This window comes from Nuphar pumila, chromosome 12 (assembly GCF_984573655.1).
Source record: "Nuphar pumila chromosome 12, dmNupPumi1.hap1.1, whole genome shotgun sequence".
NCBI classification, from domain to species: Eukaryota; Viridiplantae; Streptophyta; class Magnoliopsida; order Nymphaeales; family Nymphaeaceae; genus Nuphar; species Nuphar pumila.
This window is the reverse complement of record NC_143260.1, coordinates 8,074,658-8,146,746: the sequence shown is the minus strand read 5'-3', so window position 1 is coordinate 8,146,746 and position 72,089 is coordinate 8,074,658. Positions and strand designations below refer to the sequence as shown.

Genomic DNA, 72,089 nt, shown 5'->3' with positions numbered 1-72,089 from the left:
ATCATTCTGACAATTCTGTTGAAAGACATAAAGCTCGCCTCGTGGCCAAAGACTATGCTCAAATTGAAGGACTATACTACAATGAGACTTTTGCCCCGATTGCTAAACTAGTTGTTGTCCATTGTTTAGTCACTATTTCAACAATAAAGCGTTGGTATATATATCAAATAGATGTTAACAACACCTTTTTATATGGGGATCTCAATGAAGAAGTGTACATGAACTTACCAGTGGGTTTTTTGGTTCAGGGAGAGTATAAAGTTTGTAAGATGTATAAATCATTATATGACCTTAAACAGTCGTCCCGCAACTGGTTTGCTAAGCTATCACATTACATACTGCAAGAAGGTTTTGCTCAGTCCAAGGCTGACTATTCTTTTTTTTCAAAGACCACTAATGGAGCATACATCTTTGTCCTGGTCTATGTGGACGATATCATTATTGCAGGAGATGATATCACCTACATTGAAAAACTCAAAGTTCACATAAATCAACAACTTCGGTTAAAAGACCTCAATCGGTTAAAATATTTCCTCAGAATTGAAGTCGCCAGATCAAAGAATAACATCTTTCTATCTCAGCGTAAGTATGCTCTTGATATTCTTCAGGACATGGGATTCCTTGGAGCAAAACCAAGCAAATCACCCATGGAATCTCATATCAAGCTTAATAATGAAGATGGGGTTTTACTTGATGACCCGAGGTTGTGCAAATGTCTGATGGGCCGCTTGCTATATCTCACCATAACCCGTCATGATAGTCTTTGCAGTAAATATTCTGAGCCAATTTAGCAGTCAGTTGCGACAACCGCATATGGATGTCGTCATTCGGGTCATTCGATATATTAAAAGTAGCCCCGAGAAATGGCTTCTAATATCCTCCACAATCAGCATCCATGTGATTGGTTATTGCGACTCCGATTGGGCCTCCTTCCCGATCACTCGTAGGTCCACATCAAGTTATTGTATTATGATTGGAGACAACCCCGTTTCATGGAAAACAAAAAAGCAATCCACCATGTCTCGCTCCTTTGCTGAAGCTGAGTAACGATCCATGGCCTTGGCATGCCATGAACTTACATGGATCAAATACTTGCTGATGGATCTTGGCATCAGTCACCACCAGCCCATGACATTGTATTGTGACAACCAAGCAACTCTTCATATTGCCGTAAATCCAGTCTATCACGAGCGCACCAAGCACATCGAAATCGATTGCCATCTTGTGCTCGAAAAAATTCAAAATAGAATGATCAAAACCAGTTTTATTCTCAGACATTCACAATATACAGATCTCTTCAACAAGGCTCTTTGCACTTATCACTTCTCTCGTCTCAAGACCAAGTTGGGCATCCTGAATCCATCCACTCCAACTTGAGGGAGAGTTAAAGAAGTTTATCATAACAAGGATACAGAGTATCCTTGTTATCTCGGTTATCATGGTATATAAGGATACCGAACAACATACAATGATAAGGATATCGAGTATCCTTATCATTATAGAGTTCGATGGCATGCATGCGTGTTATCTGATTGCTATCGGTTATCATTATAAAGTCCGATAACATGTATACGTGTTCTCAGATTGCTATAGGCTGTGTATTTTTTGTGCTATATATACATTCGTTGTTCTCCCCCAATATCAAGTTTTGATCAATACAAATTGATATTTTCCTCCCTGTCATCTGGTCTCATTTTCTTCATATACTGACTCATAAAAAAATGTTAACGTCGTCTGTGGCAATATTGTCAGTATCGGCTTGAATCGCCTGATACATATCGTGTCATCAAAAAATCGATTACTTAAAATAGTTTTTAAAATTTTTAGTATTTTAAATATTATTTTAATATTTTAACACATGTCAACTTCAGGTTAAAAGTTGGGTGATTCAGTTCGATTCAGAGGTGAATCAGAATCAGTGGAGTCGCCTGAATCGTTCGCTCAATAGGTTCCATCTTGCATACAATCCTAACCGTCCAATCAATGGCTAGCCATCCAATCAATGGCTAGGATTGGTTTACTTTTTGACGTGGATGTAGAATGCTACTATGTGGATAGGTAGGGGTGACAATGGGTTGGGTTTGCTTAGGACCTAGGTGGAATCAGACTTGGACAAGATTTTCAGGTATGGTATCCAGTCTCAACCTAGGTATAATCAGGTCTACTCTAAGAAAAACCATACCAGGACCCGATAAAAACTACATGAACCAAACCCAGTATAACCATACTTCTTATCATTTTTACATTGAAAAATTGCAGGTCTTAATCGAAACTTAGGTCGGATCCGGGTCTGGTTTAAAATTTCACAAACTATACTCGGGTCCAAGTATTAATCAGACTTTCGGGTCCGGATCTGGGTCTTAATTGGGTCTTCTTATTTATTACCATACGCGGACCCTATAGGATTTGGTTTGGGTCGGGTCTGGGTAAACCAGGCCCGTTGACACCCCTATGGATAAGGTAGGATTAAGATTGTTGTCAAAAACTTGCACAAAAGTGATTGATTAGCAGGGTAAATGCGAGGTGTGTCAGCTGAATCAAGCCAAAAAGCTGATATGAAATGATAGATCCCATGATGATGATGGACCAATCTGCATCCTATGAGGTGTTTACACATCTGAAATTAGGTTTGGGCATCGGTAGCTTGTTTTGGGTGGCATTTTGAGGATGGAATGGTTTTCCGGCGATGATTTTCCGGCGATGTAATGGTTTCTGGTAGGGAGGAGGCAAGGAACAGAAGTGGGTTTTCAGTGAAGGGTTTTCCGGTGGGTACGCCACAGAACTGCCTGTCATTATTCTGGTGACATTATTTTATTTAAAAAATAGAACATATATGTAAAAATATGTTTAACAACCAAACACGTCAAAATATCAAATGTGGTTTTCAAAAATTTATTTTCACTAAATTTACTAACAAAAACAAGTTTATCAAAGACATTTTTTTTCAAAAACTGCCACCCAAACACGCCCCTAACCTCTTTAATTTAATTCTCTACAGATCGATTTCTCGTCGGTACTCACAAGTGCTTGAGTCTTGTAGTATTGGTTTCTTTAATTAATGAAATGTTTTTTTTGAAAGGCAAGCTGGGGTTAGGCAGAGCCCTACAACGATACCATTGGGATTTGAACTTGCAACTTCCCAACACAAGGTGACTTGCACTAGATGCTCCTACCAGACAAGCTGATTCCCCGTTGGTATTAATGGAATTTTTTCTTCCTCTCAAAAAATAAGAAAAAAGACCAGCACAGCCATGTATCTAGTCCCAGGTAGAGTTTCTTTATTTTCAGTTGGCCACCCGCTGGAAAATGGCAAGATTTTTTTTTTTTTTTTTACATTGAAGGCACTGGCCATTTCCCAACTCCCATCGTTCGGGAAATGGGTGTTGATGCCATCCCCATTTTTTCATTTTTTAAAGACAAAATGGTGGCCTACCATTTTTCGACCAGCCGAGAAATGTTCGCGCTGGTGTCTGGCTGGAGAGTGGATGGGCCTCCCTTTTTTTGTTTGTTTTTTCATTTGGCTGGCCATTTTCAAGCCAGTGGTTGGTAGGAAAATGGCATGGCTCTTTTTTATTTAAATTTTCTTTCTTCTTTTTTTATTTTTTTAAACCAAAACCCTGTTTGGTCACCAAAACAGTCCAACATGGGCTTGTTTTTGGCAAGCCAGGTTTGCCAATAACCTAGTTTGAGGCTAAACCTGACTTACGCTTCCCCCGCCCTGCCCCATCCCTGTCCTGATCCCCGCCTTACCCGGCCCACCCCATCGCAATCCTTCTTTAGGGATGGCAATGGATCGAGGGGAAATGGGCCCCGCCCCACCTTGCCTCGCCCCATTTAGACCGGGGATGGAGGACATGGAGGTTAAAATGAAAACCCTGCCGGGATGGAGGGCAAGATTTTGAGAGGGAGCTGGGGTGGAGACCTTATCCCCAGCCCTGGTCTAATGCCATCCCTACTCTTGGGTAGAAAATGTAGCAATGCCATTTGACAGTTGACACAATGACAACTTAACACTGCAGTAATTGAAAAATACAGTTTTGCCTCATAAGGTCATAAACAAAGCCCCAATCCACTCCCATGCTCTTTGATCATTACCCGTAATCGTAATCAGATAAATCGGCCCTTCATTGTTTTTCTTGAGAATCTGACTGAATCAGTTTTCCTTTAGCTTTTTTTATAATTATAATATTTTGTTATGACGTTAATTATAATGATTATTGGTTATTATATTGTTTAGGCATTATATGCATATTTTAGAATTTGATTGGACCATACAATTATCATTTACTTCATTTATGTGTACGTTCCTTGTTTTAGATAATATTTCCTGAAACTTTTTATTTTAAATCAAAATTTTAGTATAGAACAAAATCAAAACGGTTTCGATTCAATTGAATCCAATTTTCTGAATCGTTTTAAAAAAACAATTCAAAAACGGTTTGATTTCAAAGTCTCTCTCTCTCTCTCTCTCTCTCTCTCTCTCTCTCTCTCTCTCTCTCTCTCTCTCTCTCTCTCATGTAATGGCACCACTAATAATGATAGATAGTGGTACCACTGAGATGGTATTCCATGTGGTAAGCAGTAAGCTGAAGGCCTAGGTTCGAATCCCTCTGCCACCTGGGGCTTAAGAGATATCTGGTAGGGGTCTGCCTAACCCCAGCTTGCCTTTCAAAAAAAAAATGCTAGACAGTGGTGTAACATGGACCCGGATTGGGTTCCCCCGTTGTAAAGTTGTATAATTTGTTCTTTATCTTTTTATGAAAAAAAAAACCATGTTGTCAGAGCCAATTTTTGAATTATTTTTTTAAAACGATTTAAAATTTTAAAAAGCAGCTGGAATTTGACTGAAAATTTGATGTGAAACTAAATTAGAAACTCAAATCTAGAATTGAATTCAATATGTAATTTAAAAATAATTTCAAAGTAAAATTGAAAGTGTAAATCAATGATGAATTTTGAATTATAATTTGAATTCAAAGTTGGTTTTCATTTTTGGATTTCAATTACAAACTTCATCAAATGTTAATTCAAGGTGAACTCAAATTTAGGGTTGAATTCAAGATTGGAAAAAAAAAATCAATTTACATACTTGAATTCAAATTTAACTTCAAAGATCAAATTTAAACGGAATGTAACTTGGATATTTGAAATCAAATCAGAATTTCAAATTCAAGTTTGAAGCTAAAATTGAAATAAAAATTTCAATTCGAAGTTGAATTCAAATTTAAGTACGAATTTGTAACAACTCAAGTTCAAATTGAGATGCAACTTTGAACTTTGAATTAGAACTTGTATTAAAATAAGATTCAAAAGTTTAATTTTTAATTCAACGTTGAAAATAAAATAAAAAACAAAAAGTCAAATTTATGTTTGAGTTGGAAATTGCAAATTCAAATAAAAATTAAAAATGAATTTTCCTTCAAAATTTGAAACTGACAATTAACTTCAATTTTGATTTCAAAATATAGATTCAATTTCAATTCCACATTCAAAAATCGAATCCAATTTTGAATTCTAACTTAAAATTGAAACCCAACTTTCAAAGCTAATTAAAATTGAAATTCAAACATAAATTTGAATTCAAGATGGCGTGTGAAGTGAAATGTTGAATCAAGTGTTGCTCTACTAAAAGTTGGTTAATCCTCCCAACACTTCATCGCAACTCAACATTGTTACTCTCCATTTGCAACTCAGTACGATGTCCTATTTTCTGGCTCTACGTGATACCCCAAAGCTTCACAATTAATATGGTAGGATCCCAACTACCCAACGTCATTAATTAATAATTATATAGTCGAATTCAAAAAACAATTTTCATTTTGCATACTTAAATTGTAATTTAACTTCAAAGATCAAATTTAAATTAAGATGTAACTTAGATATTTCAAATCAAATTAAAATTTAAAATTCAAGTTAGAAGCTGAGATTGAATAAGAAATTCGGATTCAAATGTAAGTTAAAAACTCAAGCCTGAAGTTGAATTAAATACACAAATTCAAATTTGATTTCAAAGTGAAATGCAAAGTCAAATTCAATGATAAATTTTTAATTAGAATTTGAATTTAAACTTGGATTTCATTATTTAATTTCAGTTAAAATTCAAATTCAAACTTCATCCAATTTTAATTCAAGTTCGTTGTTAATTCAAATTTTACATTTAAAATCAAAATGCATATTAAAAAACTATTTCAAATATGATAATTAAATTCAACTTTGAACTCAAACTTAAATTTTGAAATTCATGTTTGATTCAAAGCTAGAATTGAACTGAAATTTTGACTTGAAACTAAATTTAAAACTCAAATCTATAGTTGAATCCAATATAAAATTTCAAATTAAATTCACATTTGATTTCATAGTGAAATTTATAATGCAAATTAATGATGAATTTTGAATTATAATTTGAATTCAAAGTTGGATTTCATTGGACATTCAAATTCAAACTTCATCCAATTCATGAGGGTTTTTTAAAATACACGATCATCATTGTCATGAATTTACGTGGACAAATAATTAGCAAGGTGTTGTTAATATTCATAGTAAGTTGGACAAGTTCTTTGTAAATTATGAGTGGTTTGATGACATCAATATGGATCGTTCTCTTAAGATTTTGACCTGAATTATTACTGGTCATAGTTTTATAGTATTTGATGTGGATTTTGTTGTTCAATAGAGAAAGAGCTCTCATTTTAAATTCTATTTCACTGAAGAGGCTTGTTCCCATATTGCCTCTCAATGCTGGAATTTTTACCAGGCTGATTGTTCTATGATTCGTGTTTTAAATAAACTTGACAATGATGTTCGAGCAAAGCTGATTCATTAAAACATATTTTCTTTTGAAAAAGTGGTCTTTGAACATTCCCGCAGAGGCTTGGAACTTAAAATCTTGCTTAATGATAACAGTGATATGTGAGTGGAGTTTGCCATCATAGTGGAGGGGGGAGAATGTTGAATTGAATTGCCACCATCAATAAAAAGTTGGTTTTCTAATGACATGGAAGGGGGCATCTTGGAACTCTCCACCTATGCCACATCTAAGAGAGTGCCCTTGGGTAGACGATTGCCAAGCATTTTTTATGGCCCCGTACTAGTCAGTGATGTTGTCGGATGGTGGGTCTGCCAAAAATCATGTGGGTGTTTCTGCTGGTCACTAACCCTTTTGTTTGGCGACTCTGATTGGAAGGAATAAGACTTTCTAACGTTTAGGCTTCTAGCGATGATCTGCTCGGCTTGTGAAGGACTCAACTGCTTCAATAAATCTAGTTCCTTGATGTTGGAAATGGGTTTCAGTTTCACTAAGAGATCAATGACTGAGTTCTCCTTGTCTCATTGGAGAACCTCATTGCCTTAGGGTTTCGGCTCTTATGAGTCTTGTTGAGGTGATGCATCGTTACCTTTGTCCATCCATCTTTAGGAGACAATTTACATGAGAGAATTGTCATTTAAGACATGTGATCGTTGAATGATTCATCAATCCACATTGGCCACAAAATCGTATCTTCTGCTCATAGGTGATCTCTTGAATGAAGGAATGTCTATTCAAAATGGCTATTTCAATTTGAGCCTTTGGTATGAAATTGAGGGGAACCAAAATTCACAATGCTCTACTGGTTTTGTATGGTTGACCACATCCAACAGGGTGCTTTGAAGGAATATAGAATTCCTTCTAACATATCTCTTGTTGAACATTTTGCCAAGAGACTAGAAAGATGGATCCATAAAGCATATTGGTTTGTCACTTGAAGCTTGAGGTCTATGCTTAAGGGTTGTTGGTGTGCAACTAAGGTATGACCAACAACCTTTCGAAAAATATGTTTCACTTAATGGGTCAGAAACCTTAGCTTGAACCAGATGTGCTTAGAGGCACGTTTATACACATGCTATCTTTCAAGCGATAGTTGCCCTACTCAAGATTCAATCTTCAGTGCAATGGGTACCCATGTAACTATGCTCTCAGGATACAATCGAGTTTTCGCCTACTTGCAAAAATAGGTTAATGTCATGCACCAGGTGAGAGCGATAACCTTGACACAAACCACCTTGAGCAGCCTCTCGACTAACATAGGATGATTCATATTAGAAATGAATATGGATCCTAGGTTCATATATTAGTATGGATCCAGACTAAAAGCAAGTATAGATTCAAACTATAATCAGATCTGGATCACAGGTATGGGTTCGAGCTGCAATCAGATCTGGATCTTAGTTATGAATTTGAAACTGCAATCGAATATGTATCTTACAACAAAGAAAAGCAAAAGAGCCAACCACGTGGGAGAGAGAAAGAGAGAACTTGTGAGAGAGAGGAGAGGAAAGAAGAGCTTGAGAGAGGGATGATAGAAATTGGAGAGAACTTGGGTTTATATAGGCACCAACCCCCGGGACACCTATAAAGGTCACAAAAGAAACAACTAGCCTCAATGGGCCTAGACTGGCCAAATGACCAGTCATAAGTGCCCAAACGGTTAACCCAAGAAGGACACCAAAAAAGGACCATAAGGGTGTGATTAGGATCCAAAATAACCCTGACAAGGTCAGAAACATCCAAGATTGAGTTAATAGTCAAACGGTCAAGGTAAGGGGTAGTTGGTGGACGGTTAAAACTATTAAATCCCTATGCAAAAATGTTGGGATAGATTTGAATAAAATCCAGAAAGATCCAAAAAGGACTTGGGGGTTAAATTCGTCTCAAGTAATAAGAAGATAGGTCCAAGACCAAACTAGAACCCAAACCCAAAATCCAAACCTAAAGTCTAAAATCCAAAATCAAATAATAAAGAAATGCACAAGCCCATGATCTAATGCCCTCGAGGGCTTTTTCCTTTAAGGCACCACCCTTTTATGTAAAGACAATCAAAGTTTCTACAACTTTCAATATGGAACTAAACTTGTAGGAAAGACAAAAAACTTATAAACTTAGAGAAATAGAAAAAATACATAAGAAATTTGAGATTAGTTTTAAGCCAAATCCAACACAACCTTCCAAGGTCTTCCGTGCAAGATTTTGACATATTGATATTGTTTAATCAGATTAGAAAGAGGCCTTGGGTGAGAGACGAGAACTTGATTGAAAGAGCGAACTTCCAAGGAGCATGGAGTTTATGTAAAGCATATTGAAATTCAATATGCTTGCGTCGATAGCCTCTCACAAATCTAGCCAATAAAGACCATTTGAACAACTCTAGCATTTCATCACGTCGTTCTATAGGAATTTTCAATCTCATTGTTTCACTGTGCTGGAACATGACTGCTCTGGATGCCACACCAATTGCATGCAATCCTTCCACTATACTAGCCTAAGATCGGGGTTGTGGCAGGGAGCCTTATGCTCTAGAAGGTGCCATGCTTTTCATCTCCCTCCCAAAGGGGGCCAGAATGGGATCAAAGCAGGTTATATGTCCCCCCCCCCCCGAAGATGGTAGTTAGCTATATCGCGTGTTTGGGGGTCCCAATGGGTGCCACGTATGTAAGCATGTGCAACTTGTATCCCCATGTTTGTAAGCATCAATTAGCGTCAAAGTCTGGTGTGATTGCAAAGACTTAAGTACCCTTTCTTCCATTGGTGCCATAAAACGACGATTCTAGAAAAAGAGCGGTTGCAAAGACTTAAGTACTCTAAAGATGGTTATTTAAGACCCAGTCCTTGCACTGCAGGATTATCTGGGAAAGGAATCCTCCTTAAAGAACGCCATGAACATCAACCCTCTCTCTCCCTTCTCTTTCTGCCTTTGTGCACATCCAACAGACGATCCTACACTGCTCCATCAAGCACCGACTGATCTACACACTGACTGTAGCATGGTTCAACTTGATGAGTTGTGGAGCCTGATTCAGAGTTTTTGCCCTTACAGAAAGGGGGTCCAGGGGATCCTTCAGAAAAAAAAAAATTGGGTCTTGTATAAATTCTTTCTTTTCTTTTCCTCTTGTAACTGTCGAAAAAGAGCAATAAAGTGTTTTGTTTGATCGTGGCTCTTATATGTTTCCTTCGGTTGTTTCTTGCTCGAGGTTTTCGTAATACATTTTCCTGCGATTTGTTTTTGCAACGCGATTTTCGTAAACCGCTACTTGATTTAACGAATTTTCATATTTTTTTTCGCTAGTCGATTTTCATAAATCGCTACTCGATTTAGCGATTTGTCATTTTTTTCGCTACTCGATATAGCGATTTACGAAAATTGCATAGTGATTTGCCATTTTTTTTGCTACGCGATTTTCATAAATTGTTACTCGATTTTGCAAATTGTCATTTTTTTTGCTCTACGCAATTTTCGTAAATTACTACTGTGTGTAAATCGTAAATCGTGATGTCGAACACCGCCCCCTTGAGCACGATCTTCACTGTGATCAGATTGTAGTCGCTAGTCATCCCGATGGCAGACTTGAGGTCTGTGATAGGAAAGCAGGAGAGGAACGTGCCATTCCTGACATTGGTGGGGAGGTGGGTCCTGTCGGAGAGCACGACGTCGAAGGTCGAGATGAGAACCTTGCGGTATCAAAACCCGACGAATGTCTGCCAAGACTTGAGGGTGCGAACGCTCGTATTGAGTAGTATCAGAATGGCCTGGAAGGCATAGCTCTGATCAAAAGTATTGTCGTCGTAGAGGTAGACAGATTGTACTTTGAAAGACTTCATTGTAGGTGTACTGGAGGAAGATTTTGTTGTAGGTGTTTATCGAAAGCGGTGGAGGGGCCACCGCAGTCGGTTGCTTGCTGGACGAGGGCAGCATTCCGGCCACTGCTAGCAGAAAGAGGACAACGATCATCATTGGATCGTTGGCTCTTTGCCTCCCTTAATTTCTTCTCTAGAGAGAGAGAGAGATACAGTGTTTCACGGAGAAGGAAGAAGAAGAAGATGACGACAGAATGTTCAAACGGAAAAGAAAAAGAGTGTTTCATGTTTGTTTCGCTATTTGGACTTTGAAGAGTTAACATCATCCTTGACTTTCTGGATGAAGGATATTTTTGTTCTTTTTTCGAATCATTGTTTCCCTTTTTTTGAATGAAGAACATTTTTGTCATTTTTTCGAACTGTCATTTCATGAAAAGAATAGCAAGAAAGTGTACTTAAGTCTTTGCAACCACACCAGACTCTGATGCTAAGTGAGGCCAACACACACGGGAATACGTGCCCCATGTGCTTACATATGTGGCGTTCATTGAGACCCCCAAACATGCACTGTAGCAAAGAGTCCGTCTTTGGGGGAAAACACACACCACCCTCCTCAATGGGATGAAGAGTCACACTCCATCCAATCAACATTGACTAATGTGTAAACTCTTTATAAACATGCTTACTGCTAATCTTCTAGCAACTCTGACAACATTGCTTTATGAAATAGATAATCATTTGAGAATCTCACCTAAAACAGAAGAGAGGCCCCCAAGATCTTGGGGGGAGGGGAAGAGGGAAAGAAAAGGCATGGGAATCATATATATATATATATAGTCCTACTCGTAAGGTGGTTCAGAATTCCTACAATCTAGGAGGGCCACCAAATATAAAGTATTGCCAACAACCTACAAATGCCTATCAACAAGTAGCTATGATGTAACCATCTACCCTTATTAGCTTTGAACACCATCATTTGAAGGTCAGACCTACAACACCCAATACTGGCACAAGGACGAGCGGCCTTTCAAATGGTGCCAATCTCAACTGTTTCTGCCCGTCATGCTTGTTTTGAAACAATTAGACTCTGAGCAGTGCACTATGCATTAATGAGGATAAACAAAATTATGATAATATCTATGAGGGTCTTTAACTCTTGTCATTAGAGAGTCCATGGTCAACAGGGAGAGAGAGAGAGAAGGGATGGCAGTGCCCATCAGTCTTAAAATTCTGCCCTGCATCCCCCCCAACCAGTTTTGATTTTAACCTCCATTCATGTTTCATGTCCTTCATCTCTAGTTCAAACAGCATGAGGCAGGGCAGGGCCCATTTCTTCCCGGTCCACTGCCATCCCTAAAGGCATTTTAGTTATTTTAGTAACAGAGATCGTGGTCGGGGCAGAAAAAAATATAAGTTCATCCCCACCTCCATCCCTGTTTCATGTCCTCTATCCCCAATCCAAACGGGGTCTGGTGGGGCGGGGCGGAGCCCCATTTTCCACATGTCCATTGCCATCCTAATAGAGAGAGGGTCACTAGAATATTGAAAATATGAGAACTAAGGTGTGAACTGCAATTTTCATAGTTTTTTTGTTTTTTTCTCTTGAATCTAACCATACTAATGTGATTTACTTGGTTTTATAAGACTCCGCTCTTGAATCATCTGATTTTAGTGCATAAACAAGATTGTTTTAAGGCTTTAAAATCAATGACTCATAATCTTCATAAATTTCAAGCATTCAAAAATCAATTTTTCCATCGAAATTACACGATACAAAGGTTGATTCATAGCAAATGCATCATGCCAAGCACATCCACATAGTTGGATTTGCAAAACAAGTGTTGAAAATGCTAGTATTTTTAGTTCACATATTCTATATCGCATATTTCAGTTCTCATATTATAGTGACTCTCTCTCTCTCTCTCTCTCTCTCTCTCTCTCTCTCTCTCTCTCTCTCTATATATATATATATATATATATATATATATATATATATATATATAAAGAAAAAAAACTCAAATATGTATACCAACTAAATATGTTTGCTAGTATGAATTGAGATTTTCATAGGTTTTTTTACAAATCTAACCCTGCAGATGCATTCAACATGATCCATTTGCTAGGAATTGATTGTTGGATCATTGTAATCAGATCAAGAAATGTAATTTTTATGCTTGAATATTTGTGAAAATTCTAAGCCATTGATTTTCAACCCTTAAAAGATTCTTCTTGTACATCATAATTAGATGATCCAAGAGTCTGTTTCTATAAAACCAAGCGTCTAGATCACATCCGTGCGGTGAAATTTTCTCAAAAAATAAAAAAACTATAAAATTCTTGGTTCATATCATTAAACATATTTGATTGGTAAATATAGGGTTAATATTGGCTACTAATGAAGGTACAAAATTAATGAGTAGAAATCACCATTTTCTTCAAAAAATTTCAATTTGTTGTAGATCAAATGTTACAGATGGTTTGTTTAGTAGGAAACTTGTTTTGATCATGTGATACAAGTAATTTGTTTTTTAAAGGGGTCCAAAAATCAACGGCCCACAATGTGCCAAAATTTCATAATTCAAAAGATCACATTTTTACATTAGAAAAGCAAGATCCAAGGCTTGATCCTTAACAAACAAATCATGTTGAACATAGCTATGTGGTTAGATTGAGTCTATACAACTTGCACCTATGATTTCTAGCTCATTAGTTTCATACCTTTATTAGTAGCTAATATTTACCCATACATATAGTAGCCAATATCAAACAGGTATTTGATTCAACACAAATCAAATTGAATACGCGATCAGTGGCACAATTTTTTTTTTTGCGTTTAACGATCTTAGTGGCGGTCTTTACTGCACTAACAACCTGGGCAAAAACCAGGTCTTTAGTGGCTGCTAAAAACCTCTTTTTTAGATTTTTTTTTACATGCAGCGCGCAGCTGCATGTCTGAGCTCGTCCGATGCCAGAGGCGTTCGATAATATATATATATATATATATATATATATATATATATATATATATATATATATATATATATATATATATATATATATATATATATATATATATATATATATTAGAGAGAGAGAGAGAGTAGTTGCCTACTGTAGCCTACTCCCCAAAGGTTGTGATGCACAGTGCGCACATGTGCGTGTTAAAACATGATTTAGGGTGATAACTGCAGCTAAAAGTCATTTTCACCATTTTGACGTGCATGCATTGGCCACTGTACACAGCACCCTTCTCTCTCACTATATATATAAGAACTGAACGTATTAGGTCCCATTTCTCGTTCTGCCCCATAGTTTTGAAGTGTTTTATGATAGATCTGAACCATTAGATGCGTTTAGCATGCTTGATTTAGTGGGGATAAACTCTTGGATCATGTTTTTTTGACCAAAAAACATGTTTTTATGAGTCAAGAAAAATTAGTACCTTCATGGCCATTGATTTTGGATCACCGAAAAACCTGTATACAGGTTAGATTTCGGTGATCCAAAAGTCGGTTCACACTAAACAAAACCTATAGATCACATCTATGGTGTTAGATGTGAGAAAAAAATGTCAAAAATGATGATTTTTGAGCACTATATATATATAGGTGTATGTGAATATTTTGTATGGTCTTACATAACTTTTGACTAAATCTATAGCCCTGATTGAACTATTATTTTGGCATTGCATGCAATTGTGACTTATGTAAAATTTGATCTTGGTATTTACTAATTTTGATTGTAGGATGACCTCATCTAAAAACTGATAATAGTATTTATATATTTGGACATATAAAAAAAAAGACTCAAAACTTTAAATATACTCTAATTTATTGTCTAACAAATGAGTATGAGCATCAACAATTTGAGGTAATACCGTGTTTTTTTTTTCTGCAGTAGGGTCTCTTGAACATAATGTTTAAGAAAATAACCTAAAGAGTCACCAGAAACCGTAACGCATGTGGCATACATGCTTGCAGCTGACACGACATTGTTTTTTATTGGATCAATGGCCTATATTGAATCAAAACTTTATATAAAGAGTCAAGCTTTTTCATTGGAACAAGTCAATCCAAGACATCTTTTTAGTAAGCAAGCATGATAAATCACATCTACATGTTTGCAATAAGCAAAAAACCACTTTGCCACATTGAAATCTAAGTGGTTTACTTATTTGTTCATTTTTTTAATAAACAACAAATTGCTCTCTCTCTATATATATAAGAGAGAGAAAGAGAGAGAGAGAGACTTTGACAGCCTTGCTCAATTAATTAACCGTTTCTTTTTATATGCTAGTGGGATGTTGACTCTATCAATTAACTTTCACACAGATTGTTTGATTAAATGATGCTGGTGTTGATGCATCACTGGTTGTATCCAGTGACAGTCAAAGCCTGAAAGCCTCAAAGGATGACCCTTTTTAAAACTATATCACCACCATTCCATTACATTTATGAGGTTTGTGATTGGACATGAGAGATTATTGGCAGGAGGGTCCCCCTAAGTTGTCATTGGGCGCAAGAGAAACATGGTTGGTGAGTTGGCAGTGACTGTGGTGTTGCTGTTCCTGATTCTTTATGCTGCTGCTTTTGCAAAGACTGAAGAGTTTGGAATCAAATTGTTGTACAAACGTGGATTCTTGGTTGGATGGGTTTAATTGTTTGTTTGTGTTATATGCATGCCTAGTTTTTGTTTGGATGACCATAAAACCCACGCGGAAGCTAGGAAAACCCTGGGTGAGCTCCCATGACCGCTCTGCCTTACGTGGCCCACCTTTGAAAGCTACAGAAACACCCGTGCACCAGTGGGGTTTGATTCAGTGCCTTCATCTCAGCACATTCGCAACTGGCCACGTGGGCGACCCCGCGGGCGGTGGTGCATTTGGATGCCTAGTAAAATACCTAAAAGTATTGGGCAGATACTTTGTCAAAGTGGAGTGCATGTTACTTGGGAGAGAAGGGAATGGTTTTGTGGTTGTTGGCTTGCTCTTGCTTTTGCTTTTGTCTTTGCATTTGACAAAGAAAAGATGAAAAAGAAGCACCAAGGAAAAAGAAAAAAGCAAAGTTGAGGGATGAAAGTTGTAAAGCAAATTGGAAACTTTTTTGAAGATCTTGGCCAAGCACAACAGTGACCTTTTCTTCTTTTAAGGGATGTTTGAAAGACTTGGTTTTCATATCTGGTCCCATTTGAGAGATCTTGGCATGGGACCCGTTTTAAATCTAAAAATTGGGGATTGCAGTTTCTAAAAAATGAATATCCGAAATCCACCTTTTGGTTCTTGGTGCAGGCCCTGCATTATATCAGAGCCATCTCAACCCACCTCTGGTCAGACGGTAGGGATGTCAATGGATAGGATTTTATTCGATAACCGACTGAACCTGACTCCATTAATTTAGTCAGATTTAGTAAGCCAAAACAATGTCTGATTATAATTGGATGCCGATGTGGTTTTAATTTTTTGCTACCAAATCCAACAAATATCTACATTCGATCAATATATCCGAATATGATTACATGTAAAATACCAGATACGGTATGAACTTTTCACCATCCAAAACCGAATCTCAATGAAATTCCATCCAGCCAACATCTGATTAATGAAATCTGGGATTGGCTACATCGGATCCGAATCAGAACCATTTACATTTCTATCAAACGGCCTAAGAGATCCAAGCTCTCAAACGCCCCCCAGGAGTTATTTATGTTTGGATATTTTGATTCATTAATCTAATAGGGAGCAGGAGAATTGTCTCTAAAGATGTGCTTGCATGGGACCGACCTCGTTTGTGAGGCTCACACAATGTTGTGTGCATGAGCATAAAAAATGAAAATGTCTTTTTGTACACATAGGAACCAGAGTTCCATAACCATTTTTTTTTTTTGGATTTATGACAAAGAAACCACACCCGGGATGAAAACCTGGTCGTGCTGGCTCAGTCTGCCATACCTACAGTCATCGTGCTGGCCTGAGGCTAGGACCCCTGCGCAGAATGGCGATGCTTATGGGAATCAAACCTTCATTGTCCATCTAGCAGCCAAGGCCCCACCCCACTATGCCAACCCCCTTGGACTCCATAACCAATATTTGTTAAAGTATTTGTAAGATGGGCTAGGTCTCTGATCTTAAGGGTGGTTTCTCCTTGTAAATATTAAAAAAATATATATTTTTAATAAATAACTATCATGTGTATGAATTGCAATCTTTCTGCAAAATTACATTAAGCATGATCTATCCTTTATTGGTGCTAAATTAGTGGCACTAAAAGTCTCTTTAGCGCCAATAATGACCTTTACTGACACTAACATAGCACCAATAGTTTGGTTTTACTGGTACACTTTTTATGTGCGCTAAAAAAATATTATACTGAAAACTGCCATCAGTATAATTCACTTTTTCACTGGTGCTGCATAAAATAATACCAGTGAAAATACTTTTTTTACTGGCGCCCAAGAAGAACTGGGCCAATAAAAACATTTTTTCTTGTAGTGTTCATGGACTTTATGATTCTAGCAACACGTGAGCTCAACAACTTAAACAGTATTTTGGCCGCAACTCATTTCTAGGGAGTACCTTCATGCTGTCTAAGGATTCTATGGTCCATATTACTGTCAAAGTATTAAGGTCAGATTTGGTGCAATTACATTGCACAAAATGAATGTGCTGTTGCACCTGAACGCCACCCATCTTTTCAATACAGCTTGTGAGCTGTGGGGACAAACAGCTGACGGGGATGCAGCATCATTTTGTGGATTTTGATTGCACCTATGAACGGATCTATAAATTTTGATCCAGATCCAACATCGGACCCAAATGGTAGTAAGGATAAGAAGAAGGAAGTTGTGATCGTCAAGTTAGCTAGCTCGCCAAAATTATGAGAGCCATCATGAAATTCTGTTTGAGCATAGTCATGACCAGCAGAAAGGAAAGTTTGCTAAAGCTCCATTCAAGGAGCAGATTAAATCTGATTATGATTGTAATCCAAAAGGAGGATACATCAGACGATTAGGGATGCACAGCGAGTCGAACTAGCTCGGGCTCGACCTGTTTAAGCTCAATTCAAACTTGTTAGAAAAAATAAATAAGCCAAGCTTAAACAAGGATTCAGGTTCGGTACACATAAACGAGCCGAGCTTGAATAGGCAGTCCAGTCCAGCTCGATAAGCCCAATTAAGCTCGGCTCATATAGTTATAAAAAAAATAGATTTTATATATAAGTAATGTGATCCTTAGGCCCTCTTTTTGGTTAGGTCTCGTTAGGCCCCTTCAAAAATTGTAGTTTTATATATTTTTTTCTCAGTAGATGTGATCTATAGGTTTTGTTTAGTGGGAACCAGCTTTTGGATCATTGGAATCTGACCTGTATACATGTTTTTCCGGTGATTAAAATCAATGGCTATGAAGGTACCAGTTTTTCTCGGCTCATAAAAATATATTTTTTTGTTGAAAAAACATGATCCAAGAGTTGATTCTCACTAAATGGAGTATGCTAAACATATCTAGTGGTTCAGATCTACCGTATGGGAGCATAATGAGAAATGGGACCTAATATGTCCAGTTCTCTTTATATATATATATATATATATATATATATATATATATATATATATATATATATATATATATATATATATATATATATATATATATATATATATATATATATATACAGAGATCTTACTTCAATGGATAGTCATCTTTCAAATCCCATAGTTTCCTCTCTTTCAAAAAGCATTTTACATGAATGTTTAAAAATCTTATTAAACTAAAGGTATTTATGTCGAGCCGAGCTTGAACAACAAGATTTTCTAACCGAGCCGGCCCATGCTCGGCTTGAACCCGGCTCGTGTGCATCCCTACAGACGAGCTGGCTGGCCTAAATCTGTGCCAGCAAATGTGACTTAATGTGTACATATAAATATTCTCCTTCACTAAATGAGGGATGAGAGAGCCTATCTCGGGCAAAGGTTTGTCGCCTGTTCTTTATCTTCTTCTTTTGGTTTAGGACCTGATAACGCTTCCAAAGTATTGGCAAGTAGACAGGCGGATGTGCTCACATAGGGTTCGCTCATTTGGTAAAAGCAAATCATAAATGACACCAAGTAACGAAACATCACGAGTTCAAAACACATGGGTGTGGGTCCTTCACCGCGAGGTCAGAGCTGGGTGTACTCCTTTGAGGAAGATGGACTTGGGTTTTACACTCGTAGACTCTATGAGTGAGATTTGTTTTTTTATTATATGAAAAAAAAGATAGGTGGGGGCTTTTTGGTCTTCAACATAGATACCAAACATTTGAAAAAATAGAAAGTATGATGTGATGCCACACATCTACAAGATCCCTCAAGCCCTTAAATGGCACATGCTGCTTTTCCCCCAAAAGGAGGTAGAAATTGATTACTCAAGGTAGAATGGTCATGGCCCACTTGCCAAAAATGAAATAAGTTGTATAGTCAAAGACACAAGAGGGCTAGGGTAATTGGATGGGTCCGAAATATAAAGGGTCGGACTCCGGTTGGATCTAGATATTACTGAGTGGGATTAATGACCTAATCGGTTATGATATAATGGAAATTGAATTCCGATTCGGACTTGTATGAAATCAGATAAAACCCAATCCGGATCCAACTAGCTTAAAACTTGATATTTACACTCAATCGAATTCAAGTTTAGTCATATTCATATCTTAATTGTATTGGGGTTTGAATGCAAAACTCAGTACCAAACCCGAAACCGATTATTAATTGATCCGAATTCGGGTTACATTCGACCTGCTGACATCTCGAGGTCTGACCATGAGGGGCGTGTGCATGTCACAAAATGGGGTTCTGCGGCACCCTCTCCTACAAATTCATCATCTGCCATGAAAATGGAATCAGACTCCCATGAGAATCGTTTTCATGAGAAACCCACATCCAACATGTAAAGTGACACGTCCATTGAGAGTTTTCCACAAAAAATTAATCGTACTTTCCACCCACTTAATCGAATTCAAGTTTAGTTAGATTCATATCTTAATTGAATTCGGGTTTGAATGCAAAACTGAATACCTAACCCGAAACCGATTATTAATTGATCTGAATTCGGGTTACATTCGACCCATTGACATCCCGAGGTCTGACCATGAGGGGCGTTTGCATGTCACGAAGTGGGGTTCTGCGGCACCCCCTCCTGGGGATTAATCTGCCATGAAAATGGAATCAGACTCCCATGAGAACTGTTTCCATAAAAAAACCCACATCTAACATGTAAAATGACAGGTCCATCAAGAGTTTTCCACGAAAAATTAATTGTACTTTTCACCCACTTGAATTCAAGTTTAGTCAGATTCATATCTTAATCGAATTCGTGTTTGAATGCAAAACTCAATACCAAACCCGAAACGGATTATTAATTGGATCTGAATTCGTGTTGCATTTGACCCGTTGACATCCCAAGGCGTTTGCATGTTACGAAATAGGGTGCTGCGGCACCCCCTCCTGCGGATTCATCTGCCGTGAAAATGGAATCGGACTTCCATGAGAATCGCTTTCACCGGAAACCACATCCAACATATAAAATGACACGCCAAGCTCACTTTCCTTGACACACAAACACGACCTGAGTGAGGACCATGACGGGGATGTTGTCCGTGTTTGAAAGCAAAACTGTATTTTCACTACCTCTGAGAAAATTCCAATGGGCATTAATGCCTATGAGATTCAATGGGCCACTATAAGATTTTTGGACACACCTTTGGAAAGGTATATTTCATGAAATGACCATATTAACCTCGATAAAAGCGTATGGCCCATGGTTCAAACTTCAAAGAAGTGGGTTTTGACTTGGCCTAACTGTTCCATGATCCCGGTCCTTAGTGAACCAGAGACACAGTGGACTTGCTATATATTAAAGGGTGTTAAATGGGCTCATCTAAGTCCCAACCAAGTGAACAACACTCTTTTGCATCGCATATGGGCTTGAGCACTTAATCGAATGATTACTCAAGAACTGAGCCATTTATAGATTCGGGGAGCTCTGTGATAATAAGTGGGTTTCCCATTTGAACTGACTGAGACCAATTCTCTCTTGACTCAGTCCTCTTCTCCATCAGCACTAGACTCATTCAAGGCCACCAACCAACTGCTAAATCACCTAGAGATAGTTGCTTGTTGACTCAATCTACTGACCAAGCCTTGTAGCAATTTGGCAACTCGGCCAAGTCATGAGGGTTTGATAAGGTCGACAGCTCGGAGTCTTCTCTAATTTCAGGCCCTACGGTCAAAGTCACCAAATACCTCACCAAGCCTACAAACTTGAACCAAGTCAATGTTGACCGGGTGAAGGACCAAAGCTCACACTGGGTTCAACCATGGTTCGTTTCAATTACTCTTCAATTGTACCTAACAGTAGGAGCATTTATGTCATTTCAATATAGATAAGTTAACGTACCTATGGAATCTTCATGGGGAACTGCACCGATTCTCCGTTCACACTTCCCTTCGCCTGTCGCTTTCGCTTGACAGAGGATCTCGGCCGTCCATTGGGGCCCCTTTCCCTGGCTCGATCCTCACCGTCCGTCGGTTTACGTGCCTCCAGCTGTCCTTCGCTTACGTGTCGCTCTTTTGCCGTGGGCGGAAGGAAAAAAACCTGCCATCCGACGTGGCAGCAGCCTTGATTGCGTGTCATTAGTGACGTCCGAGTCAGCTTCCCCGTTCGATAGCTAACTGTGCGAAGCAAAGTGGCGGAAAAAAGAAAATGAAAAAAAAAACTAGTTTAGGCATCGTGGCTAATGGGTAACTGACACGTGTATGTTAAGATTTTTTTTTCTTCAAAAAGCGAAAAGGAAAAAAAAATGAGGGAAAAAGCGGAAGCCGACCATGAATCGGCTTTGACTCGAGCTTTGTAAGTACGTTGAGCCGCCGGTAATAACTGGCGCCAAATTTGGCACCCTAAGCTCCCGCTTTCTATCATGTGGCAGCAGCGCAAGGCGGCCTTGATCACTAAGTTCGACGCAGTTTAAAAGCTGCTTAGTGTTTTTGTCTTGAACTGGATAACAAACCAAGCCGCTTGCAGCTCTGCTCATATTCAGCCAGTAAAATAGGCTGGGCAAGCTGAACGCAAACAATGAGAATCTTGCTTGACTTGACTTTTTTTTTTATATATATATATAACGAGGAACCCTTGCCGAAGGAAGAGCCCCGCGACCATCCAGCCTTACATGGCCCACCTCTAAAAGCTATGGACACACCAGGGTTTGATCCGGTGCCTTCATCACCCTCGTAATCGCCCTGCTGGCTAGGCGGGCAACGGGTGGTATCTTGCTTGACTTGACTCACATGAGCTTGTTAAGTAGTAAAAGTAATCTTATTTTTTAGATTTAAAACAATGTATTTTGTTTTTAACAAGTCCACTCAAACTCAGCTTCTTGTGAGCTCAACCTCAGTTTGGCTCGTCACAAGAATGAGTCAGCCTTAAACACTTGAAGCTCGGTTCGTTTACCAGCCCTTTGAAAAAGGCTTAGGTTGGGTATCTAAACATCCAAAGACTAGGTAAGTCGACAGGAGAGAGGAGCCACCACAGCTCGGCTCTTGGCTCTAGCCGCGAGAGAGAGAGAGAGAGAGACCCTCGGAAAATGGGGGGAGGGTTTAAAAAGACGGGAAAAGGACACGCAAGAAAAGAAAGGCTGACCCCACGGCGGCGTATGAATAACAACCACCGTCCATCAGGAGCCGGATTCCGGCCGCACACCGGAAGGCCCACTTTTCCGTCCGCTAACGGCCAGGGGGGCGCCTATAAATAGGGGCCTCCCCGAGGAAGGGTGTCCGAACGGGTTCGTGGAAGCGTGTTGTCCGGGGATTCGAGAGAGCCTGAATTTCCGAGGATTATTTCTCCTTCCCAGGATTCTCCCTTCATCGTCCCCGTCTATCTAGTGTTCTCTCTCTCTCTCTCTCTCTCTCTCTCTCTCTCTTGCTGGAGCAGGAGATTCCAGGATTTTCAGATTGGTTGGAGCGGGAAAACTCTGGATATCGTCGGATTTTTGTGGAAAACTCTCCGGAGAGGTGAATTTGAAGGCCGGACCAGTGCGTTTCTATCCGTTTTCTTTTGAGTGCGGTGACGGCGAGTGTCTTTTTCCGGTTCGGGATTACGGCCGAAACGGAAGCTGCTTCTGGGCTGGTTTTTGTTGGTTTTGATCGCGATTCGGTCGAGACGAGCAAACCACAAGGGATTCTCTGGCTGAGATCGAGTTCCTGTGCTTCATCTCGTCTCTTCCGCCTTGAATCTCTCGGTTCTGGCGCCTCTTCGGGGTTGTTTTCCGGTAAAAATGAAGTTTTTCAGGGTTTGCGCCTGAGAAAGAGGGTAAAATTTCGGGATAAATCCTGATTTCCAGCACCGATCTGGGTTTTCTCCTTCCCGGTTCGTCGATTGTGGGCCAGCGGGAAGGATCGGTTGGGTTTCTTTGTATGTTAGGGTTAGGGCGAGCAAAGGTCAAGTTCCGAAGGACGCAGGCTTGGGATTCCGACGAGGATGGAGCAGAAGAGCATTCTCGTGTCCGCATTGAGCGTCGGGCTCGGCGTCGGCGTTGGGCTGGGTCTGGCTTCCAGCCAGACTGTGGGCAAGTGGGCGTCGTGGTCGTCTTCGGCGATCAATTCCGAGCGAATCGAGCAAGAGTTGCATCGGCAGATCGTGGACGGGAAGGATAGCAGCGTCACGTTCGATGAGTTCCCATATTACCTCAAGTGAGCAGAGTTTCTTAGTTGCATTGCTTACTGGACCCTTTCCTTTATTACTGAAACAACATACTGGGTTTCTATATGCTTCCATTCACTAATATTGTTCTTGGAAGTTATTCTTATGGTCATTGTCATTTCAATAATCTAGATAAAGGGATCAACCGTGTCCCTCTAGGATTCCTTTTTTTTCATTTGTTATTGTTATTGAAGTTATCTTATCCGTTTTGTTCTATTTTATCTAGGAAGAATCTGCCATGGTACTCTAGGAAATATTTTATGGTTGACTCTCTACTATTTATAGTTTTTTTCTTCTTACTATTAGATTATTGGTGTGCTTTCTTTGTTGTATTGATTGGGGGAATCTGGAACGCATCTAAATGATCATAGATGAAAGAGACTTCCGTTTTTTACTAGCTTCCTAAATATGGGAATGCTCATGGAAGTTGGGTAATGTGTGTGCCTTTGGTTTTCTCAGATGTAAGTATCCATATTGTGTAGAAAAACTAAACGGATATTTTCCTTTTAGTTGTGATATCACATATGTATATATCCTCTCCTCCCTGCGAAGAGCCTGTTTGGGTATGTTCTGTATCTCGTCATCATGTAATGGAAGGTGCCTTTGTAATTTACACAAGCATCTCCTGGTGGTCGATATGAAAAAAAAGAGTAGCGGGTCTGTATTAGTGCATCCTTGCCAATATGGCCCGGGTAGACCATAACTTGATGTCCTGATTTGCAACCCACGTTGGGGTGGTGTACAGGTATTCCTGCACCAAATGGTACCTATAGATGTATAGGTACCTAAGTGACAAATAGCGTGGTTTTTTTTTTGTTGGGGTGGGGGGAATCAATACACGTTTTAAACAACAATTTCTCGCCATATTTTCAAAATATCACAACATCGTTGTTAAAATGTAAAATTGCATTTTTACCATGATATTTACATCTTTAACGACTATTTTTGTGTAAAAAACGTGTAACTTTATTTTTATATAGTTTTATTTTATTTCATCATAAAAATGTATTTTTTATTTTTTAATTTACTTATTGTTGCTGATAAGAGCATGAAAAGTATAAAAGTTTTCAATTTCACACGAGAATTTGGTTGCTGATATTTGCTGTTTTAAACATTGTCACTATGATAGGAACATACCTTTGTGTTGGTTTGGAAACTAGGCTAGAGTGGTGCACGGTAGCTCTGCACCAACAATGTCTGTAGATGTATAGGTGAATTACCCCTCTTGATATCAGTCCAGAGTGCGGATCAGGTCAGGGGTATTCCTGACGGTAAACTTTCAAGCAATGTTGTCAAAATTGGTGTGAATCATCTGATTCAGTCCTAAAGATGCCGATTAAATGTTGATTCAAATTCATTTTCTTAATATTTTTTAAAGGAATTAAATTTTTTAACATTTTTTTATTGTTTAATGATACATGCCATCTGATGGTAAAAAGGTGCCGATTCAAGATCGCTTTCATTTTTTTAAAGATAACTATTCACCTAGTGAACCATTTTTAACAACATTGCTTTCAAGGGTCCCTTGGATGCTGTTCATCCATGGCAAAAGCTAGAACATCTCTAGTGGACATTTGAACGGCAGTGGATGGTTGAGAGCAAAAGTTCCAGTCGTGGTGGTTGGGTGCCATTCCTCTAGTGGATGCTCACCATCCAAGGGACCTTGATGGTGATACCATCGGGGGGTTCCCCTGACCTTATGTTTGCTTGTTAATCAGGGTTTGTCATCCGTAACCATTTTGATATGTGTGTCAACATCACGGAGAGGGCCAAGCATATAACACTGATCTTCAGCTGCTTTCTATCTTTAGCACTTCCAAGGCATGACATTACCATACTTATCATGATATGTTATCCACATACTTCTTGACTCAATTTACACGAGCTGTCTTTTTACTCTTTGAGTGTCCTCAATGTGCAATAGCAATTTTATGCTTAACGTCAAGTGCCTTTCTTCATAATTACCAAGAGTATATTATGGGAGGTGGACTTCTGTTCGGGGACTGGGCTCCAATACAGAACCATACTTTGAAATGAGAGTGGCGCAGTCTAGTATAGGTCTTACATGGGGGCAGTATTGATTTTATTTTTTTCACCAAGTGTTGTCTTGTAGGCTGCCCGGTTTATGGGAAAAAGTAAATTTCATCTAGTACAATGTATGCATGATTTGTTTTTTACTTGTTTGTTCACTATGTTATACATATTCACTTGCATTAGTTGCAGTTTATCTTGTGGATGGCCTTTGGGTCATAAGGTCAAATAATGGTTTAACATGGACATACCATTAATATGCATGCCAGATTTGTTGTTTGCTAGTTATCGTTTTTGGTTAGAGCTATTTAAATTATCATTTTAGGCTTGTGTAAATTCTGGTGTCTTTCTAAAAGGTACCCTTTAATGTGCCATGAAACTATTCTGACAATTTATTGAAATGATTTTGCATCATTATATTTTTAAAAGTGTGTTTTATCACATAAATTAGTGTATCAATTTTGTGTTTTGGTTGAAGAAAAACTGACATGTGTTCACTTACAATGTCAACAGTGAGCAGACGAGGGTGTTATTGACAAGTGCTGCATATGTACATCTAAAGCAGGCTGATTTTTCAAAATATACAAGAAATCTTTCCCCAGCAAGTCAGGCCATTTTACTGTCTGGTCCTGCTGGTATGTTATGTGCAATTCCATTCCATTCTTTCTGAACTTTTAGTTTCTTTTGGTACTACTGTTCAAGTTGGTTAAATATCTTCCTTGACCACAGAGCTTTATCAACAAATGCTTGCCAAGGCTTTGGCTCACTATTTTGAAGCCAAGCTCTTACTACTTGATGTAACCGACTTCTCCTTAAAGGTCAGAACCAAGAACCATATTTAATCACTTTCATATTTATTACTTGTTTGTGGCTGATAACAAACTGGCTTTTCTCAATTACAGATACAGAGCAAATATGGCAGCAGCAGCAGCAGTTGTGGCACTGATGTAAGTTCTTTTTTGTTTTTCCCTTGATAAATTGCAAGACTTTTTGTCTGTACATGCAGTTACTTGAGTGCATGATGCAGTTTTTATGGTTTCTCTTAATTTTCACGTCTCATGCTTGCTTGTGTTCTGGTTTATGCACTGTGCATGACCACATGATTTCCTCCTGCTCCTTCTTTCCTACCTCCTGCATTCACTATGCATTATTGGCAGAAAAGAGAAGCAAGCTTTCCAAGAGTGAACGAGATTGGATTCCATTTTAATCAAATGTTGTTTCGTACTTTTTCATGCAACATTAATCCTCTGCTTGCAGACTTTGAAGCGATCCATCTCTGACATGACATTGGAGAGAATGTCAAGTTTCTTGAGCTCCTTTTCCATTCTGCCTCCACGTGAGGAGCCTAAAGGTATTGAGTTAGATGGTTATATTCTTGCCATAGAAATTAGCCTTCATGCTAGTCATTCTTGTCTTTTCCTCATGGAAGGCATGACAATGCCACTACAGCTGGTACAATATCTCAAATTCTTTGGCAGCTGCAGGATAACTGTATAATCTCAACTCTCGGTGTTTTTTCAGCATAATCTTCATATATGCAACATAGTCGCAGATATGGGCTATATTTTGAAATTATAGCTATAATATCTGTATAAATTCATAAAAGGATACTAAAGGTAAAATATCACGACATTTTGATAATATCATAAATTGATATATCGCGATAATATCATGATATTATCACACGAAGATCACATTATTATCAATTACTTTTTACTTTTTGCTCTATATCTCAGCTATGTTTTTCTTTTTTCTTTTATATTTTTACTTGTTTTTTTTATTACATGTGTATTTTATTATCTAAACATGCTATTTTCTTACTTATTTCTGCTATTTTTATATTTAAAAAAAACTAAGCCCCGAGTTTTTTCCAAGATTTATCAACTAAACCTATATTATCGTAGGAAATTGCCTTGCTGAGATATAGCCGAAGCCGATATTTGTGACTATGATATGCAAAAGCTGGATGACAGGTTTTAATAACCTCATTTGGCTGCTAATACTGCAGTCTGTCTTGTAACCCTAGCGCCCCCCCCCCCCCCCCCCCAAAAAAAAAAAAAGGAACAACGAGAAAATGGAACAGGAACATGTTTAAAATCCCATGTGGGATCATTCTGTTCAATGGCTGAATTAGTATTTATCAGATACTGTGACTGAACAGTATCATGGTTGTCAATTTTTAAAGTTGCTTCAGTTATGACATATGGGAAGTCAAGATGATTTTATAGACCTTTTAAAGACATTGTTGATGGTAAAGTATCAAGAATTTCCTATCATATATTTACTTTTCTGGATTCAAACTTATTCATAGGTTCCATTGCAGGGACCTTACGGAGACAAAGTAGTGGTTTGGATATGCGGTTAAGGTATATCATTTTTGTGATAATTAAGTTATAATTGTCTTCAGTTTGGCTATATGTTTTTTCTCTGAATGTCCTATCAATTTATCTGCAGAGGGTCTGAAGGCACGCAAAATGGTCCAAAGCTTAGAAGAAATGCCTCAGCTGCTTCAGATATCAATAGCCTTGCATGTCAGGGTTCTCCTGTGAATCCAGGTAACGTTAACCAATGCCAAGGCTGGTTCATGCAATTTGTGCTGTATATCCATTCTTGTATATCATTTTATACAGTATATCTTCTTATCATTCTTGTATGTTGCCTTGCCTGTTCTGAATTTCAGCTCCTCTCAAGCGCACTAGTAGCTGGGCATTTGATGAGAAAGTTTTTATACAGTCCCTTTACAAGGTGAAGTCCTACACTTTATGCTTTTAGGACCTGGAAGCAAAGTTGCATTCAGGCGTCTTCTTTTTTTTTCTCTCTTCTCAATCTTTTATTGAGGCTGGTATACTTTGTTGTTCTGGGGAATAATTCTTCTTGCCACTTGTTAACCCTATGCTTAGTTTTGTAAACTATTGGCGTATGACTGATCAAATTTAGTTTTGGTTTTACTGGATAGGTTCTGGTCACAGTCTCAAAAACAAAACCTATCGTTCTTTACATCAGAGATATCGAGAATGTTCTCTTTAGATCCCAGAGGATTTACTCCTTTTTTGAGAAAATGTTAAAGAAACTCTCAGGATCTGTTCTCATCCTTGGCTCAAGAATGTTAGATCCTGATAACGATTTTAGAGAAGTGGATGAGAAGTTATCTCTATTGTTCCCTTACAACATTGAGATTAAACCACCTGAAGATGAGAACCACTTAGTTAGTTGGAAGACACAATTGGAAGAAGACATGAAAATGATCCAGTTTCAAGATAACAGGAACCACATTACCGAGGTTCTAGCGGCAAATGATCTTGATTGTGATGATCTTGGTTCTATCTGCCTTGCGGACACAATGGTTCTGAGTAATTACATAGAAGAAATAGTGGTGTCTGCATTATCTTATCACCTAATGCACACCAAGGATCCTGACTACAGGAATGGGAAGCTTGTTATCTCATCCAAGAGGTAAGAAACGTTGCCTGTTTTTGTTTTGTTCTTTAAGGCCCCATAACTGCATCTTTTCACACGATACAACCATTGTATAACAGTCTGTCACATGGATTGAGCATATTCCAAGAAGGGAAGCTTGATGGCAAAGATACTCTGAAACTGGAAGCTAATGCAGATGCCCACGAGGTATGGCTGTTTTTATTAGTGTAAGGCCAATGAATTTTCAACCAAAGATTTCTGCCTCCCACAAATTCTTCATCTTTCAGGGGAATGAGGAGGAAGATTCAGCAGCTGCCATAAAGCCCGAGGCAAAATGTGAATCAGCAGCAGCTGAGAACAAGGGTGAGACAGAGAAGCCAGTTTCAGGAGTGAAAAGGGATGGGAATTTGATGACTCCAGCCAAGGTACCTGTATTTCATGCTGTTACCCTTTTCTCATGAAAATTTGTTTTCTTGTTTTTTCATATAGTTCTCCATCAGTGTTGTAACTCTGATTGACCACCTTTGCCCTTATTTATGATACCTATAGCAGACTGAAGTTTTGACTGTTATTTCTGTCTTCTATTTTTTATAACATGATCATGTTTCTGTCACTAAAAGATTATTGTATTACATTCTTGAACAGGAAGTTCCTCCTGATAATGAGTTTGAGAAGCGCATCAGGCCTGAAGTGATTCCTGCAAATGAAATTGGAGTAACATTTGCAGATATAGGTGCCCTTGATGAGATAAAGGAGTCACTGCAGGAGCTGGTCATGCTTCCACTTCGAAGACCCGACCTCTTCAAAGGAGGGCTACTAAAGCCTTGCAGAGGTATATTACTATTTGGACCACCTGGGACGGGGAAAACTATGCTTGCCAAGGCAATAGCGAATGAAGCTGGAGCCAGTTTCATCAATGTCAATATGTCTACAATCACTTCTAAATGGTTTGGTGAAGATGAGAAAAATGTCAGAGCTCTCTTCACTCTTGCTGCAAAAGTTTCCCCCACAATCATATTCGTGGATGAGGTTGACAGCATGCTTGGGCAGAGGTCCAGAGTTGGTGAGCATGAAGCCATGCGCAAGATCAAGAATGAGTTTATGACCCACTGGGATGGGCTTTTGACAAAACCAGGTGAACGGATCCTTGTCCTTGCTGCTACCAATAGGCCATTCGACCTTGATGAAGCAATCATCCGACGGTTCGAGCGCAGGTATACTGCATGGTAGTTGCATGTATGGAGTGCTTACATGTGTATATCTACTTGTGCGTCCAATTTATTTCAATAACCATGAACATGGTGCGCAGAATTATGGTTGGCTTTCCTACATCAGAAAACAGAGAACAAATCTTGAGGACTCTCTTGTCGAAAGAGAACGTGGAAGGAATTGATTATAAGGAACTTGCTGCCATGACTGAAGGATATAGCGGGAGTGATCTGAAGGTGAGTTAAAGTGCATGCATCTGGTTTTACCTACTGCGTCAATATCTCTTTTTCAGACTTTTAAATGCTCTGTCTTTTGGTACAGAATTTATGTACGACTGCTGCATATAGGCCTGTTAGGGAGCTACTGCAGCAAGAATTGGAGAAGGTAAAGCATTTGGTGAGATCTTTGTACAATAACTTTTATCTTGTTTTCAAGCTTAGTCTAAAACCACTGCAACTGATAGGAGCGGAAGAAGAAAGCAGAAGAACCTGATAAGGCAGGGGAGGAAGCTGAGGCTGCTGAAGGGGATAAGGAAGAACCAGTAATTACTCTTCGGCCTTTAACAATGGAAGACATGAGGTTTGCAAAGAATCAGGTGAGAGCCATTTCCATGTAATAACAAAAGTCAATTCATGGCTTGGGCTCCTTACTGAGGTTGGGTTGTTATATAGTGTCTAGCTAGCATTTGTGCAACTTGGTACTGTTTGTATTCAAGTGGAGATCACGTTGTGAGGGAGGTTGCCCCATTGTTCAAAACTGGCAACTGGCGTTTAGGCCATAGGATCTTAGACGGATCTACCTTGCTATATCAGGGAAGGCTATTTGCTTCAGGTGTGGAGCCGCACACGCTCATTGAGCTAAGGAAGATAACCTAACACTTGTTAGTATTAGGACAAGCCAACCCTGATTTTGGTCTTTGGAGATGGTAATGACTTATTTCTTGCAGTATTGATATCTCTTCTTTGGTTTTTCTGTCAATGGTCGATATGTATAATTGAATCATTCTGTTCATGTAAGTCAAATTATGAAGTTAAATATTAGTTTTCAAACCTCCACCAGCACAGCATGTCTAGGCCTTGCTACCATTTATTATGAGACATATAACTTAGTTAATTGCATCTTCTTAGTGAGATCATGAGACATGATTAACAAGTGGACGGAACTAAGGAAAGAAGAAGACCATTGAATATTTGGAAGGAGGCAGTTAGAGGGAACATGAAAGACTGTAAAGTGGCTGAACTTATAGCTTTAGATGAACATAAATGGAGAAATAGGACTCGCAAAGCCAATCCTATATAGTTGGAAAAGGGCTTGATGATGATGATCTTCTTAGTTCCTATTCCCACATCAAAATTTTGCTCTTTTTTGTCTTTCACGATGAATTAATATTTTGACTCTGGATTTTACATCCACAGGTGGCATCAAGCTTTGCATCTGAAGGATCCGTCATGAATGAATTGAAGCAGTGGAATGAGTTATTCGGGGAGGGTGGTTCAAGGAAGAAGCAGCAGTTGACATATTTCCTGTAATATAGATGCAAATTATTGGGTCTCATTTTCTGGCTGCAAAGTGTTTAAGAATACTGGAATCTGCTAGCCCTCCCCAAACCTGGTTGTTTGCGGGTTTTTGTCATTTGTGAGGGGGCCTTGTTTATTAGTATAGGGAGATAGCAAAATATCTATATTATATAATATAGTGTACTGGTTTTTCTTCTTTTCTGGTTCCAAAATAGCTTTTGTACCTTAGGATGATGGTTGTGTGTGTATTATGTTAGTAATAAGAATGAATATGAAAATCGCCACTGGTTTGTGTCCATGTACTAAAGTAAAACATAATGAGAATGAAAGATTGCATGTTTGGTTTTTTTCTTTTCCTGCTAATGAGTCTATCTACAATTTTCTTTTATGGGGGTGTTTGTTACACGAACGATGTGTTGTGCGCATGAACGCCGAACCATGGCTTGGAGGTGTGCAAACTTTGAAGTAGAGCTCCTTTTGAAGACCGTCTCGTTGTTGCCTCTTGTAAGTGCATGGGTTGTCTTTCATTATAATTTGCTTTTTGGACATTGTGTCTTTCACTCTATTACATTGTTATTGTCTTTTGTTACTTTTAGTGCTTTGTATGTGCTCTTGCTTGTCTTCTTTGCATGTTGCTCATGCATTTGTTGACACGTTACCCCATGTTTTGGTGATTGTCCCTTCTGGGTATCATCGTTGCTCCTTTGTCCGCACCTCCTTGGGCCTTTCAAGTGCTTCTGATTGGGCATTCGCTTCCCACGTGGTAGCCTTTTATCATTGCTTCCTCAAGTAGCTTTGGCTCAACAGTGCCCACGAACCGTGTAGCTATTGGGACTTATTCACCCCCGCTTCTCAAGGCTCATCTAGAACTCACTCTAGATGCCGCACAGGCTCCCAATTCAACCCATGAAAACCAGAGCAAGTCGCAATTGTGGGTCAAAGACGTGCTAGCAATAGTCGTTCTACTCTCATTATGTCGGGGGAAGAGATTGCTCAAGCGGCACACAAGAAGGGGCAAGTTAGCTCTTCTGGGGTGCAACCACCCGCCTCAAGCGTCTCTATGGCCCCTCCCACAGTGGGTTCCTTGTCACCTCCCATGGCAATTCCACATCATTGCCTGATTAAAGACCACGTAGTTCGGCTTAATGCACACGTGCATATGAGTGCCACCCTCAACTTGATTGGCTCCATTGTTTCCAATGTTGGGGAACAACACGAAATCATGTATGTGGATATTGAAGACTCTTCAGACATGAGTTGAAGAAATGACTCCTCTTGGAGAACAAGTTAACAACTTGCAAGCCATGCACACACAAAGTGTTTGAACTGGTGCCTTTGCTTACCGAAGTTCCTCAACTTTGGGACCATGTAACTACTCTCGAGATGAAAAACTTGGAACTCACTACCAAGAATAGTACTCTTGAACGCCTTCTCCAGGGGGTTCTTTCTAGTGGCGGTGTGGTAATCCGCCAAGAGATACTCATAAGAAAGCTTCCTGATCCATTGTGCTTCACTGGGAGCTGAGATGCTAAGTTGTTAGATAAGTTCCTTAAAATGACTCAAATCCAAGGCAATGGTCTAAAATTGATGTTGCCTTCTTTTTCTTTATGGGGGGAAGCAAAGACATCAAACACAGTTTGATTCAGATAGATACGTGGGACCACTTCAAAGCGGAAATGCGAGAACACTTCTTTCTTAATTATGCAGACTTTGATGCCCGTAACAATCTGTTATCCCTTCGACACATGGGGTTCAATTCACGCCTATGTGAAACCATACTTGGACATCCCAGATTTGCCAGAGAAGGAATGCTTCTTCTTCTTTATGAATGGTCTCCAAAATTGGGCTAAGCATGAGAGCCACGTGACTTGGCTAGTCCAATAATTGTTGCGAAACATCTCATCAACTACCATAAGGGCGATCATCAGTCCACGATCGTCTCTGATAGAACCTGACTCCCAGAGAGGCCCACGAGCTTAACGGGCGGGCTGTTGGCTGTGGGCCGGGGTTTTCCCAACGGGCCGGGCCGTTGCCCACACCCCTTAGTGGTTGCTACTTGCTAGTTTAAGATTTTCAAGAGTACGGCTTTCGTCGGAACTTACCCTGGCAAGTTGGCAACAGTCAAGCACATTGTCGAATTATTAGATTTTATAGTAATCGATTTTACAATGTAATTTACAAAAAGATGCTAGCTGTTTTCAATAAAATAGGTTAGTATTTCATTTATTAAGCTTAGCCACCTGCTTCTATTATTATAGAATCATTTACAGAAAGTAGCCAATCTTATCAGCCGTTTACAACAGGCTTTCCAACATTTGAGCCTAACTGCCAACCTTATCTGAACGCGGTGCAAATACCCACCTCAAGTATAAAATGATTTTTTTTTATCTCCTCTTATTCGCATGAAGGCGCAATCCTTCTCCCGCTCTCTCTGTTTCTTGTCGCCTGCAACTCTCTCTCTCTCTCTCTGGGCCTCTTCCTCCTTCCTCCCCTCGAGAGATGGCAATCGTTGCTCAACCAGACATAAAGCTTTTCAACAGGTGCTCCTTCGACCGCATTGAGGTACCACCCTCTCTCTCTCTCTCTCTCTCTCGATCGATCGATCGATCGATCCGTGCCTTAATCATTTGCAATTGTTTCATGTTTCTACTTCTTTTTTCCTTATTCATCTTTCCATTGCTGAAATCGTGTTGTTCCTTTAGCACCATTAGAAGTATTGATGTTATGATAATGTGAAGTTCATGTGTGGGCGTGCTTTGGTGTTTTGTTGGCATCAGTCTCTTGGGTTTTTCGTATGAGTACTGTGGAAGTGGTTTTCTTTATGGTTTCATGGAAGCATAAAATCTTGGGTTTATATGCATATACATGGACATGTGGGTAATATGAGAATTCTGTCGAGAATGCGTGCCTCCGATATGAAACCCGATAATGTGACTTACTGAGGCGTCATTAGAGCTTGTTCTTGTAGTCCGGACTTGGGCAGGCAGCTTCATGGATTGGTTTTGAAACAGAATTTGCAGATTGATACGTTTGCTGGTGGAGCTCTTTTGAAAGTTATGTGACTTATGGATGGATAGATGAAGCTCACCAGGTGTTTGATGAAATTCATGAACCAGATGTTATGCTGGTTAATGTGGCTATTCACGTCTGTGCGGAAAATGATAAGTGCATCGATGCTTTTAAGGTATTCCACAAGGCTATGTGCATGGGTATTGGACCTGGTGAATCCACATTGACCGCAGTTTTGAAGGGGACTGGAGATTTGTGTCATGGAAAACAGCCACAGGGACTAGTTGTCAAATTTGGGTTGTGTTATGTTTCATTGATTTCGAGCTTGCTCATTAACATGTACTCTGAATGTATGTGTTTGGATGATGCATGCAAAGTGTTTAGAGGTATATCTTACCCGGATGTAGTCTTGTGGACTGTCACACGGGCACTCCATTTTGCCCTCTGTACCCGTGTAGACACGCATCGTCAACACCTGTGTCCCCATCTCAACATGTGTCGACACCTGGACATGCCATTTTACCCTTCGTACATACAAGTTTGTATTCAATTTATAATTACATTTTCAGTTTATAACTTTATATTTTCAGTATATAATATATATTTTAGATATAGCATATATATTTAGATTATATTCAGTTTATTTTGTATATATATATATAGCCGTGTCCCCGTACCCACTTTTTTGGAATTGCCATGTCGTACCCGCACCACACCCATACCCAGGTGACATAGCTTGTGGACAACAATGATCACGGGCCTATGTCAAAATGGAGAGAGCTATCAAGCGCTGCAACTTTATGTCCTCATGCTGTTGAGACAAGATGAATGTTTGAAGCCCAACATCTATACATTCTCAAGTCTTCTGCGTGCTGCTGCTGGTCTTGCCTCTGTGGAAGAAGGAAAACAGGTCCACTGTCACATCATTAAATCCGATCCTAGTGCTGATTATCATGTATTTGTTGCTAGTGGATTGATTGACATGTATGCGAAGAGCGGATTTATATTGGATGCTTGTCAAGTTTTTAATAGAATGAGTGAGCGTGACTTAGTCTCTTGGAATGTCATGATCATGGGCCTGGCTCAACATGGACTTGCTGAAGCTGCACTGTCAGCCTTTGAGGATTTGTTTAAGTTCCCCAATTTGAAGCCTAACCATATCACCTTTGTGGCAGTTATTTCTGATTGTAGCCATCGCGGCCTGGTAGACGAGGGGTACTGCTATTTTCGTTCAATGACTCATAATCATGGCATCCAACCAACCGCAGATCACTTTGCCTGTTTGATTGATCTTTTTGGCCGTGCAGGCCATCTTGACAGAGTCCAGAGACTGTTGGAGAGCAATGAGTTTGAACCTAATGAACTGATACAGTTGACATTACTTCGGGCCTGCAGCATCCATGGTAACGTAGAGCTCGGCGAACATGCTGCCAACCAGATGATGCAATTGAATCCAAATGATCCTGCAACTTACATATCATTATCAAACATTTTGCTGTGGGGAGATGGGAAGATGTCAAGAAGGCCCGAATGTGGATGAAGAAAAACGGGGTGAGAAAAGAACCAGGCCAGAGTTGGTTGAGGGTAAAGGGCAAGACCCATGTTTTCTTCGCAGAGGATAGGATGCATCCCCAAATACCTGAAATCACTTTAGAATCGGAAAACATGATGGGAATGATAAAAGATTCGGGATATGTTCCGCGATTAGAATATGCATTGCACAATGTGGATGATGCTCGGCGAACATGCTGCCAACCAGATGATGCAATTGAATCCAAATGATCCTGCAACTTACATATCATTATCAAACATTTTGCTGTGGGGAGATGGGAAGATGTCAAGAAGGCCCGAATGTGGATGAAGAAAAACAGGGTGAGAAAAGAACCAGGCAAGAGTTGGTTGAGGGTAAAGGGCAAGACCCATGTTTTCTTCGCAGAGGATAGGATGCAGCCCCAAATACCTGAAATCGCTATAGAATTGGAAACCATGATGGGAATGATAAAGGATTCGGGATATGTTCCGCGATTAGAATATGCATTGCACAATGTGGATGAGGAAAGAAAGGAAGAAATTCTGTCTCACCATAGTGAGAAATTGGCCATTGTGTTTGGGCTCATGAATACACCACCGGGTACCACCATTAGAATTTTCAAGGACTTGAGAACATGTGTAGATTGCCATGAGGCAACTGAAGCTATATCTATGGTCAAGAATAGGGAGATCATAATAAGGGATTCCCATTGCTACCACCATTTTAAAGATGGTTCATGATCATGCAGAGATTTCTGGTGACAATCTCTGTGGAAGAAATGCATATGGGTACCAGAACTCAGTTCAAGTTCATACAGTTTTATGGAGATATGTGAACTTCCACATATTGTATCATACATGATTGTACATTAATTCATGGGATCACGTTCAGAAAGCAAAATAAGCCTTTCACAGATTGTATTGCTTGCAGACGGTGTATAAAATCTTTGTAAATCTCTATTCTTGTTCTTTTCCTTGATTGATCCTCTTGGTTAATATGCTATGTGCATGTTCTCATACAGACAGAAAGAATACAGAAAGGAGCCATATCTCATTACTTTTTGTATGGATATTTTTTCAATACTTTTTGTAGCTGTTGTATTGTGATAGAAATGTTGACAAATTAAGATAGTTTCTAGTCCATGCAGGCTGCAGCTAGGGCAGACATTCAATATGTATTGTTTCTTCACCAATATGAATTCATCAGTTACCCTAATATAGTGTAAATCTGGTACTCAAGATTCTTGGAGCCTCAGATTTTTGTCTCCATTCATCTTTTAAGCTGATCTAATTGGATTTTAGTCTGGAGTGCGAATTTCATTGTTTCTAAGCTGTATGACTTTCATTTTATTATGAAGTTCGGCGAGCGATATTTTCTAATAATGACAGGATGCAAGCTCCATTAATTCAATTGGACCTTATAGATGTGTTCAACATGGTCCAATTGCTAGGAATCAGCTTTTGGATCATATATTCTCTTTGAAAAAACACCATTTTATGAGCTATGAAAATTTTGACATTGTGTGCTGTTGATTTTTGAAGCTTTTCAAAAACCTGCCAACATGTTGGGATTGGACGATCCAAGAGTCGATTCCCACTAAACAAACAATGTAGATCACCTCTGTAAGGTTGGATTCATGAAAAAAAAAGGAATATTGGGTGCCATGACCAATGTAAACCTTAGACATTTACATAAATTTTATTGAGTGAATTTTGAGAGCTCAAAATGATTTGCCAAAGCATTTTGAATACTCTTCAAAGTTTTCATGAGGAACGGGGAAACCACCCTTGGGATTAGAGACTTAGCTGCACTGGCTAAGCCTGCCATACAGTTGTATAAACCTATGGCGCAACCCTTACCCGCAGGGCATCGCCTTGCTTCGGCACAAGCAAGGGAATAATGCCCTTGTCCCTTCTTATATGCAAGGGGCTGACGAATGGAACCCTGACCACCCGTCTAGCAACCAAGGCCCCCTCCCACTATGCCAAACCCCTTGGGGCTTCAAAGATAACCTGGTTGCAAACTGCAATTTTCAGATGACATTGTCGTAATTTAGCTTGATATTCTTGATCAATTTTGTTATCATAGTATATTTTTTTCTTATCCTATATGTAATAAAACACTAGTGCAAAGAACAATATCACAAAGTAACTATAACGAATGCACGAGCACATAAACAAGAAGCCACTAATGGGCAAAATACAATAGGCCACAAAGGGTTAGACACCAAACACACAAATGTGAGAGAGCGAGAGCTTGAAATATAAAAAATAATATATTGAAATGCTATAAAAAAGCATTGGAGAGAGGTGGGGGGCAAAAGCCCCTTTTATACACTTTATGGGACCAAGGAGGGCTCCTATAGAGTCGTTGGGAGCCCCCCAACGACTCTATGTGTTGGACCCTCTTGTTCTTTCATAAATGAAAAATAATAAAAAGAAAGAAAGAAAGAAGCAAAAATGTCCCTAGTGGACATGTCTATTTATATAATAAGAAAATGACTAAATTGCCCCTAGTGGGCATTACAAAAGATAACAGAGAAATAATATATATATATATATTAACACCCCTCTCAAACTGACGGTGAGATCACCGAAAGTTTGCTTAGAAGAAAAAAGAATCTAGGGGATTGCAAAGCTTTAGTAAAGAAATCTGCAAGATGGTATTCTGAAGTGACATATGGAAGTTCAATAGTACCCTTAAAAGCTCATCTCGAACATAATGACAATCCATCTCAATGAGCTTTATTCGTTCATGAAATGTAGATGACAGTTTTGTTGTCGTAACATAGCTTCGAAAGAATAGAGATGATAACTCCCATGTCTTTGAGCAAACTTCTTAACCAAACCAGTTTAGTTGTAGTTATAGTCATCGCCCTATAATCGGCTTCTGTAGAAGAGGGAAACCTTTTGTTGCTTCTTACATCTCCAAGAAATTAATGATTTTTCAAGAAAAACACAATAACATGTGGTAGAAATGAAAGTGCACTAGGATCGAGGCAACGAGCACTAGAGGGGGGTGAATAGTGCTTTTAAAAATTGTCTGCGGAATATTTAATGATTTTGCAAATCTCAAAGCAAACACACAAAGAACACAAGATTTTATCCTGGTTCGGTCTAACCCGACCTACATCCAGTCCCCAAGCAAAACCCGCTTGAGATTATCCACTATCAACCTTGTAAACTATAAGATCACACATACCATAACTGGTCTCACTTTCAGTAACAACTCTACTGAAAGCAAACAACTCCTTTACACCAAGGAGTCCTTCTTTTTACAGAAAAGAAATAACAACTTACAATACAACCTAGGAGCCTTCCTTTTGAATGCAAATGAGATGCAATTGGCTTTTGAGGTTGTTGAAACACTCTACTCACGAATTCACTATCTCTCAAAGTGATTTGAGTGAAAAACTGAAGTGAAAATATCACGTGAGTGAGAAAATAAATACTTGAATGAATAGGAGTGAAACGCAATAAGTAAATGATTCAAATCGATTGAATTCTTGTTTTTTTTAGTGTACAATGCACTCATATTTATAGTTAAAGTTTTTCATACGTTGAGGGTATGAAAGGGTATCAAAACTGTCCATTTCGAACGATCAAAACGTTTGAAAAATGAAAAGACACGCCTTTTTGAAGTTTCAGGAAAACGACAAAATTAGTCGACTGAAACATCAGTTAGTCGACTAATAGTTAGTTATTAGTAGACTGACTGTTATCGGCGGTCGACTGATCTGTTAATCGAGCCGTTTGAAAATCTGAACTTTTGAAACTTAGTCGACTTGAGAAAAGTTAGTCGACTGATAATATCATCAGTAGACTGAAAAACCTTTTAGTCGACTGCTGCTAAATTTTCAGAAAACACATGTTCTGTTTAGTCGACTGATAAAACCATTAGTCGACTGCTGCTAATTTTCCAGAAAACATACATTTTGTCCAGTCAACTGATAAAACCTTCGGTCGACTAATTTAACAAAAATGACTTTTTATAAAATATGGCGCGAAAGGATTAGTCGACTGGTAAGTCTATTGGTCGACTAATAAACATGAAAATTTAAGAAAAGAGTTTTCTAAAAAGATTTTCATGAGGGTTCTTTTTAGAAAAGTTTTTCTAAATACTTTTAAGGTGAAATGCAACCTAAATATGCACTCTAAGTAAGGCTCTTACAAGAATCTAAGACTTTTAATGAATTAAACATTTTCACACTAGTCTTTAAAGATTCTTCACTGAATTCTTCAATTTCTTCATAGCCTTAGCTGAAATGCAGTTGATTCAACTTGCTCATCATCAAAACCTTGTACTTGAAGTATCATGTATGGCTTCATTGTCGTAACAATCTCCCCCTTTTTTATGATGACAAACTTAATCAAAGATGAAGCATTTAGATTCATAGATGGAGATTTTACTCCCCCTATCAATATGCTGCAAAACATTAAAAGTTAGCACATTTAAAGCACATATATCACATATTGATTGGTTTGCATTTCCATTCATTATTTCTTCATGCATTTAGAAATACATTCATTCAAAGCTTTCTTTTTCTCTTAATTTTGCATTTCTCATGCAAGATCTCCTGTAATGTAATTGCTATAATCTTTTTTCCCCCTTTGTCAGAATAAAAAAAAGTAAGGGCAGAAATAGCATAAGCAAAATAGAGATACAAGTTTAAAATATTACAACCCATAAAGTATGAAAGTTTAGACAACAAAGATTAGAAAAGTGAGTTGAGCAAATCCTTGATTGAAGTAATCTTAGTGAAAAACCATGTCTTGAAGAAGGTGTAGGAAGAGGAGAACCTAAACCTTTTGCAGATGCAGACTTCGTACGAGGCATGGTTAAAAAAAATAGAGTTACCAAAAACAATGACGACTTCCAAATGATTTCCAGCAAAAGTAGAACGCTGTCCGGCGAAGTGAAAACAGAACCAGAGGAGGATACAATGGCTGACGGTGAGTGAGAAGTCGGCCATAAAGGGATTCCGGCAATGCACTGTCACACAAGAGGGTTCCGACGTGTTTTGAAGATGCGCCAGTTACTGCAGGAGGATTCCGGCGTTTCAAGATCACGGCCAGAAGATTCCGGCGTCTCCTTGTCACGGCAAGAAAATCCCGGTGAAGATGGAATCGAACGGCACTCCGAGGGTTTTTCGGAAGAGAGAGAGGCAAAAGAGAAAGAGGGGTTTTCGATTTAAGGGTTTCGTTTTTTTTTTAAGAAAAACGAAAAGGTACGAAGTGAAACGATGCCTAAAAAAAACAGTTTTTAAAACAAATCCAAGGGGTATCGGGTCCCTTCATTTAAATTTTTTTTTAAAAAAATTTAGTCGACTAAAACTTTATCGGTCGACTAAAAAGTGCGACTTATTCTAAAAATATCATCAGTCGACTAGAAATATATCGGTCGACTAATATGGTGCGATACATTTTAAAACACCAGTCGACTAACAGTTAAGTATAATAGAGATCCGATCATACCTCTGTAGAGCTTAGTATCTACACTTTTACCATTTTCATCTTTATCAAGAGAAGTAGTTGTACTCATAGGATTCCTTCTTGATTTCGATGAGTCCATCCCAAATCTCTTGAGAAGTACTTTTGTATACTTAGTCTGATTGATGAAGATTCTTTCTTCAGTTTGCTTTATTTGAAGTCCAAAGAAGTAGTTTAATTCGCCCATCAAGCTCATTTCAAACTCTTCCTGCATAGCCTTAGCAAATTCTTTACAGAGAGAATCATTAGTAGAACAAAATATTATGTCATCAACATAAATTTGCACAATAAGAATATCTGAATTAAGATTTTTAATAAATAAAGTGGAGTCTACCCGACCAATGGAAAAACCAGATTGTTCTAAAAAATTTCGTAGTCTTTCATACCACGCTCTTGGTGCTTGTTTGAGTCCATACAAAGCTCTTTTCAATTTGTAGACTTTTTCTGGATATTTCTCATTTTCAAAGCCTGGAGGTTGCTCTACATAAACTTCTTCATTGATGTGTCCATTTAAGAATGCATTCTTAACATCAATTTGATATAACTTGAAGTTCATGTAACTAGCAAATGCAAGCATCATTCGAATTGACTCTAATCGAGCCACTGGTGCATAGGTTTCATCAAAATCTATGTCTTCTTCTTGCTTATAGCCTTGTGCTACTAGCCTTGCTTTGTTACGAATGACTTCACCATTTTCATCCAGCTTATTTCGGAAGACCCATCTTGTTCCAATTACCGGATGATCCTTTGGTCTATCAACTAGATCCCAAACATCATTCCTAGTAAATTGGTTAAGTTCTTCAGACATGGCCAAAAGCCAAAATTCATCAACACAAGCCTCATTGATATTCTTTGGTTCTAATTTAGATATGAAAGCAACATTTGCAATATATTTTTCTAACTGCCTTCTAGTTTGGACACCACTCTTTATTTCACCAATAACTTGTTTATGTGGATGATTAGGAACTTCTTTCCAAACCGGTTGAAGAGGAATATTTTGTTGAGAAGTATTCTCTATCAAGGGTTCTTCTTGAAGTATTACTTCTTCTTCGCTTAGAGGTATAACCTGCTCACAATTCTTATCAAATGCAACATGTAAAGATTCTTCAATACAAGATGTTCTTTTATTGAAAATACGATATGCTTTACTTCTAGAAGAATATCCAAGAAATATTGATTCATCTGATTTTGAATCAAACTTATCAAGATTATCTTTGGTATTTAACAAGAAACATTTACTACCAAAAATTTTGAAATATGAGATCTTTGGTATACGATTATAGTACAATTCAAAACATGTTTTATGTAAAATTGGTCGAATAAGAACACGGTTTAGAACATAACATGCTGTATTAATTGCTTCAGCCCAAAAATATTTTGGTAAATTTTTATCTTGAAGCATGGTTCTAGCACATTCTTGCAAAGTTCTATTCTTTCTTTCAACAACTCCATTTTGTGGAGCCGCTCTAGGAAAAACAAAGTTGTGAGATATACCATGTAAATCACAAAACTTTAGAAAAGATTCATTTTCAAATTCACCACCATGATCACTACGAATTTTAATAATGGATGTAGATTTTTCATTTGTAATTCTTCTACAAAGTTTAGAAAATTCTGAAAAAGCATCATTTTTGCTTTTTAGAAAAATCACCCATGTAAACCGAGAATAATCATCTACTATAACAAAAGCATACTTGCTACCATTCAAACTTTGAATTCTAGATGGTCCAAATAGATCTAAATGTAAAAGTTCAAGAGGACGTTTTATTGAAACTATATCTTTAGCTTTAAAAGAACTCTTGATTTGTTTACCTCTTTGACAAGCATCACATAAGTGATCCTTTTTATATGGTATTCTAGGTAGGCCTCTTACAAGATCATTCTTGGATAATTTTGAAATAATTTTAAAGTTAACATGTCCAAGTCTCTTGTGCCATAACCATTGAATTTCATTTGAAACAATAAGACATTTTTCATTAAAAGAGGGTATTCATCTAGATATAGTTCATACACATTGTTTCTTCTTTTACCTTTAAAAATGATCTTTTTAGATTGAAAATCAGAAATTAAGCATAAATCATTTTCAAAAGAAACATGAAAACCTTTATCACATAATTGACTGATAGATATTAAATTATGCATTAAACCATCTACTAAAAGAACATTTTCTATCAAGGGAAATTTTGGATTACCAATATTACCAATACCTATTACTTTTCCCTTGTTATTGTCACCAAAGGTGACGGTTCCTCCATCCTTATTTTGGAGGGTGGAAAATAACTCCGGCCTTCCAGTCATATGTTTGGAACAGCCGCTGTCCAATATCCATTTGCTCCTTATGTTGTGTACCTACAACAAAATCAGAAAACAGAGCATTTGACCCCTTTCTATTTTCGGGTCCATGAGAGTTAGTCTTAGAAACCCATATCCATTTGGATTTTGGTTTCCTTTGATAATAAATATTCTTTCTATAAAAGGATTTAGAATAAACATGTCTAGAATAATCATATCTAGATGCATTTTTATTAGAACTAGAAAGTTTAGTTTTATGAACAAAAGGTTGAGAATAATGTCTTTGATTTTTCACCACATAGTTTGGTCTATTTTGAGTATCAAAGAAGCTATATCCCAATTCGGTTTTATTAACCGAGCATCTTTGAGAACCAAGAAGTTTTTCTAGATTCTCTTGACCATTTGTGAATTTGGTCACTATAGAAAGAAGATCATTTGACTTTTCTTTAAGACTAGATATTTCTTTTTGTAAGAGATTGGTTCTAACTCCAATTTCTTTTATCTCAAGTGCTTGGCAAAAATTTTCCTTCTTGAGATCTTCTATTTCTTGAAGTAACACTTTATTTTGAGAGTCAAAAGTTAAATTTTCAGTTTTTAACTCTTTATTTTTAGAACTAAGACTCTTAAATTTAGCATATAAATCATTAAATGCTTCAAATAACTCATCATAGTCAAATTGACTTACCGAATCTTCTTGTGCTACAAAACACATGTTGGCGACTTCTTCATTTGATTCTTCATCGGAAGAGGAGTCACTATCATCCCAACATGCTTGAAATGCCTTTTTCTTCTTGAATTGGTCCTTGGGCTTGAATTTGAGAAGAGGACAATCTTTCTTGATATGTCCTGCCTTTTTGCAGTTAAAGCACTTTACTTCATTGGGAATGGAAGAATCTGCTTTCTTTGTCTTTCTTTGAAATCTTCCCTTTTTGATGAATCTTCTGAATTGCCTTGTGATGAGGGCAATATCTTCATCTTCATCTTCATCTTCATCTTCTTCTGAATTTTCTGAGTCAGAAGTAGCCTTAAAAGCAAGAGATTTCTTCTTAGGCTCTTCTTCTTGTCTGTCTTGAAGTTGGACCTCATATGCCATTAGGTTACCAACTAAATCTTCAAGAATGAGAGTATTGAGATCATTTGCTTCTTCAATAGCAGTGGTTTTTCTCTCTCATTCAGGAGTTAAACACCTTAGAATCTTTCTGACTAAATCCACTTGTGAATATTCTTTTCCAAGGGATTTCAAAGTGTTAGTTATATCGGTCATTCTAGTTACCATGTCCGATATAAATTCATTTTGCTTCATTTTGAACAATTCAAATTTATGAACTAAAAAAGCAATTTTAGATTCCTTTACCTTTGACGTACCTTCGTGAGTTACTAGAAGAGTATGCCAAATTTCATTTGTTGTAGAGCATTGAGAGATGCGATTGAATTCTACCTTGTCAACGCCATAATATAATGCATTCATGGCTTTGGCATTCAGTGAAGCAGTCTTCTTTTCATCATCGGTCCATCGGCTGAAATCAGTTGATGGAGTTTGGTACTTTTCTGAAACAACTCTCCAGATATCGAGATCCATGGATTGCAAGAATATTGTCATTCTTACTTTCCAGTATCCATAGTTTGTTCTGTCGAAGAGAGGAAGACGAACAGAGGAGCTTCCTTCTTTGTGCTGAGATGTTGTAGTTGTCATGCTAGATGATGGTCAAATCAAAGTAATAGCAAACCTGTGCTCTGATACCAAATGAAAGTGCACTAGGATCGAGGCAACGAGCACTAGAGGGGGGTGAATAGTGCTTTTAAAAATTGTCTGCGGAATATTTAATGATTTTGCAAATCTCAAAGCAAACACACAAAGAACACAAGATTTTATCCTGGTTCGGTCTAACCCGACTTACATCCAGTCCCCAAGCAAAACCCGCTTGAGATTATCCACTATCAACCTTGTAAACTACAAGATCACACAGACCATAACTGGTCCCACTTTCAGTAACAACCCTACTGAAAGCAAACAACTCCTTTACACCAAGGAGTTCTTCTTTTTACAGAAAAGAAATAACAACTTACAATACAACCTATGAGCCTTCCTTTTGAATGCAAATGAGATGCAATTGGCTTTTGAGGTTGTTGAAACACTCTACTCACGAATTCACTATCTCTCAAAGTGATTTGAGTGAAAAACTGAAGTGAAAATATCACGTGAGTGAGAAAACAAATACTTGAATGAATAGGAGTGAAACGCAATAAGTAAATGATTCAAATCGATTGAATTCTTGTTTTTTTTTAGTGTACAATGCACTCATATTTATAGTTAAAGTTTTCCATACGTTGAGGGTATGAAAGGGTATCAAAACTGTCCATTTCGAACGATCAAAACGTTTGAAAAATGAAAAGACACGCTTTTTGAAGTTTCAGGAAAACGGCAAAATTAGTCGACTGAAACATCAGTTAGTCGACTAATAGTTAGTTATTAGTAGACTGACCGTTATCGTCGGTCGACTGATCTGTTAATCGAGCCGTTTGAAAATCTGAACTTTTGAAACTTAGTCGACGTGAGAAAAGTTAGTCGACTGATAATATCATCAGTAGACTGAAAAACCTTTTAGTCGACTGCTGCTAAATTTTCAGAAAACACATGTTCTGTTTAGTCGACTGATAAAACCATTAGTCGACTGCTGCTAATTTTCCAGAAAACATACATTCTGTCCAGTCGACTGATAAAACCTTCGGTCGACTAATTTGACAAAAATGACTTTTTATAAAATATGGCGCGAAAGGATTAGTCGACTGGTAAGTCTATTGGTCGACTAATAAACATGAAAATTTAAGAAAAGAGTTTATTAAAAAGATTTTCATGAGGGTTCTTTTTAGAAAAGTTTTTCTAAATACTTTTAAGGTGAAATGCAACCTAAATATGCACTCTAAGTAAGGCTCTTACAAGAATCTAAGACTTTTAATGAATTAAACATTTTCACACTAGTCTTCAAAGATTCTTCACTGAATTCTTCAATTTCTTTATAGCCTTAGCTGAAATGCAGTTGATTCAACTTGCTCATCATCAAAACCTTGTACTTGAAGTATCATGTATGGCTTCATTGTCGTAACAAGAAATACCATCATTGGGGTTTTCACCCCAATCAGAGTCATATAAGCAATTAAATTTGGAGATAAATAAGAGGATAAGAATAACCCTTTTTTTATAGTTTCATTCAGATATCTGACAATTCGCATGACAGCTGCCATGTGAATAGTAGTAGGAGCATTCTGGAATTGACTTGCACTGTGTACAACATGAGTAATGTATGGCCTGATAATAGACAAATATGTTAGAGATTCGATTAATTGATGATAAGGAGTGAGATCTTCTAAAGGAGGTTCATCGTTAGTTTTCATCTTATCATTGATTACTTCTAGAGTCTCCACTTTCTTTTCGTCAGTCAAGCCGGACTTAGCAATAATATCTTATGCAAGTTTCATTTGAGAAAAAACATATCCTCAAGGAAAATATGCAACTTCAATCCCTAAAAAATATCTTAGAAATCCGAGGTCAGACATATCAAAATTGTTTTTATGAATATTTTTAATAGACTCAATGCCCCTTTTTATCATTCTTAGTGACGATCATATCATCAACATACAAAAGTAAGATAGTTATGTGGTCCCCTGCATTCTTAACAAAAAGAGTAGTGTCAGTATAACAATAAGTAAATCCACTATCAAGAACAACTTTACTGAAGCGGTCATACCAAGCTTTTGGAGCTTGCTTAAGACCATAAAGAGCTTTATTAAGCTTAAGTGTTTTTCCTTTTTCAATTTCAAGACCCGGCAGATGATTCATATAGACTTCTTCATAAAGATTCCTATTTTAAAAAATATTTTTGATATCTAGTTGGTAGATAGGCTATTGTTTGATTGATGCTAAGGCTATTAGAGTTCTAACACTTGTCATCTTTGCAACTGGAGCAAACATTTCTTCATAATCAATTCCGTATTCTTATGCATATCTCTTAGCAACTAACCTAGCTTTATATTTTTAATGACCCATTACTTTTAGTTTTTACTTTATAGACCCACCTATAACCAAATAGCCTTTTTACCTAAAGGGATAGTTACAATTTTCCAAGTGTCGGCCTTGTTGAGTGCTTCTAATTCTAGGTGCATGACATCTATTCAATGGGGGTATTGCCTAGCTTCTTTAAAGTTAGAAGGCTCATGATAGGAATTGATCATCATTAGACAAGATCTATAATTTGGAGAAAAAGAGTCATATGATATAAATTTTTGAAGAGGTATAATGCTCCTAGAGGATCGTCGAGGTAAGGATTCCTCAACTTGATCATTTAAAATGAGATTTTGTGAACATATGTCAAAAGCATTTTTATGTGCATTTCCCTCACGTCGAGTATATACATGAATATCATTAGGATTCTCACTAGGAGAATCATCTCTTTGATGAGAATGGTTATCACAAGCATTCTCATTATCACAAACAATCTTACTATCCCAAATTGTATCATTAGTTTTTTTAGAGTCATCTTTAGGAAGTAAGTCAAATAAAAAGGAATAATCATCTTCCTTGGGTTTTTGATGTTTAAATCCATTTTGATCCTCAAGAAAAGTCACATTTCTTGAAATATAAAATTTATTATTTTTAACATCATAACACCTATATCCTTTTTATTTTCACCGTATCCAATAAAAGCACATTCAAGAGCCTTTGGTGAGAGTTTGTCTTGTTCTTGAAAAACAACAAAACATTTACAACTAAAGATTCTTAATCTTTTGAAATCCAAAGATATTTTAAACAATTTTTCAAAGAGAAAAATATTTTTTAAAGATAAGGATGACGTCCTATTTATAAGATATATTACGGAAAGAGCGGCTTCGGCTCAAAAAAAATTTAAAACATTTTTAGAGGTGAGAAGAGTTCTTGTGGTTTCAATAAGATGCCTATGCTTTCTTTCGGCAAGGCCATTTTGTTGTAGAGTTTTGGGACAAGATCTTTGATGAATAATACCATTTTGTTTAAGATAATTTTGAAATTCTTTTGAGATGTATTCTCCTCTGGAGTCGGATCTAAAGATAGTTATATATATGTTGAAATTGATTTTGAATAAGGATAAGAAAATCTTTGAAAGTAGAAAAAATATCAGATTTGTTTTAGAGAAAGTAACTCAAGTATATCTAGTGAAATCATCAATAAAGACAACATAATATGAATATCCTCCTTTAGACATGACGGGTTCAGGTCCCCATACATCCGAATGCACTAACTCAAAGGGTCTTTTCGAAATAAAGTTGCTATGTTGAAAAGGAAGAGAATACATTTTTTCAAAGATACAATCATTGCATGTAAATTTCTTTTCATTACAAAATTTCTCAAAAATAGGGAAGAGATACCTCCTAGAGAGACTAGGATGACCAAGTCTTTATGCCAAGTGGCAACATCTTTTGTTTGAATATGATTGCAAAAAGACTTGGATGATAATGACAAAAATCCATATAGCAATTTGAAGATGAAAAAGAGACACTGCAACTAAGATCGAATATTTGCAACTAAGATCGAATATTTGAGAAACCTAAAAAAGGGTTAAGTTAAATTTTGGAATAATTCTAATTTTTGGAATAAAGAATTTTTTGTCATTGCATAAAGTGGTTTCAAGAGTTCTCATTCTCTTAATATCCAAAGATGTACCATCAGTCGTAGAAACAAAAGATTTGAAAAAATTAGTGCTTGGTTTGGATAAAAGTGATGCATTTGGAGTCATATGAAATGAAGCACCCGAATCAAGAATCCAAAAAGACATACCGGGAGTTGATGAAAGCGCGGCACTAGAAATAGAAGGTGTAGAAAAGTTGTTCCTCACAAATTGTTGAAATGCTTTTGTAAGTTGTGCAATGGAGTCCTTGATATGACCATCCCTTTTTTTATCTCCATTTGAGTTGCTTGAGTTCTCTCCAGTGGAAGCCACTTTTCTCTTAGGACAATCGGGTTTAAGATGCCCCGGTTCATTACAATGATGACATACCATTTTTCTTCCACCACCATTGTTGTTATAGTTATTTTTCCAAAAGTGAGGAGGCTTATATGTTCTCATATTATTACCCAGTTTAGATACCCGCATGTACTTCATCAATATTATTCTTTAGAGCCAAGCATGTTTCTTCTTGGCATAGATCAACAAAAATTTCACTAAGAGGAGGTGAAGCCGTATAAAGTAGGGATCCTCGTAGTTATTCAAATTCGGGCCTAAGCCTATGAATAAATTAAAAGAATCTCTTCCTCTCCATTTGTTTTTGTCTCATAGCAATAGCACTTTCTTCCCATTGGGGTTCAAGGAGAGCAAGTTCATACCATAGAGGAGATAAAGTGCTATAGTAATCTCTAATACTCATATCTCCTTGTTTTGTTGCTCTCACTTTTTCTTGCAAAAAGAAATGTCTAGAAAGATCTATTTGAGTGTGCATACCTTTCATGAAGAACCATGTTTCATTTGCCTTCTTGAATTTGGCTAGATTAGCACAAATTTTGAGTTTCACATTATTCATGAATCATGCCAATAGGTTACTTTCCCAATCTTCAAATTTGAATTGGTATTCATCAATGGCCTTAGCTTTTTTCTTCTTCATTCAAGGTTTTTTCCTCATTTCCTTCCTTTTTGGTGAGCTTTAGTTGAGGTTCCAGAACCGTACCACATACAAATCCCCAAAGTTTCTTACCTTTGAGGTTATTTTCCATAGCGGCCGCTCACATTTTATAGTTAGTCACATTCAATTTGAATGAGAGATCAATCTTTGCATCCTTGTCGGCCATTATGGAAGAGAGGAAGGAAAGAGAATAACAAGTGTGCAAAATACAAGGATACACAAAATGAAACAAAAGAAAGTCCCAAAAGTGCTCAGTCACCTAGGGGCTCTGATACCATGTAATGAAACACTAGTGCAAAGAACAATATCACAAAGTGACTATAACGAATGCACAAGCACATAAACAAGAAGCCACTAATGGGCAAAATACAATAGGCCACAAAGGGCTAGACACCAAACACACGCAAATGTGAGAGAGAGAGAGAGCTTGAAATATAAAAAATAATATATTGAAATGCTATGAAAAGGCATTGAAGAGCGGTGGTGTCCAAAGCCCCTTGTGTACACTTTATGGGACTAAGGGGGGCTCCCATAGAGTTGTTGGGAGCTCCCCAACGGTCACAATGTAGGTTTGACCCTCTTGTCCCTTTACAAATGAAAAATAACAAAAAAAAATGTCCCTAGTAAACATGTCTATTTACATAATAAGGAAAATACTAAATTGCTCCTAGTGAGCATTACAAAAGAGAAATAATATATATATATGGTATACATATATTTTAACACTGTACTGCATATGTTTCTCCTTGGGTTTGTTGTATAACTTACAACCTTGTAGGCCCCAAGGGGTTTGGCACAGTAGCGTTGGGCCTTGGCTATCAGACGGGTGGTTAAGGTTTGATTCTTGCGGGCATCACTGCCTTGTGCAAGCCAATGCAGCATAGGCCCTGGTGGCGAGGGTCCTAGCCTCGGAGTTTTACACCTTTGGGACGACGACCATAGGTATGGCCGGCAGAGCTAGCATGACCAGGTCTTCGACCCTATACATGGTTTCTTCGAGTAGTAAGTTGAAAAAAAAACTTACATCAACGTATTATTGCAAAAGCATACTGAATAAGATGAAATTGCCTTTAGCATTTAAATGTCCTAAACTAGAACTTAGCTCATTTTAGTTTACTGTTTGTTTCTCCTCAAGTAAAATTTAATTCAGTCAGGTGTTGGTATTGGTATTGGTCCTGGTCTTAGTCCCATCCAAGATCTAAATCTTCCTGGACTTGACTCTTTGGGGGCTTAATTGTTAGAAAGTGACTTAGAATACATTGGGTTCAATAATGAACCCATACTTATGCATGTGGAGTGCAAATATACCCATTAAAGGGAAACAACATAAGCACATAATGTGCTAACACATAAAACCCATAAAAAGGGAAAAATATGACATAAAGTCATAAGTTGCATATCATTGAAGAATAATGGAGAAGGGGTAAAAACCCCATTACAATGGAGCATAAGCTCCCTCAAGAATACCAAATACAAAGGGGAAATCCCCTATTTATAAGCATGAAAAGGGACCACCTTGGGGGCTCCCAAAGGGGACGTTGGAGAGCCCCCAACGGTCACATTTGTGACCGTTGGGGGCTCCCAACGTCACTTTTGGGAGGCCCCCAATGTGGTATGAAACCCAAAAATATAAAAAAACAAAAAATAAAAATAAAACAAAAATTACAATGCATATTCCAATTGGAATATGCGTAAAATGCTAATTTACAAGAATACCCTTGAGGGTATTTTAGAAAGATAATATATATATATATGTATGTATACGTATCTTTATATATATAAATATATATATGTACATTTAAGGATCAACATATTTTAACACCCCCCCTCAATCTTTGCGGGGAAACGAAAAGATTGAACAAGGGGCAAGACTCCAAGAGGCTCCGGCAAGGATGCAATGGAACTTGAAAAGGCTTTCCTCCTATTGTCTTCAAATTTCCCAAACTATCCAGGGTACTTCTCTTTGTCCTATCTCCAAGATCCTGTGAAATAACAACAAAGAAACAAGTAAAACAAATCTTTGTACTTTTATTCAAATGGAACATTTCTAACTAGCACAGGTTAGAAGAGATGCAAATTATGCAAAAATGACCCCAAAGTTTCAAAATCATATATCATGTTTAAAACAAAATGAGCGGAAGCAAATTATGCAGAAATAAATTGCAAGAATGCATAATGCATTCATAAGGTCCAACGTTGGACAAATATAACCCCATAGTGAGGAATAACAAAATGGTCCACTAAGGGACACCACAATAAGCCTACGAAGAGGCATGATATACATAAACATTATTGAATGAGGGCCCAAAAAGGCCATAAAGAGCATATGCATATACTTATCATGAAATGAATTAATACTCAAAGAACTCATTAATGAACATGCTTCAAACATGTAATGAAGTGCCAAACAAGAGAAACAAAGTCTCCAAGCATACTTTAGGCAAAATAAACCCAAGAGTTCACAAGGTTTTAAAATCATTTATGAAAGACATACTTAATACACATTTTGCATATAAGGGTGGCAAAAACCATAAGCACTTAATATATAGATTAAATGCTAAGAAATCAACTTGATATGCATATCAAAAATATGATTTGCTTGAAAGACACAAGTCATGAATGAAATTTTGCAAATTTCAACAATAGTTTATCCATTACAAACATCTTCCTCATTAGTCCTCCAAAACCCATAAAAAGTGTATAAGCTACTAGATCAAGAATATAAAGCCATTAAAGGCCAAAGACACACACAAAGGTGTGTAAAAGAACCTCTTGTCTACATATAATAAGACTTGAAATAAGTGCATCTACGATAAGAACAAGAGAATACATGCCAACATGGACTAAAAAGTATCTCTTGTCTACGTAAAAAATACACTTAAAACCAAGTATGTTCAGCAACTAGAACAAGAGTAATAAGCCAACCATAGGCTAAAACATAATACATCTGCTGTCTACATATGATAGCACTTGAAATGAGTGAAATAAGCCAACCATGGGCATACATCTTAAGCGACTAGAACAAGGACCCAAACGCCAACATAGGCTAAAAAATCACACACCATGGTATGAATCAATGTGCCTTGTCTACATAAAAAATACTCAAGACAAGTGTGTTCAGCTACTAGACCAAGAGAGCAAAAGCCAACAAAGGGCTAAAAACACACGAAGGTGTAATAAAATTCTTGTCTACATATGATGACACTTGGATAATGGGCATACAAGGAAAAGACTTTTGAGGCAATAAACTTGTAATGAAAATAAACCTCGAATGAAACAATATTCCTTTTAAAACATGAATACTCATAACAATAACATTTTGGAATAAATGCATGTAAAAGTATCTTCAACAAGATGATAAAATAATATCCTTTAGAACAAATGTGTGAACATACACACACCAAGAACACTTGTGAAAAAACACAAGAACACATGTGCACAATAAGCACAACATCCGGAATCACAAATGTGCAAATGCACTCATAAGATTCATAAATAAAAGGTTGGGCTATAATCCCAAAACACCTTGATTTTAAATATACCTTAAAGCATTTAAGGTTTCAAACACCATATGTCCATCACATTTACATAGAAGCATCCATAATATCAATGGCCACAAGAGAAAAAATGAGTGACACACTCATAATTAGAGATCAAATAACAACTCATTTTAGAGTCCCAAGGTGCCCATAACTCACCTCAACAACCATCTATAATATGGAAGGTGGACAATCTAAAATGATACAACACGAGGTGCCCATAACTCACCTCGACAAACATCTCTAATATGACAATAATAAGGCCAAATAAATGATGCATTAAATAACATGTGATGGACAAATATAAATGCCACAAAAGGGCAATAAACACATAAGGAATCATTTTCCAAAAAAGTTTTTACAAAGAGGACCGATTAACAAATTGAATCAAAGGTTCAATATAATCCATCAAAAAATTTTTTGCATAAACACGAATTATGCCTAATCTTTAAAAGAAGTCTTGTATCAAAAAGACCACAATATAAAGAATTCATCAAGACAATCAAGCTTTTAATCAAAGAAATCATAAGAACCGTAATGGTTCACAAAGAAGGCTTTAACACAATACTCAAGGAAAAAGTACTTGAAAAATTATAGATTTGGGATTAAATCCCATACAACAAGTTTTAAATATTCTTTGATTGAGATGAGATATGCGGAAACGTACAAAGTGCTATAAGCACTTACAATGATTTAAAAAGGATTCAATATCTAAATTCATTATGTTTTTCACAATAAGAAATGTGCATAAAGGCTCCATAATGCAAAAATGTCTACGAAGAGACAATACACATGTAAGCACACAAGGCTTTATAAAAGATGTGCATGAAAGCACTCATACAATACTTGAAAAAATACACACCAAGGTGTAAACAAACATGCACTAAGGCATGTATATCATAAAAAAGAGGGAATGCATACAAGCACAAATATTTTGAGAAGCAAATGTGCACAAAATACAAAAATACACAAAAGTGAGCAAGTATGCACTTTATAAAAAGAGCAATGCTTGAAATTCTCAAGTTTTAATTATGTAATTACATGCTTGACAAGTGCAATTGAGGACAACTAAAACTATATTATGGCCAATGTAGGCATTTTTAAAGATATTATTAAGAGATTTCGAAACCTTATGAAAAATACAAACCAACAAGTTTATAAGGATGAAAAATGAAATCATTTATACCAAAAAAGGATGCAAATAGATGAACTATGCATTCTATGTGGGAAATTCCTTTTTAAAAACAATCTTTCCTAATGGTTTATCATAAATAATTTTTCAAAAAAGAAACATTGAAAAACTTTTTAGGAGTTCTTATAAGTTATCATTAACAAGAACTACTTTAGGATTCAACAAAGATTTTAGATGTGAGAGATTCTCATATAATGATTATATCAAATTTTTCAAAAATGCACTAAAATCCATAATCAAGAGAGGAACTCAAATCAAATTAGGGTTCATATGAGAGTTAAGAAATTTTAAGCAAAGATCATTATTTTAGCAAGAGATCATATATAATTTTAAAAGTTAACTTATAGGTCAATCATGAAATACTTATTTAAGAACTATAAATCTCACATAATTGAAGGTAATTTTTTTTTTTTAAACATAAATTACTATTATATGCTATGAGTAGTTCGATAAATAGACACGAATTTTATATTTGGACAACAAACGATTTCACCAAATTTAGAAGGAGATATTTTCAAAATATATGAGCACACGAAATGTGAAAAGAAATAATTCAACTATCATGACCATCAAACGAACAAACTATATGTAAGGAACATACTTTCAAATGCATAATACTTTTTGAGAAAAGGGATACATACCGAATAACTTCAAAAGCATAATACTTTAGGAAGAGCAATGAATACTTCACCATTTCTTGAGCGACACGCTTTCCGTTGCACCAAGAGACAACCCCATCGTGACCTCACTCTGATACCATGTTAAAAAGTGACTTGGAATACATTGGGTTCAATAATGAACCCATACTTATGCACGTGGAGTGCAAATATACCCATTAAAGGGAAACAACATAAGCACATAATGTGCTAACACATAAAACCCATAAAAAGGGAAAAATATGACATGAAGTCATAAGTTGCATATCATTGAAGAATAATGGAGAAGGGGTAAAAACCCCATTACATTGGAGCATAAGCTCCCTCAAGAATACCAAATACAAAGGGGAAATCCCCTATTTATAAGCATGAAAAGGGACCACCTTGGGGGCTCCCAAAGGGGACGTTGGAGAGCCCCCAACGGTCACATTTGTGACCGTTGGGGGCTCCCAACATCACTTTTGGGAGGCCCCCAATGTGGTACGAAACCCAAAAATATAAAAAACAAAAAATAAAAATAAAACAAAAATTACAATGCATATTCCGATTGGAATATGCGTAAAATGCTAATTTACAAGAATACCCTTGAGGGTATTTTAGGAAGATAAAATATATATTTATATATATATAAATAGAGATATGTATACATATATATGTATACGTATCTTTATATATATATATATATAAATATATATATGTACATTTAAGGATCAACATATTTTAACATTAATATCCTTCCATTTCCTCAAAATGGCATGATAGGAGCTTGTGCGTAAGCCCAAGCTCTAACAAAATACAATAGCTTAGGTAACACAGCGGGTACTCTTTTGCTATGGGAGTGATTTTTTGTAGTTTGAGATATCTTCTTTATGATAAATGCTTGTGAACAATGCATCGGTACTCACATTAAACATCCCCTCTCGCATCATCCTCTCAGTCTTAAAGTCAAACCATAGTTGCTAGAATAAGAAGTGGGTAACCAAGGCAAACAAACCGAACACAGACTGTTTGGGCTCGGCTTGTGTGAGCTGAGCTGAGCTTGATCTCGTACAAGTCCGCACTGGCTCATTTAAAGAGCCCCTTTGTATTCCAAGATATCACAGTGAAAATGGAACTACAAACTTACCACCTATATGCCGACCCATCAAACTAGTTGGGCTACCATCCTAGTTGGTAAAGAAACATGCATAAATTTTATATTAACTTCAACTTATCAAGTCTGCTCTCGCCAATACATGATGACCGAAGCCCCTTATCAAGTGTAGATTAAGGGTCCTTAGTAGATGATTGCATCACTAGATAAGTTGTGTCCTCGGTGTTTAATATTTGTATGTAAGTTCATTCATTTACTGCTGTAAATTTTATGATTGCATCGGCTTTTAGAAAACATAATCTTCCTAATGGAAAATATTGTTATTCTAGGTCAGAGAAAATTATTCACAAAATGCAGTTTGTATATATATTTAGCTTCAGATTTCCCTTTCTGGGGTTTTAGATGTATGTGATGGATGTTATGTGAGTGAATCCTGCAGATATGATGTAGTTTATTATATTTTTGCATGAATTATGAAACGATTCCCATGTTAATCATCAAGGCATGCTATTATTTTTACCTTTTTGTTAATTACTGGCGTTTACATATGATATTGCTTTTACATTGAAAACCTTGATGGATTGATTAGTACCAAGTATTTGCAATTAGGTCCCCACTTCGTGACAGTTGATTTTATAATTGGATAATTTATTCTAATAGTTGATCGATCTATGGATGCTTGAACACTAGTTTAGTTCTGAATATTATGAATATTTTATAATTCATAATTTGTTGAGTTGTTACCTAAATACTATTTTTGGATTTTCTGGATTTTTCATCTTCTGTATATAAATCTGTCTACTTGTAATATATTTCTTGTTGAGGTCCATTGCTTTGTGTAAACTGCTCCGGCCATCAGTGAGAAAATGCAGGTTTGAGTATTGATGGCAGCATCACTTCTTGCAAATTAGCAAAAGATTAGGATCAATCCCAATTCGCTTCTCCATAATAGAGTTAAAAGAATATGGTTTATGATCAATTTTTTTCCGTCTTTCGGAGGAACAGATATAGAGCCACCTCTTCTAATCTGAGCCTACACTGCACATCTGGCAAGCATTATTTTCACACATTTTTAAAATTGCCTTGTTTTAAGGAAGATAGTTAATTACATTACTATGATAAGTTAGACAGTTGGTGACTAATTTAGTTTGAATGGTTGAAAATGAAGAAGCATAAGGAATGTTACTTGCCTTTGCAATGGTATATTTCTAAGATAGATTCTCATGACTCAAAGCAAATTAGAATCAGATTCTGATGCTCCATTCTCTCATGTTTGCTTTGTGGTAGAGCAACTAGGTTGGAAAAATAAGACTATGTTTGTTAGTGTTATAAAAAATTAAAATGTGGAATTTGTTGTAGTATGTATCTTGCTTGATTAGAAATTGTTTCACTTAAAATTTGTAAAAAATAATTATTTCCATGATTAATGTACTTCTAAATAGTTTTAAAATTAGGAAAAAGAAGATTTTTGAAGCCCACACCTTGGATCACCTCAAGCCTTACCGCTTCATATGATCAAACTTCTAATGCCTTGGTTAAGAAGACCTAGTTGAGCTGTTGGTTTGACCCAGTTGCGACAGAATGAGTCATGAGTTACTGTGTTTGAAAGTATGCTCAAAATTATTTGTCCTTTTGTAACAGAGATTTGCTCCTTTTATTTCCAGCTAATGAGAATATCTACTTCCAGTCTTCCACTAGTTCTTATTTGAAGCCTAATTTTATGTATTACCATTTGCAGCTTGGCAGTAAAGGCTTTTATACACCAGTATCTGTTAGACTTCCTGCTCAGTTTTTCTTTTATCCCAAGTTGAAGAATTCTCTAGTCATTCAAGGAAATCATCCGCAAAATGCTGATCTACCACGCTACTACTCAAGAAAAGAGAAAAAGCCATTTCCAGTGCCCATTGTTGAGCTACGTCGTGCTGCAAGAGAAAGAATTAAACGCCAAAGAACTCTACCTCGAAAACCTGTTCCACCTCCAAGGAATGGATTACTGGTTCGGAGCCTCATTCCAGTAGCATATGAGGTGCTAAATGCACGGACAACCTTGATAAACAATCTTAGAAAGCTCATGAAAGTTGTTCCTGTTCATGCTTGCAAGTAAGTAGTTATTTTCCTTGGAATTTCATTTATGCATGTTGATACATCTGCATGTATATCAGTATATGTATCTTTGTGTGCATGCATCTACATGTGCACATGTCATCTTTGAAAAGGTAGGTGATTATTATTTTCCGTTTTCATGTGGCCAATACTTATCTTTGGAGTTGCATCAGGGAATGGTCTAATAATGCCAACTAACAGCCTGATGCATGTCTTCATCTCGTGTTAAAGCATTCAATCCCATGGTCCATGTTTTAGCCACATTTTGCATCTTCGCACATTAGCTTCAAGATTGGCTGATTGTGGTTCTGTTCTATGCTTAGGGCTTGTACAGAAATTCATGTTGGGCCTGTTGGTCATCCATTCAAAACATGTAGTGGCCCACGGTGTGAGGCACGTAAAGGATTGCATGATTGGACCACCGCTAACATCCATGACGTAATTGTAGCTGTTGATGCATTTCACCTTTATGACCGACTGGGCAAGCGTATAACCCATGAAGAGCGGTTCTCGATACCAAGAATCCCAGCTGTGGTTGAACTCTGCATTCAAGCTGGCATTGATCTTCCTGATTTCCCAACCAAGAGAAGAAGAAAACCTGTCATCCGCATTGGAAAGAGTGAGATCATCGATGCCAATGAGGATGATTTGCCGGATCCACCACCTCCAAGTGCTACTCCACTAGTCCTTGAGGAGGACCTCACTGTGCCCAGCCCTCCATCCACCACAGAGGAGAGAGTATTGCTTGCAGAAGAAACACTCGAAATGTGGGGTGTCATGAGACATGGTGCAGAGAAGCTGATGAAGAAGTATTTTGTACGTGTATGTGGGTATTGTCCGGAGGTGCACGTAGGGCCTAGTGGTCACAAAGCTCAAAACTGTGGAGCTTATAAGCACCAGCAACGGAATGGACAACATGGTTGGCAGGCAGCTGTTCTTGATGACCTGATACCGCCGAGGTACGTGTGGCACGTGCCGGACATTGATGGCCCTCCCTTGCAACGTGGGTTGAAGAGTTTCTACGGGCAAGCACCTGCTGTGGTGGAGATCTGCATTCATGCTGGTGCCAAGATACCCGAAGAATATAAGCCCACAATGAGGCTGGACATTGGCATTCCCAGTGATATCAGAGAAGCAGAGATGGTTATTTGAATCGAAGTTTGAGAATTCGGTACCGCTAACCTTGTATTATGAACTTATTGTGCACCTATGCACAGTGTGGCTTCCGGAGTATGACATGCTTGGCATGACATGTTGAACCAGGAGCACTGCTCTTGGACTTGTTGGAACATACAAGAGGGGTTCTAGTTTGAGTTGGTGGCATAGCCTTGGATTCACGACATCAATGGAACACACATTCTGAGACTAAGCAAAGTTCGATGCAAGTCTGGGGCTCAGTTTTGGTCTCCTCAGTCAGCTGTATGTGTGAGTGGTAAAGTATGATGCTCTTTTGACCATTTTCTTAAATGACCAAAGATTCAAATATTGTAAAGTAACAGGGAAGCTATTCTTTTTTACATTAGTGATGTGTTGACATGGTGATCGAATCCAGTGGCCAAGTTCCATGACGTGGTGCCAGTCTGCTGGCATTTTTACAAACAAAATGATGTTTTTATATTTAACTGCAAAGGTGAAGCTCTGATCGGGCCCAAGTACTTTAGGGAGTACTCGGGGCACACAAAACACAGAAATTCGCTGTAGGGGCAGTGATTTTCTGTAAAACACAAACACAGAAAATGGCTAATACATGCAGTGATTTTTTGTGTTTTTGTGTGGCCCAAGTACTTTGTAATACACAAAACACAGAAAATCGACATGCATGCAGTGATTTTCTGTGTTTTGTGTGGCGCAAGTACTTTGTAAATTTCTCGGGATTGATCACTGGATCTGCTCTGCTTGCGGTGGAGCCATGAATTTGCAGGTGGCAGAAGATAGTTGTGAGAACTTCTTGTGTCAAGCAGTTGTACCAGCCATGGTGGACTCAATTACTCAACGTGATTTGAGGGAGATCATGACAACCTGGGCTCAGTCGCCCACCAATCCTCTAGCGACCTTATCCCAGTCCTTGTAATTAAGTTGGCTCATACGGCTTGTTTTACCAGCTCTAGACTCTAGTCACTGTGGCCTTGTGGTGGGTTCCATTGATTGCTGCTGCACCGAGTTACTCCCAAGGAGCCTTTTTCTTTTACTTTTTTTGAAATTTCAAATACGAGCCAAACTTTTTCTGAAACAGTCAAATACGGACCCAGGTCAACATCTATCATCTTAAAAAAGATGATTCCTTTTTATCTTGCATTGTCCTTTGAAAATTAAAAAGAACTCATTCCTCTTCATAAAAAAGGAAAAAGTAAGCCGTTTGAACTCTCAACGATGAAGGTCGCTGTTGCAATTTGGCTTGGGATACAACTTCAGTTAAAGGACAGTGTTAAAGACAGGCCCTTGTTTGACAGTTTTCAAAGAAAGTTTGGCCCTGTTTAAATTTTAGGAAATGCAAGGCCCATACTTGAAATTAGGTGTAAAACTTCAAACTTTTTTTTTTTTTATAATCCAAGAGCCCATCACCGACCTCACCTTAACTGGCCTCCCGTTGGTAAAAAACCTTAAGATCCCTCCTGACCACCGGAGAGTACACCCAGCTTCGACTTTCCAGCAAGGGACGCCACCCGTGAGTTTCGAACTTGTGATGTCCTATCAACTTGGTGACATTCACAAGTCGCCCCTACCAGATGAGTGGAACCCTTGTGGGCTGTAAAACTTCAAACTTCAAAGCTAGGATCTGCATCCCCAAGACCTAAGTTGGACGTCGGCTTGCACAAGGAAGTGACGCCAGCAAGAATCGAAACCTCGACCGCCCTTCTAACACCCCCAAATAGCTTTGTTAACCATGTGGGGTCTTACATCTGCTCGAAAGGTGGGTCCCACCTGATGGGTGAGTCCAGATGAGGGTGGGTGGGCTCACATTGATGTTATCGTGAAGGCATGTAGTCTGTCCCACACTCTCCACCCATGCAGTCCGCTTCGCATGAACTGGGCCCGGTGTGGGTTCTGTCGTGCGTGGGTCCTACCAAGCTGCTCCACCACGAGGTCACGTGACGCAGGTTGAGGCAGGCCCAAAAAGATTACGAAAATACCCCCAACACTAACTTAAAAACCGATAATCTCCCTGGCATCCAAAGATCTACTAACTATCTGATGGCATTTTTGTCATTTTCTAAGATGATTCGCCACGTGTACAAATAATGACCTAAATGCCCTCGTTGTCCTCTCTAACACAAGTCACAAGACGTAGCAAACCTCGGGAATTTATAAAAATTAGCTGGAGCATTTAAGTCATCATAAATGCCGTGCAAGCCACTAAGATCTCAGATTGACACGTAGGAGACAGGCCACATGGCAGTCAGTCACCCCCACAAAAAAGTGGAAAACGTGGACCATCAAGATGGCGCCACGGCTGTTGGCTAGCTCATCACACCCTAAGATCGTGCCACGTGGCAATAAACTTTTCGATAAGAGAAATAAACAATGTTGTCAGTATCGGTATCGGCCTTGTATCGTTTGGCCAACAATTCAGGTGAATCGGCCGATACCGACACTCAAGTGAATCGTTTTGAATCGTCAAAACGTGTTAAAGCCATTAAAATAATATTAAAATTTTATTTTTAAGTATTTTTTTTACATTTATTACAAAATAGTCGATTCAAGGTGAAGCTCGTATCGATTTTCTGCCGATACGATATGTATCGACCGATACGCACCAAACAACATTGAAAATAACCAAACCAAAACACGAGTCAAGGACAAAGAAGGGCTCCTATAATAAAACTCTTAAAAAGAGAACAAGGCTCACATAGGGCTGAACTAGACGACCCGATCCAGTTATTTAACATAGGATGGGTTTCATTGTACATTCAATCATAGTCGTTCAATCAACAACTAATATTAGTTTACATCTTTTTAGGTGAACTAATTGCAGCCGTTCAAATGTTTTCGCTGAACGGTCAAGATTGATGTTAAAGAATGAGATCCTTTTTGGACTAAGTGTCCATTGCTTAATTTAACTTCATGGTGGGCTCATAATGTCACGAGTTTAAATGCGATGGCCCCCGTGACACGCCCCTGCGCTCTCCAACACAGTAGGTAGGCCTTTTAAGTACATAAAAAAAAAATCTTTCAAAAAAGGGCACAAACACACAATCACATAAACAAGTGAAACAGCGTAGAGAGAAAGAGAGAAGAATACAAGAAAACAATCAGAAACTTCTATCAAGAAAAGAAATAATGTACAAAGTAAAGGGGTGAGGATCCTAGGGCAAAACTCATTACAAGCACTTAAAGAAAGTGAAAAACATGACCATATGCAACATGCCCCCGCCTAAGTTGGTGTCCTCCTCGGCATTAATCGAGCATGATATTCCTCCACAAGTTGGTGACACTTCATCATGATCATGTTTGATGCTTTCTCCTATGTGACTTTACTTTCTGATAGACTTTTCTACTGCATCAAATACTTCTTTACTTTGCTGATTTAGTTGTTGAAGTTGTTTAGGAAGTAGTTTAGGATGACTTTTGATTTTTTGTCCGATGTGCTTATTGAAGGCGTGTGTTGTGGGATGTGAGCACGTTGAGGCATGTTTTGTTGTGGATCTTCTTTATTTTTATGAAACGACTTTCGGTTAGACATGCGAAAAATTAAATGCACTTGAAAATTTGTTGGTAAGTTCAACTTATACGTCAAGTTCCTAACACGCCTTGTGATGGTAAAGGGATCATCATATTTGTGAATAAGGCTTCAGTGGTATCTCCGAAAGATGTTTGTGTACTTGAGGAAAAGCTTTACCAACATCTTGTCTCCAACGTGAAACTCTGCAAATCAACGCTTCTTGTTAGCCAATTTTTTCATGTGCTTCGACACTTTGTTTTGATATGCCTTCACCAGCTATGCTTGATCCTGCTAGTTCCTAGTGAACTAGTATACATAAAGCACTTTTCCATATCCTCGAGCAACAAGAGAGTGTGGAGTTTGCAGCTATTGTCCTATGACAACTTCAAATGAACTATGGTCAGATAACTCGCTCTTCTGAATATTGTAGTAGAATTGAACAATATCAAGCAAATTCACAAAATCTTTCTGATTAGCACTAACAAAGTGTCAAAGATATTTTTTCAGCAAGACATTGATATGCCGATCACTCTAGGATAAAAACTTATGCAAAAGTGAAAGTCTAACCCAATCAAGCATAATACCTCTAGTAAAATGAGCATTATGATAACTCACAATGCTCTCTTGGATTCTTCAATAATTGATCATGTATTACACGAACAACTTTAAAATGTTAGCAACTGAGCATGTGGTAGGAGCATGTATAAAAACAACATACTTTGTGAACTTGTCCACACTACAAGAATTCAGATGCATACTCATGTAATGGGAAAGCTGACAATGAAGTCTATGGTGATACACGCCCACAGACAACTCGACATTGGTAATGACTCTAACCATCCTGCAGGCTTCTGGTTAATGACCTTGTTTTGCTGACAAATCAAGCAAGTACACACGTATGCATCCACATCATCATGCATCTACAACCAGTAGAATGTATGCTCCAACAATGTCAACGTCCTCTGTTGCCCTATAAGACCAACCCAGTGTGTGTCATGACACTCCTGCATCAAGCACCTTCATAGAGTATCCTATTGTGGGATGAACAAATGATCCCCAATGATGCGGTTCAAATTATCTTCCAACTTGAATCTTTGAGTTTTTTCTTCCTTTACTAAGGTGATAAGCTATTGAGCCATCAAATTATTCCTCAATGCTTCTCAAACATGTTTGAGAAGATCACATGTCGGTTGGCTAGTGCTATATTCTCATTTGAGCAGTGCTGCAAGTTCAACCTTTCGACTCAATGCATCATCAATGACATTGGTCCTACCTGACTTATATTCTAGGACCATGTCAAATTCTGCTAGAAACACCTGCTAGTGAGTTTATCTTGAACTCATCTTCTTCTGGGTCTGAAAGTAACTTGTCACAATAATGTCAGTCCACATAACGAACTGCAACCCCAAAAGGTAATGCCTCCACACACAGAGACATTGCACAATAACTAGCATCTCATGCTTATGCACTTTGTAGCATCGCTCGGTGTCTTCCGACTTGCGGCTTTCAAAAGCGATAAGATGTCCTTCCTGTAACACCTCTCTAATCGTGAAGTTAGACTCATTTGTTTGTACTTCAAATGGTTTTGGGTAATGAGACAATTATAGCACAAGTCCTTCTGTCAAAACACGCTTTAGCTTCTTGAAGGCCTCATGGCAAGCATCAATCTATAACCATCACTTGTCTTTCTTCAATAAATCAATGAGTGAATATCCTTGAATGAATTACTGATAGTAATTGGCAAGTCCCAAAAAAGCGCAACTCGAAAACTTTAGCAGACATTTTTCACTCTCGAATGACTTTGACCTTCTGGTGATCCATCTTCAACAAGCCTCCTCCCACGTTGAATATGCTCCTCTATCGAGTTATTGTATGTCATTCACTTAAACTACAATGAACTTGTCAACAAATGAGTAAAATATCTTTTTAATTAGAGTATAGAAGGCTGCATATGCATTCATCAAACCAAATGACATTACGAAAAGCTCGAACACCCTATAGCGTGTCACACATGTGGTCTTGGCTTCATCTCCTTCAGTAATTCTTACCCACCAATAACTTAATCACAAGTCCAATTTTGAGATGATCCGAGCCTTTTTTCAACGAATCAAACAAGTTTACGATGAAAGAAAATAAATACTTATTATTTGTCATCAATTTATTCAACGCTCGATAGTCGACACACAAGCGCTTCAACCCATTGTACTTTGCTTAAAACAACATGGGTGCTCCAAAGGGTGCTTTGAATGGTTGAATAATCTTAGTTTTAAGCATGTCATTGAGTTGCTTCCGCAATTTCTGTAGCTTAACAGTCGTCATTTTGTATGATGACATCACGGATGACCGTGCACCCAACACCAACTCAATTTGATGATTTATCTTATATCTTGAAAGTAGTTTTTTCAATAGTTTGATAGACGTCACATCACCAAACTCTTTCAACACTAGCGCTAAGGTCAACAAGACATCAACAACACTTCCCACTTCTACTTCATGAATTACCACATGGAATGTCTCATCACCTCGCTTCAGACCTTTTTTCAATTATAGTACATACACCAAACACTCACAAGGCTTCTCCGCAGGCAAGGCAGCGATTATTCAAGGCTGCTTCTCATCCTCAAAACTGACAGAGTTCAGAGGAGGCATTAGCACTGCCATGTTACTTCACAGGAATTTCATTCAAAGGATGACCTTAAGTCATCTATCAAGACTACAACCTTTTAGACTGGCTCAGGATTTATACTAGCGCATCACAGACAACATCATATAAGATAGATTTGGTTTCAGAGTTGTTTGTCTTCATCCGACTTTCTTCCTTTTTCTATCGTAATCTCAATCACTCCTCTTTTTCAAGAGAAATAAAGTTGTGTATCACACTTATGTCTATCAAAGCCTTAGTGAGTCTCTCATTTAGAAGGACTTCATTGTGTTCATCATTTGCCATGTTACTCTCATTTCGACAATAAGTGTCACCTTCATTGTGTTCATCATTTGCACAACTCCAACAATCGGCACTTCTGCAATGACATGCCCCTTTTCAGCTTGAACGATGTTCGTAGCTCTGAGCTAGAGGCTATTTCCATTTCCTTGACCGTGATTCTTGTTAGAACATTCATTCGCCCAATGGTCACCATGACAGTGATAAGTCTCGACGACAATAGTTTTTCCCCTTGTAGTTGTTATTCATGTGCCAATGATTATTCTGCCCATATCGCAAGTCACGATTCTACTAGTCGTCACCCTATCAATTCTCATTGCCAGCATTGTCCCCATGATCATTCCTTATATTATCCCTTTGATTGTTGTTATTATGATTATAGCCATTTTTTGAATGGTATCCCTTGAAATACCGAGTTGCACTTATCAATTTTAGTCAATCGCTTGATAGTAGCTAGTGTCCTAGTGAGGGTTAGAGGGTCATGTTGATTCAACTTCATAGCGGCCCATCCGTGTAATCTACGCACGAAGTAGAACAAGCGGTCTGAATCACCCATATCCTTGATGTCCTACATCAACGAGATAAACACCTTAGCGTAATCATGAATTGACCCAATCTACTTAAATGTCAATAACTTATTACATTCTCTATTCATTCTTGGGCAGGAAGTACTCACACAACTCCTGCTTTAAATCATTTAATGAGTCAATCATAATGAAATCACGCCCAACATCACCTAGGTGACGTCTCCACCATAACATTGTATCATCCGTAAGGTACATCATTGCGGTGCGCAATCTGTCCACATCTTTCTCAAACCCTGCAACATCGAGGTACTGGTCCATTAAGTAAATAAATTAAATTCTCGAGATCCTTTCAATTACGAGCACCCTCATACTTCACAGGTTCATGCAACTTAATACGAGGCTTATCCCCATGTCTCACTCTTCCTCCAACTATGCCAATTCTAAAATGTCGCTCTAGCTGATTATTTTTCCTACTGATTACATCCGTTTTCGCGGCCATATTGTTGAACCTTTTTAGCAAGTGCTCAAATATGATGGTAAGACTGTCTATAGTTTCAACAAGGCTTTGATACCAACTTATCATGAACTTAAAAGCGAAAGCCCCGTGAGATGCTTCGATGCTCCTCAACACTAGAGGTAGGCCTTTGACTCGGCACTCGACCCCAAGGATGAAACCTCATTCTCAAGCTTGCTAGTTGCCCTCACAAAACATGATCAAGAGTATTGTTGACGTCATTAAGAACTCTAAAGCAATTGAAACATTTTTTAAGATATTGTGTTTTTTTAACAAAATATCAATAATAAAAATAAATTAAAAATATAAAAAGTTAAATTTTATATATATATATATATATATATATATATATATATATATATATATATATATATATATATATATATATATATATATATATATATATATATATATATAAACCACATGGTTTTTTCATGATAAATAGCAGATAAAAACATTAATATCGCAGTTTGATAAAAACCTAGAGAGAAATTACCGTTTTTACCTTTTGGGTAATTTCTCACGATCTTTCCCCAAGATTTTCATAAATTTCGCGAGAGTTGTCACTTTGAGTCTAAAGTCAACTGATACTGGAGAAGCTCGTTCCCGGCAACGATGTAAAGAAACAGGTGCATTTTAGTAATTCATCAAGACCGACTTCAACGTGGGTCACCCATCCCGAAAGTAGCATCGTCCCTACGCGTGTTAAAGTAACGGAAGCTTAACGCCGTCTAAGATTCCTCCTCCTGACTCCTGAGACCTATAGGTCAGATTCCTTACCAACGAAGGCCGTCAACAAGTAACGTCTCCGTTAAGCCTCGGGATGAACAAAACAAAACGGATTTAATGAGAAACCCGAACCACAGCTTCGGCCTTTAGGTCCGGAAGATCGGACGGACGAAAAGGCACAATAGAGGTTGGGGATCAAATCTCGCCGTTGGTCCCGTCCCTGACTCTATATAACCAGCCGCGCGCGTCATTCTTGGGGTTTTCACTTCTCAGTTGTTGTGAGGTTCGCTCAGAGTTTTTGGGGGCGTTAGGTTTCCGTCAGAATCTCCGTTAGGGTTTTTTCGCCGGAGTCATGTCGGAGCACGCAGAGGGCGCCGGTTCGGTGATCGACAGCGTGATGGAGAAGATGCAGAAGATAGAGGAGAAGCTGCACCACCACGACGTTTCGTCGTCATCGGATTCCGACGACGACAAGCCGAAGCCGTCCATCTCGTCGTCGATCAACCGGCTCTTCGGGAGGAAGCAGCCCGTACACAAGGTCCTTGGAGGAGGCAAGCGTGAGTGTCGTCGACGCTTTCCTTATTTCGCGTTCGATCTCGATCTTTTTTCTTTCATTTTTTGATTTTTCGATTCCTGAAATGGAGATGCAAAGTTGTGAATCTTTGATTTTTTGAGGGTTTTAGCGAGCTATGATCGGTCTGATGGAATTAGGGTTTTAGACGGAATAGGTTTTTTGTTTGTTTTTGTTTTTCTCGTTGCTGCTATGCTACGTTTGTGTGTTTATTTATTTAGTTGCTGGTGTTGCTTTTGATTTTTCGTTTTTTTTTTTTAAATTTACGTTTGCGAAATGATAGCGGTTTGGATTTGGAGATCTATTGCGTAAATCTATTTTTATTATTTTGTTTAAATTGATCTTATGGAATCAGGGTTTTAGATCGAGGTTCTTGCGTAGAACTAGAAAGTCGTTGCTGGATATGTTTCTTAGGCAATGAGATTAAGGAGACCTCTGGGGTTCATGTTGAATGAAGATAATGAGAATATTAAGACTGGGTTATTTAAGCGATCTATTTAGGAAAGCAGTGGTGGAATCACGGAGGGGCTCTGCCGATCCCGCCCATTCAAAGAGATGTATTGAAAGGGTACTTGTTGGGTTGAATGTAACTGCTGTATCGGTAGAGTCATTGTGCTATGCTTGCATTTGATTCATGTTAAGGTCTGAATTCCCCAGCTTGCTTACCAGTGGAAGAAAAGCCTTTTCTTTTTCATCATCTGAGGGACTTGGTGTTCGTTTACAGTTTGCTAAGTCTGTTTTTGTATGTTGTGATATCTATGTAAATTCTGTCTTTTTTCATCTCATAATACACAAAAAAAGGAATAATAGATGAGAAACAAACCAAGTACTTAAGTGTTTTTCTCAAACCTAGCCTTTGCTCCTGTACTTACAGAAAGTTAGGTTGTGGTCACTATGAAATAGATGAAATTTTCATCATTGTTTGGGCATATTCGGCGAAGGCCTAATGATGCTCCGGTTAGAAGGATGGAGAAATGGGAAAATATATTAGCTAAAAGAGGTCGGGGTATGCCTAAGAAGACTTGGATGGAGATGATAAGAAAGGATATGAATGCTTTGAACCTCACCGAGGACATGACATTGGATAGAAATGATTGGAGGAGAAGGATTCATGTGGAGGACCCACAATGATTTTCTTTTTGGTTCATATCGCCGACCCCAATTGTTTGGGATGAAGGCGTTGTTGTTGTTGTTGTTGTTGTTGTTTCCTCATTGTTTGCTTTAAGACTCGGCATTCTCTTTTGTCTTCAATGTTGAGAAATGTGGGCGTCTAATCAAGTTTGTCTCCTTTACTTTGAGGTCTTTCCAGTTAAAGTTTTGTTGCTTTGATGTGCAGCTGCCGATGTTTTTCTATGGAGAAACAAGAAGATCTCGGCTGGTATACTGGGTGGAGTGACTGTGGTCTGGCTTCTCTTTGAGTTGATCGGATATCATCTGCTTACGCTTGTCTGCCATGGCCTCATACTCTCTTTGACAATCCTGTTTCTCTGGTCCAATGCTAGTTCATTCGTCAACAAGTATGTTTGTTTCTCTTCTCGCTGGACCCCTCTAGGAAAAGAAAGGAACTAAATTACAATTATCATCACAACTACACAAGGACGTGATATGATGTGTGTCCTCTATTTTGTTTTAGTGTTTTGAAGTATTTGATGAGTTTTATGGTTTTGAATGGTTCTAGGGCTCCCCTGCACATTCCAGATGTTAAGATTCCTGAGGATGTTGTTGTGAACATTGCCATTGGCCTGAGGTTTGAAATAAATCGGGCATTTTCTATTCTACGTGAAGTGGCTTTAGGCCATAATCTTAAGAAATTTCTTAGTGTAAGATTATTTCCCCAACAATCCTTTATGATGCTTTGTTCTACACATCATGTCCTTTTTTTTATAGAGAGAACTTGTTCTCGTTGCATTCAGGTGATTGCTGGATTGTGGGTTCTGTCTATTGTTGGGAGTTGGTTTAACTTCCTTACCTTGTTCTACATAGGTGAGGTTCAGTTTTTCTCCTTTTTTCACCATGGACTCTCTCTCTCTCTCTCTCTCTCTCTCTCTCTCTCTCTCTCTCTCTCTCTCTCTCTCTTTTCCCTTTTGTTTTCCTCAAAACTGACACTATTTTGCTACCTTAACAGCTTTTGTGACACTGCATACGGTGCCAGTATTGTATGAGAAATATGAGGATCAGATCGAATCTGCAGCAGAGAAGGCAATGATCGAGATCAAGAAGCAGTATGCTGTGTTTGACGCGAAGGTGCTAAGTAAGATTCCCAAGGGGCCATTGAAAGAAAAGAAATTCTAAGACTTGATCATGCAGCGTTTAGCTTTAGGTATGGGATGTGGTTTTTTGCACTTTTCAAGAGTTCCATTAGCTGTTGTTTACCATTGTTGACAGTATAATCCTTTTGCAAAGTTACGTGGGAAGCTTGGCTGGCCAGAAATGTTATATAATCGGATTGTTTGTTGTTTTATCAGTTGAATCACTGTCTGGCTTTATTTTCAGATTGGTGTGACCATGGTGGTATTATGGTATATCCCTACATAGGTTATTTCATGTTTGGTGATGTTTTCAAGTTTCATGACTATCTCTGTTCATACTTTATTCACCAGCTTATATATAGAATATATTGACCTCTCTATCTTAATGGGGATGGCGTGGCTTTCGTAGTCATCAAATGAAAAATGTGGTTCATATTTCGTTTCCCATCGAGTGTGACCACTGAGTTATCTAAAAACAGATGCTCCACGTCGACCTTGTGCGAGGCTGGGAGACAAGATGAGCTGCTCTTAGCTAAGCTCTTGATTGGCTCGAAAAGAGCTTGTTCGAGCTTGTGAAATAAGCTTGCAAGCCGAACACGAACAATGGGTGTTGGCTCCGCTTGACTTGTACAAATTCCTAGTAATCTTTTGAAGTGTTTGACTTGCAAGCAGTAGGTTTGAAGAGAAAATCTTATTGCTTTTGTCTTTATTTTGTTAACTTGTCCGTTTGAGCTTGGCTCAGTAGGTTTGAAGGCCAAATTGTATTATTTCAATTTTGAAACTACATTTTTTATAAGCAAGTCAACGGGAACTCAGCTCGTTTAACTCGGGCATGC

At 38.0% G+C, this 72,089-nt stretch overlaps 3 protein-coding genes across 4 annotated transcripts; all 3 read left to right on the top strand.

Annotated features, from left to right (window-relative positions):
• The first annotated feature begins 22,399 nt into the window (after positions 1 to 22,399).
• On the top strand, positions 22,400 to 31,857 carry LOC149819872 (uncharacterized). 2 transcript variants are annotated; one of them, XM_089983418.1, is made up of 16 exons: positions 22,400 to 23,326; positions 25,881 to 26,002; positions 26,097 to 26,185; positions 26,270 to 26,314; positions 26,625 to 26,718; positions 27,691 to 27,733; positions 27,822 to 27,922; positions 28,048 to 28,112; positions 28,324 to 28,820; positions 28,904 to 28,991; positions 29,072 to 29,209; positions 29,430 to 29,998; positions 30,094 to 30,229; positions 30,315 to 30,377; positions 30,457 to 30,588; positions 31,409 to 31,857. In XM_089983418.1, the coding sequence occupies exons 1-16, from the start codon at positions 23,115 to 23,117 to the stop codon at positions 31,520 to 31,522; spliced, it is 2,508 nt and encodes an 835-aa protein (XP_089839544.1). In that variant the 5' UTR covers positions 22,400 to 23,114; the 3' UTR covers positions 31,523 to 31,857. The 2 variants fall into 2 exon arrangements, with proteins under 2 accessions (XP_089839544.1, XP_089839543.1); XM_089983417.1 differs by having other exon boundaries at positions 22,405 to 23,326; positions 27,679 to 27,733.
• Positions 31,858 to 33,906: 2,049 nt separating this feature from the next.
• LOC149819871 (APO protein 2, chloroplastic-like) lies at positions 33,907 to 60,606 on the top strand. Its single transcript, XM_089983416.1, has 3 exons — positions 33,907 to 34,072; positions 58,698 to 59,059; positions 59,386 to 60,606. The coding sequence occupies exons 1-3, from the start codon at positions 34,010 to 34,012 to the stop codon at positions 60,212 to 60,214; spliced, it is 1,254 nt and encodes a 417-aa protein (XP_089839542.1). The 5' UTR covers positions 33,907 to 34,009; the 3' UTR covers positions 60,215 to 60,606.
• An 8,080-nt stretch (positions 60,607 to 68,686) lies between these two features.
• LOC149819870 (reticulon-like protein B2) lies at positions 68,687 to 71,570 on the top strand. Its single transcript, XM_089982754.1, has 5 exons — positions 68,687 to 68,990; positions 70,341 to 70,521; positions 70,683 to 70,824; positions 70,918 to 70,987; positions 71,130 to 71,570. The coding sequence occupies exons 1-5, from the start codon at positions 68,786 to 68,788 to the stop codon at positions 71,294 to 71,296; spliced, it is 765 nt and encodes a 254-aa protein (XP_089838880.1). The 5' UTR covers positions 68,687 to 68,785; the 3' UTR covers positions 71,297 to 71,570.
• Positions 71,571 to 72,089: the final 519 nt, after the last annotated feature.

What these genes read in the sequence shown, in the direction of transcription:
- LOC149819872 (XM_089983417.1), top strand. Translation starts at nt 23,115, where the DNA reads ATGGAGCAGAAGAGCATTCTCGTGTCCGCATTGAGCGTCGGGCTCGGC. An exon ending in GAGTTCCCATATTACCTCAA is followed by an intron (nt 23,327 to 25,880) that starts GTGAGCAGAGTT and finishes CAATGTCAACAG; the next exon opens with TGAGCAGACGAGGGTGTTAT. An exon ending in TAACCGACTTCTCCTTAAAG is followed by an intron (nt 26,186 to 26,269) that starts GTCAGAACCAAG and finishes TCTCAATTACAG; the next exon opens with ATACAGAGCAAATATGGCAG.
- LOC149819871 (XM_089983416.1), top strand. Translation starts at nt 34,010, where the DNA reads ATGGCAATCGTTGCTCAACCAGACATAAAGCTTTTCAACAGGTGCTCC. An exon ending in GCTCCTTCGACCGCATTGAG is followed by an intron (nt 34,073 to 58,697) that starts GTACCACCCTCT and finishes TACCATTTGCAG; the next exon opens with CTTGGCAGTAAAGGCTTTTA. An exon ending in GTTCCTGTTCATGCTTGCAA is followed by an intron (nt 59,060 to 59,385) that starts GTAAGTAGTTAT and finishes TTCTATGCTTAG; the next exon opens with GGCTTGTACAGAAATTCATG.
- LOC149819870 (XM_089982754.1), top strand. Translation starts at nt 68,786, where the DNA reads ATGTCGGAGCACGCAGAGGGCGCCGGTTCGGTGATCGACAGCGTGATG. An exon ending in ATCTTAAGAAATTTCTTAGT is followed by an intron (nt 70,825 to 70,917) that starts GTAAGATTATTT and finishes CGTTGCATTCAG; the next exon opens with GTGATTGCTGGATTGTGGGT. An exon ending in CCTTACCTTGTTCTACATAG is followed by an intron (nt 70,988 to 71,129) that starts GTGAGGTTCAGT and finishes CTACCTTAACAG; the next exon opens with CTTTTGTGACACTGCATACG.